Source organism: Trachurus trachurus, assembly GCF_905171665.1.
Source record: "Trachurus trachurus genome assembly, chromosome: 12".
In the NCBI taxonomy this organism is placed as follows: domain Eukaryota; kingdom Metazoa; phylum Chordata; class Actinopteri; order Carangiformes; family Carangidae; genus Trachurus; species Trachurus trachurus.
Window position 1 is genome coordinate 27,455,670 of NC_139908.1, and position 72,089 is coordinate 27,527,758.

Sequence of the window (72,089 nt, forward strand, 5' to 3'; positions counted from 1 at the left end):
CCGGTTCTTGCATGTCATGGGCTGGTTTAAATAACAGGTGGGTTACAACTTGGTTGTGAAACCAAATAGTGGTCTGAATTCAGCCAATCTGAATGGCAGTCCTGATGGCACTGAAAAAGTGGTTTGGGGTTTTATTTACACTTTGAAATACAATAAATATAAATTTAAAAATCCTTCTGCATGCATAGGCTATCTTTTCATTGGATGAGCTTGAAAAATTAAATTAAACAAGAGAGACTTATCACTGTGGCCAATATTTACACTGTATATCTAGACTGTATTTAAAGGCAGCAGAGAATCAAGGATGGTCTTAGCCCATAGGCTATAGATAATTAACAGACAGAGGCACTCGGTGAACTCAGTCTGAGTGAAGCTTAAAGATCACAAACATCGATGACACACGACCATAGACAGAATCACCTGGGATTCATAACAAGGGTTGGCGAGTTTTTCAGGCAGAGCTATAGGCTGCCCACCTAATCACCAATAACAAACAATACTGGAGGGGGGGGGGGTGTGGGGGGAGGGCTGAGCCTACTGCCTGCCCTGGTTAAAAGACGAGGAGAGGAGTCCAGCAGTCAGAGAGGAGACAGCTGATGAAAACAGACGTCTATGTGGACATGGGTCACCTGCTGCTGCTGCTGCTGCTGTGGAGCTCAGGTAACTGTTAGGACTGAAGGGCGTGAGACAGGTTCAGGACTGGGACAAAAAATCAGCCCTGGCATATTGGAACAATTGGTTGGATACCACCTGCCAGTACTGTAAAATATTAATCTAAAACTCAGTAACAAATCACACAAGGCAGCTACATGCTCTCCCTGTGTTATGGTCTGTGAAGTAGACAGTCTGAAGACAGAGAGCTTTGAGCTCCAAGTTTATGTTCGTGAAATGCACCAAGCAACCGGTGGATAACATTATTTTTCATATACGGGTTACAGTGTGTATATTTGTGTAGTCTTATCTGTCATAAACAAGAGATTACGGGTTACGGGGTGGGTTTGTGACGCCGTGCTGCAGATACGAGAGCTGGGACACCGGGTCAGAGGCTCTGATCTTACAAGGTTGGTTTTCAGCCAAGAGACGCTAGGTGGAAGGCAGAGAGCCTCCATTTTCCCTTGAACAAGTTACAAGTCAATTATTTACAGTAACCAGCACTACTAGGGGACAGTGGGGTAAGTTGAGCCACTTTTTGTATTCAGGATCACTACATCAAGACAATTATAGTTGTGTTGCTAACTAACACATATGCATATTTATTATTTCAGGATGTTTTGCATCCCTACAAATTAACAGAATGAGTGTAAATATAATAGCATGTTCAAAAAAAGTGGTCTTGTGACTCAAACAACCATAGGAGTGGGGTAAATTGAATCAACCCCCCCTTCTTTCCTTCCATCCATCTCCTACCTCCCCTTTTACTTAATATTTCATCTGTCCAGGCTACAGGTGAACACAAACTACAGGGACTTCCTGCTGAGCCACCAACTCATTGAGATATGGGGAGTTTTGCAATTACGTGGCATCTTGGGAAGAATCCCAGAGATTTTTCTTTGAAAGTAAAGTTTGGCACACTATAAACAACTTTCCCTGTTTATAGGAACATACTTACTGTAATCACAACCACTTTACTCACGTGGTTCTAATCTTCACAGACTCCATGAAATGATGCCTGCCTCCCAAATATTTGGTCACACGCTAACTTTTTCCTATAGTTTCCTAGAAACAAGGGGTGGGTCAACTTACCCACTGGCTCATCTTACCCCACTCTCCCCTACTCTGAAGCTGTTTAAGGCAAAAAATGTAGCATCAATTAGCATTTGTGAACAGGAGGCTGAATGACATCAAATGGTTAAATGTCTGAGTTGTTGAAGATTATGTTGAAGTCTAAGTTGAAGTCTACTCAAAACCGACAGCTAGAGAATATTGTTTAACTATTACAATGTGGCTGAAGTAAAAATTGTAATCAGGAGGCTGAATGACAATAAATGATTGAAAAAATACCTGAAAGGTTTAAAGAGACCCTGAGGAGTTTGCTTTTGGTTATAAAAGAGTCTCATATTAATGTGGATGAATTTACATTACCCACACTTGATAATGGGTCCATTTTTGATAAATATATCATTTCGTCTTTATAGTTATTTTGTTGTTATTATTTAGTTGGCTCGTCCAGCATTTCCTACTTTTTCCTACTTTCGGTTTCCCGGACGAGGTGGGTCATGGGAATAACGCCACAGAATCGCAGTTTATGGTCCTATTCTTGGCAAACGTTGGGCTCATGGGAAATGTAGTGTGAAAACACTTAGCTTTCCAAAACTCCCTTTTAGATCAGTGTGGAAGATGTGTGACAATATATGCAGAGTAGAAAAGAATGTGTTACTTTAAGATTGAAATTCATTAAATGGTTGTCTCTGCTTCTTAATTACTTGGCTGTCTTCACAGATCTCACTGATATTTCCTCTCTGATTTTCTCCTTAGGACTCTGGGCTGAAGGAAGCCACAGCTCCACAGGTAAACAGAGAGGACGAGGACACATGAAGATGATGGATGAGTGCCATATATGTCTAAACACTTACTATAAATGAGCATGACTACATTATTTCACTGTCCCCACTGATCATCGACTGATGATCCTTCACCTTCCTGGTCACATAGCATCTCGATTACATTTATAATGAGTTCATAGAGTCGAAAATAGAGAAATATAGTAAAAAGTAGAACTATTTCAATAAGAATAGTTTACAAGGGTTACTGAAGGTCCTGAAATAGAGTGAATTTGAGAGTAGTATCATCTCAACCAGCTGTGAGTTCCAGGTTATCTGAGTCTGGTTTGTTTACTGCTCATGGACTAATGAAGCTCCATTTACTTTATTAACATCTCCAGTAGATCAAAGGGTCTGCTCCATCAGCACATCAAGGTTTTATTCTCTCGTTTTTATACCAGCGTCATTCTTCATGCCACTACAAGATGGAGCCAAAGTAATTCATCTTCCACTAGAAGTGGAGCTGCAGTTTTGATTTGCTTCATTTCTGTTTTAATCAGATCTCTCACTTGTTTTTCTCTTCACTCTCTTCTCTGAGTTCAGAGCATGTCAGGTTGGTGGGAGGAGCCAGTCGCTGTACAGGTGAACTGCAGGTGAAGGAAAACTCTGAAGGGTGGATGTCAGTCTACAGCGACAACTGGAACCTTAAGACAGCATCTGTAGCCTGTAGAGAGCTGGACTGTGGCTCTGTTATTTCAACAACAATAAAACGGGACTCAAGGAAACTTGTATGGCAGATCGAGGATAACTGTATTCAGTCTGAATTGAGCCTGACGTATTGTGTATCTGAATCACGCTACAGTTACCTTGCCCTGGAAGTCACCTGTTCAGGTAAATGCATCTATGTACTGACATCTGTGACAGTAGGTCATCACTTAGTCCGTCTTCCTCTGTCACAAACAAACACCCAGAGCTGAAATCACAGGTGAGCGGTACATTGTTCTCTGACAGAGGAATGTGGCCTCAGACTTAGAATTACTGACCCTGATTCCAGTCTCTTCACAATGAGCTGCAAATCATATGATGGTCACAGTCTGACAATGGCAAAATCTTCCAAAAAGAAAGAAAAACTAAATAAAAACAAGTAACACAGTAAAAAAAACAGTTGTTTAAAAACAGTAAACAACAATAACGCAGACGCACCGTGCCGTGTCACAGCCTCTCGCCGCGGAATGTGATGGTCTCTCGGCCACAGCAGGTCGGGAACATCGGTCCCACCGGTGGTCGCGGTCGTTCTGTGGTACGGGTCGGTGGTGCCGGCGGCCTGCTTTGACCGAGGGATCATCACATTTTACCGCGGGAGGACCTTGGGGAGTGCGTTGTTTTGAAAGTCACCGGTAGAACCAAGGCTTGGTCAGTCAGCGTGCTCTCCAGAAACGCCGTGTCGGGCCACAGCCGCTCGTCACGGAGCGGGAGGATTTGCTGCGGCCGAGGCTGCCCTCCGTGGTCCTGTGGCGCTAGAGGTCAGCGAGAGACAAGTCTCCCCGTCCATCCGGGACCGACGGACCTCACACTCCACAGTGAGCCGCTGTGGCACGACACGGTGTTTCTGGAGAGCACGCTGACCGATCCTCAGCCCTCCCATCAGCCAACAATAAACCGTGGTGGCTAGTTAAAGCAGAAGTGAGTGATATATTTGTGTTAATATAAGTCTTAAATAGTTATATCTTCCGACAGCAATCACTTACATAGAGTGTTTGGACTGAAACACGGGTCTCTCAGTCCCTCTGCTCTGCTCTGAGCCGAGGAGAAAACATTTATCGTATCCTACAGTTTTTATCCAATGAGGAGAGAGAACGGCATGCAGGGCTGTGTGTGCAGCCAAGGAACGCCGTGAATGTGGTGACGTAGCGACGAGGACTGTTATGGTGCGTTCAAGGAAACTCGTATTTTTCCGACCGTGAAGTGGTACCAGTTCGATCTGGTACGAGTTCACCGGTCGGAAGTTACGAGTGGCCGTTATAGTGACTTTCACCGGTAAAACAGGTCGGAAAAACACGAGTGGGTTGCCTGGAACGCTACAAAGTCGTAAGTTGTGACTTGAAGCTGTAATTTACGATTTCAAAAGCCTGCCTGGAACGCAGCATTAGCGAAAACGACCGGATCACTCACTTCTGCTTTAATACTCCACCAGTCTCTCCACTCCTTTCTAGGGCTGTCAATGAATGGCAGAAATGAGGTTCAAATATTGCCTCTTAAAAAACACAGATATTCGAATAAAAATCGAGTTTCTATTTTTTCATATTTTCTCCAAAAATCAATACAAAGAGATGGACTTTATAGCGGTAGCCTGTATTTATTATCAGCTCATGTCAAACACGTTTTGAACAGCTTACGTTACACAAAACAAACGGCTACACAATGCAAATCAGCAACGACATTAGGCCTAATACGTGAAAAAAGACCGCCTTTTACTTTATCAATGCCTGTCAAACAAGTTTTGTGATGACGCGAGCTGTTCGGGAAACGGGATAAGAGCCAGCATGTTTTATTCCCACATCCAAGTAATGATCCTTATAATGCGGATCAAGTACAGTCGCGATGAAGTGCAGAGGTTCATCATAGCTCTCAGTGAACGGCACTATTTTTTTAAATGCGCAATTAACGCTGTCACTCGGTAGTTTGGGAAAACAGAGAAGCTGCTTCTCTCCAGACGTGACCACACTGACAGGTGTAATGTGTGTAATTGTATGATGATTTGATATGTCAGTGCTTTTGATTTATTAATTTCATATGGTAAATGTTTGGCCTATGAGTGTCTTTTGCTGCTATTTTTTATTCACAGCAAATGACCACAAATATTTGTGTGATATGACATGAAAAAAATTAATGAAAAGTTGAAGAGCCAGAGCTTTTGTTAGCTCTTATAGTTTATAGTTTATAGATAGGCTAGAGCCTATTATGTTAAATATAAAAATATGAATTTATCGGTTATCGGTATCGGCAATGAGAAGCAGGAAATTATTGGTTATCGGTTGAAATTTTTCATATCGTGCATCATTTTGAATGCCTTCATCAGAATTCAAATGAGCCGTTTTAATCTAGATTAACTCCAAGATTGCAGTGAGATTAATCTGAATTAAAAAATGTTATCTATGCCCAGCACTATCAAATACACAATTTTACAACTCAAAAACGCTCTTGTGGACAAGTTGTGACCTGCGCATTCTCCACGCTATGAGATAATAATGGAACGTTACAAGACAGAGTTGTTTTCAAGGTAAATTCATGCAAAAGCAAGCAGTCTCTGCATTTACCTCTAAAACAACTCCATCTCGTAACGTTCTGTTGTTATCTCAACTTGTCCACGAGAGCGTTTTGGAGTTGTTGGATTGTGTATTTGAAGAGTTTGATGAGGGAAACCAAGAAATTAGCGTAGCTCTGAGCAGCTCGCCGCTCAGCTCCATGGTTCTAAAAATAGCTCACACCGACAAATAAAGGTAACGAACCTACTGCTATGACTATAGGGATTATGGCAATGGGCCAATTTGCCAAAATGTTGAACTATCCCTTTGACTGAAAGCACAAAACACAAGAAGTGAATAAACAGATGCAAACTGAAAATATTTCAATACAGTTGGTAACAGAGAAGGAATTTATTTCTGGACATATGCTGACGACTGTAAGGTTTATATGACAGTTAATAAAGGTCACCATGTTGTCTTTCTCTCTGCAGACTCTGTCAGGCTGGTGAATGGGCGCAGTCTGTGTTCAGGCAGACTGGAGGTCAAGTCCAACCAGTCTAACCATGGGTGGTCCTCAGTGTGTGAAGATGACTTTGACCAGCAGGATGCAGAGGTGATGTGTAGGGAGCTTAACTGTGGGCCTCCTTCAGTCCTCCAGGGGGGGCTCTATGGAGCAGTGGAGGCTCCAATGTGGACCAAAGAGTTCCAGTGTGGAGGCAACGAGTCAGCTCTCCTGGACTGTAGAAGCTCAGGCTCAACTAGAAGCAGCTGCTCACCTGGCAAAGCTGTTGGACTCACCTGCTCAGGTAGAGGTGGAGCTGCAGTTTTGATTTGCTTTATTTCTGTTTTAATCAGATCTCTCACTTGTTTTACTCTGAATTCTCTTCTCTGTGTTCAGAGCCTGTCAGGTTGGTGGGAGGAGCCAGTCGCTGTTCTGGTGAACTGCAGGTGAAAGTAGGAGAGTGGAGACCAGTGCGATACGAGTGGGACCTGAAGACAGCATCTGTAGTCTGTAGAGACCTGGCCTGTGGCTCTGCTGTTTCACTAAGAAAAGAGAGATATCCTGTGAGCTCTAGGTGGGGGATGTTTCCTGACTGTGTTCAGTCTGGATCTTCCCTGAGGGACTGTACAACATTGTCATCATCCGCATTCGGCATCACGGAGCTCACCTGTTCAGGTAAGTCGGTCAGGTAAAGCATGAGGGAGTTAGGACCAGTTAATGGTTCATCCACCAGGGGGCAGTAATGGGATGCATGCAGGTGTGTTCAGGGTCAGTCCCTCATTACACATGTGAAGTTTCGAGGAAATCGGACAATGTTAATGCAATAAATGGCACTTCCTGTTTCCACTAGGGGGCGACATGAGCGACACCCCTATAGACCAGAGCGGCATTTTTATGCAAATGAGAATGACTGATGCATCCTGGGTAATTTAGGGGCAGCGCCCGGCATCCCTCCATTGAAAAGTTCAGCCTAACTGGCTTGACAAACTAACTAACAAAAAGTTGGCTATTAACAGGCTATTTACAGACAACACTTAGTCAAAACCTACCCGGTGATTCGACCAAATACGTGTAGATGTCTGGGTCAGACATTTCTGGCCACTGTGTGGAGTCATTGATCATTGTGGGAGGCTAAATGAGCATACTGGTAGATTAATTAATTGTAATTTTTCAAGATAGCGTGAACGGTGGGTTTCAAAGAGGGTGTCAAAATAATTATGAGACATAGTGCTACAAAAGAAACAAAAAATAAAACATTCAAATTGATTGTTAGTTAGTCTACGCTCCATCAAAACACAAAAAGCCACTGAGTGCAATTTAAAAATGCAGGGTGCTGCCCCTAAATTACCCAGGATGCATCAGTCATTCTCATTTGCATAAAAATGCCGCTCTGGTCTATCAGATGGAAGAGGTCGCCACCATGGACCTGTGTATCAATTTTCATGATGATACGAGTTCAATAAAGCCATCAAAAAGCCAAACGTATTGTCATGGCGAGGAATTGGTGGTCGCCACGCCCCCACAGGAACGCCATTACTCGTAGCTTCACAGCGTTCATAATGTAGCTTCATCAAGTGGTTCTGCATGTTTTAGAAGTGGAATGAAGTTGATGGGGTAAACTATGTATTTTTAATGAATTTTAGTTCACTTCCTGTTACCACCGGGGGGCGCTATGAGTTACGTGGGAAGTAATATATTGGGACGTTCAGGGCGGAGCCATCATCATGTCCAGCAAGTTTGAAGTTGATTGGATCAAGTATGTGGACGTGAGAGCCACTCGTATGTACATGGCGAGCACCGAAACAGTTGCCAATGTTTGTTGATCCCTGGCAGCCACGCCCTTTGACCTACCGACTCGCAGAGCACAACTTAAGCTCAGCTAGATCTGAAGATGTTGTGTAGGTAATTTGAACGTTGTCGGGCGAATTCTGTGGGAGGAGTTAGTTTTGAGCGGGAAAAATCAAAATCAAAATGGCCGACTGCCTGTTGAGATTTCACCATGACGTTAAGAGGCTTTTTTGCATATCTGGGTATAATACATATGTGTACCAAATTTTATCCACATCGGACAAAGTGACCCGACTTCCCTATGGGGATTTTGAGAGTTTGTAGGGGGCGCTATTTCGCCATTTTGCGTCGACCATGTGCGACCACCCAAAAATATCGATCTTACAAAAAATGTTGTAATTTTGCAACATTGTGTTCTGGCAGAGGTTAGGAAAGGCACATGTGGCAAAGTGAAGAGGGTGCGCTAACCATTCGGCCAAAGGAACATCCCCTTGGCCGAGTAGCCAGGGCGCATGATCAATAGGAGGCATAGTGACAGGACCCTCAACTGTCACACACACACACACACACACACACAAGTCAAACAGGATTGCAGATGGTCTGAATATGGAGTCAGGGCTGGAATTTCATTTAACCCTGTACTTCCTCTGGATTTAATTCATTTATTAAATGTATTGATTTTTCACTATAATTTACTAGTTATAGGCAGCACTAGCCTATACTGTCAATCCCCCTATTCCGATTTGATATCACAAATTCACAAATCTGAAGACACCTGCTGCACCTAGTCTAATCTTTGTATGACTGAATTATTCTGCATAAGACCCTGTCTAATACTCATAGTAATGCTGCATTAGCATCAAAACAAAGTAGGATAAATAAAAAATGATAACCGCAGGTTTACGGTGTCCGGCGACTCTGACCCCCACACCGCAGCACCCAGCAACAGACTTTTACAAAATAAAAGCATGTGAGCAACATGCATTAATGCGCGATAAAATAAACGTTGGCGTTAATAGTTTAATGAGTTAACTTGCACAGCCCTAATAAATACATAAATGTTGCCCGTGGTTCTGAGACGTGACGCACTGTGGTCACTAGAAATTTATTTATTTATTTGCGGATCGGGAGTGAGTGAGCAAGCCAGAGATGCACAGCAGATTTCATGGTTGCCGACTGGCAAAAACTGAAAGAGGGGCTTGTAAATAACTGTTTACATTACAGGTTTCACACAAACAAACAAAAAACATCCAGTAGCCTATGTTAAGTCTCAGCTGTGCCATGGCGAGGGCGCGCAACGCACAATCATGGGGTATTAATTTATGAACCTCACAATTATTTCTTTCCTCTTGTTTGAATATAAGGGCGGTCACTTACGACCACACTTTCATTTTACACATACAGTCTCATGCGTGTATATTCACAGACACGTTGGCATGTTGTTTATTTATTGGTTAGGGTTTATTTGCACACTGTATGCTTCAGTGTTAACATTAAAACCACCACAAGGCAAACATTTACTAGAATGCACAATCTGTAGACAGGTAAACTGCGAGTGATATACATTTTTATTTGTGCTCTGTCTGTGTTTATTTATCTTTGAAGCTACTTATAGATCGCCTGTTTTGGAGGCAATTCATCTGAGGGAAAGAAGAAAGGAGGAGGAAAAGTGATTGACAGATTATCTCAGGTCAAAATCACTGCTCCTCCCCGTGGACAAATGAGAGACTGCAGCTGATTTTCACACAGGCTGCAGAGGGGCGTTAACAGTCGTGGCTGCGTTCGCTACGTCATCGCGGGGGATTAAATTATCCCCATAGGCCAAGCAGGAGCCCGTCACGGACCCACCACGGACCCATCACGGTCCCGCAGAGGTCCCACTAGGGACCAGGGGGAACTTCGAGTTGACTACATCTGTATGAGACTTTTTTTATAACCAAAAAAAACCCCAAAAACCCCCTTTAAAAAAAAAAAAGCAAAAAAAAAAAAAAAACATCCCTGTCAGACTATGGAGGACTGTGAAGGTCAGCAGTCAGAGGAAAGTTTGTGTCTTCAACTGATGATGTTAAAGTTGTTTCTGTGAAGATGCTCAAGTCCAGACGAGTGGTGTGCATCTTCACTGGCCTCACGATTCGATTCGATTACGATGAATGATGATACAAGTCAGCAGTGTAAAACTCAAGGATGGTATGAGTGACAGGCAGCCAGTCATTTAACAGCTGTGGGGTTCGGGTGTAGCACCGTATCCAGATGTGTTTATTGACAACAGGAGAGGAGATTTTAAACTAAAAAGGATAGCTTGATTCCACCCGTCAGTCCCTTTGCTATTCCCCTCCCCATCTCTCTCCAGCTGGCCTTTCAAAATAAATGCATAAAAAGCCTGGAAAAAATGAACCTGCGAGCTGGTGGCGGTGAGAAATTTAGCGGTGGTGGCCGCCATCAAATTCTCAATGCAGGAATTAATTGTTTGAATTTAAAAATTGATTATGTGACATCACTGCATCGATTCAGAATCATCCAATTAAGAATCTCGATTATTTTCGGCACCCCTAGTCCAGACCGTTAGTAGACTTGAGACTTTGGGCCCTAGTTTCCTGGACCGAGCGCAGTCTAGGCGCAGCACAGCTTCGCCGTGCCAACGAGGCGTGTCCAGGTGCATTTTGCAAGATTGGTGGACAGCACAGTCTGACTCAGGCCAGCGCAAGCCCTCCCCTTGTCCCTCCCACCGGCGCAAATGGCAAAGAGGGAGGAGAGAAGGCGGGAGGAGGAGAAAAAGGCGTGAAGTGGGATTAACACAGCCGATTCAGATCTTCACCAATCAAATGAGCTCCTCTCCTCACCTTTAACTGCTCACATTTAGTATTTACCCTGTGTAAGAAAGATGAGAGGTGTACACTAATCACAACATAAACAAACACCATGGTAACAGGGATGAAACCAGGAGCATCTCAGCGTAAAGGACTCTCTCTCTCTCTCTGTGTGCATGTGTGTCTGTCCGTCTCTCTTTTTTTCTGTGATGAGAGATGCTGAGTATAGGCTATATACTGACTATCTGTCGGGTCGCCCGCCCGCTCAGTGCGTATCTCAACACGGCAGTGACATGCAGTAATCCACCCTGACAGTCCTGCTCTTGGGACATCCGCAGCTGCTTTTTAGTGCCAGTTCGTCCCTGCTGTGTTAATTCAGGTGGAGTTTCCATTACGCTGCCGACAACCTTTGATCTGATGTCGGATGTGACGGGACAATCTGTATAGATATAAATTCACGTGTTGATTCCATTAGTTGCAGTAAATAGTGGTTATTGTGGTTATTTATTGCATCTAAATGTGCCTGGAACTGTGGAAACCTGCCTGTGAGGTCTTGGTGACGTGTGTGCACTGCGCGCAGGTGAACTAATCTTCCACTGCACCTGCTGCGCTCCGCCCTGCGCTGAGAGTAGACCTGGTTTGAGCTGGCGAGCTTTCAGCGCACCCTCGGTGGGGCATTTTCGCACGAAACTTCCACTGCACCAAGCTGAATCTGTGACGCCTCCCCCTGCTGCGCGGCCACACCTATCTCAGCGCAGCGCGATCTGCCAATCTGCCCTTGTGCCAGGCTGCGCTGGTCAAAACTTGCATTACACCGGCTGCGCTACCTTGCGCCACCTGCGCTGCGCCACCAAACTAGGGCCCTTTGACTCAAGAGCTGGATTGTGAGTTTCTTTGGTGGAGGAACTCATTTCTGGACATATGCTAATGGCTTTAAAGTTTATATGACAGTAAATAAAGGTCACCATGTTGTCTTTCTCTCTGCAGACTCTGTCAGGCTGGTGAATGGGCGCAGTCTGTGTTCAGGCAGACTGGAGGTCAAGTCCAACCAGTCTAACCATGGGTGGTCCTCAGTGTGTGAAGATGACTTTGACCAGCAGGATGCAGAGGTGGTGTGTAGGGAGCTTGGCTGTGGGGCTCCTTCAGTCCTCCAGGGGGGGCTCTATGGAGCAGTGGAGACTCCAATGTGGACCAAAGAGTTCCAGTGTGGAGGCAACGAGTCAGCTCTCCTGGACTGTAGAAGCTCAGGCTCAACTAGAAGCAGCTGCTCACCTGGCAAAGCTGTTGGACTCACCTGCTCAGGTAGAGGTGGAGCTGCAGTTTTGATTTGCTTAATTTCTGTTTTAATCAGATCTCTCACTTGTTTTACTCTGAACTCTCTTCTCTGTGTTTAGAGCCTGTCAGGTTGGTGGGAGGAGCCAGTCGCTGTTCAGGTGAACTGCAGGTGAAACTAGGAATATGGAAACCAGTGCGATACGAGTGGGACCTGAAGACAGCATCTGTAGTCTGTAGAGAGCTGGGCTGTGGCTCTGCTGTTTCACTAAGAACAGAGATATATTTTAACTCTATGTTGGGGATGTTGCCTGACTGTCTTCAGTCTGGATCTTCCCTGAGGGACTGTACATCATTGACACCATCCACATTAAGCATCGCGGGGCTCAACTGTTCAGGTAAGTCCATCTGTGACATTCGGGTTTAGTGTCTTCCTTCCTTTGTTGCAGTGGCAGAAATGTAGGGCCGTATAAAATCTGTTTTATTTTTTTCCCAAATTCAGTTTTATTTTTTTCCAAATTCCGTTTTTCCCTTTTTAATTTTTGGAAATTCTGTTTTTTCCGTCTTAATTTTTCGGGGAATTCAGTTCTTTTATTCTTATTTTACTGCCAAAAAAGTGTGATTTTAATGTTAATGACTAAAATGAACACAAATAAATATAAATTACTTTAAATTCATTGAGGTAACAAATAGGGTTGGTCCGATGGACGATGCCATTGTCCATGGGGTGTCCACGGCGATGGCTGTCACAATTTTCCTCCATACCTTAAGAACAAATATTGCATGATGCAACATAACTATAATATTAATGCTTATCAGTTTTAAAATGTTTCCAGTAAAATGAATTATATTAGTTTAAAGACCGGGTAAACCAAAAATAAATATGTGTTTTGAGTTTATACTACCACAGGAAAACATATTATTAACCACCTTGTCAAATTTGAAGGACTAAAAAAGCTGTATAAGTATATCAAATTATGCTTCAGAGTTGTTGAGAAATTTTATTTCAAATTTGTATTTATTCAGGGGAGCCAATTGAGAACAGGCTCTCATTTTCAATGACATCCTGATTACAAAGATAAAAACAACAACAACCAAACAAGCAAGTAAACAAAACCAAACACAATTGTAACGTAATTGTAAAAGTAAACAGTATGATCATCAAGTTGGTAATGTCAGAATTTGAAGTACATTGAGCAGACACAAGGAGAACAGCATATAATTAAAGGTCTCAGCTTCAGGGAAGGCAAGTACAATCAGTATAAAAGACAAAGTCTAAAAGACTCCACTGAAATGAACTGTGAATGAACATCAGTTTGAGCAAGTCCTGCAGTGTATTCCACTTGTATGGGGCAAAGACACTAAAATATGTCTTTCCTCCCTCTGTTTACACGTGGATGTCTAATCTAATAAATGATGCTGAGCGGGTGGGTCTTGGTGTACTGAAGTGCAACAGGGACATCAAGTAGACCAAGACCAACCCACTCTTTCATACAAGACGCAGTGATGGGTGAAGAACCCATTGCCTGTAATAAAACATAAAGCACTGTGAAACACTGCATCAAGAGGCCTCAGAATGGAGGAGGAGGCATGCATATACAAGGTGTCCCCATATTCAAAGACAGTCAAATTGTTGATTGTACTTTGGTTTTTCTGCTGGTAAGAGAAAAATACGATTTATTCCTGAAGAGAAAACCAAGTTTCTTTTTCAGTTTTTTGATTAGATGTTCAATATGTGTTTGGAATGACAGCCTACTATCCAACCAGATGCCCAAATATTTATAAGATTTAGCAGTCTTAATGTGTGTAGTCTTCTGTAGGGTGTGTATTCTGATGAGTCCTAGAGAAGAACATGCATTTGGTCTTCTCCGGGTTCAGAACAAGCTTTATGTTCAACAAGAGCTTGTTGGAATACATTGAAAGCAGATGGTAAATTCATGACTGTTGTTACTGGTGTGGGACCAGTACTATATAGAACTGTATCATCTGCATAATAATGGAAGTCACAAGACATGGAAGAGGGAACAATATCATTTATATAAAGTGTAAATGAAAGAGGACCTAGAATGGACCCTTGTGGCACACCTTTGTACACATTAAGTAAGCTTGATCTAGACCAGTCTGTGATCTCCCAGACAAATAATTACTGAACCAGTTGATTGAGGAGTTATCAAAACCTAAAGAAACCAGTTTATCTAATAAAATGTTATGATCCACAGTGTCAAAGGCTGCATTGACACATTCTCTGCCTCAGGATGGTGGGGGTGTGTCGCGCCCATCACGGAATAGATCCAGTCCCTCTCAATTTCAAACTACTACTGTACAGCCTAAAAATGGAGGCGTCATCATAAAATAATGAAGGGAAATTGACCTCAAACAATAAAAAACCACCTGATCTCAGTCCACCACACATCCGAGTCCTCAGCAGAGACACAGCTGATCAAACCTCCAGGAAATATTTCTTACCTTAACTCTTAGTGTCCAAAACAGTCAGCAGCATCAGTCATCCAGCTCCAACAGGTTAATAATCCACCAATATTTTTCCCATTTTGCCTACATCTCGTCCTCACGGTCAGCGTGTTTCATCCACTTGCATTGTGTGTGAAAAAATAAAGTTTTAGCTAGCTTTAGCTTCACGTGTCCTGAAAGGAGAGGCCAATATGAGGAGACAGTGAAGCCTCTCTGGACCTGGTACTGAGTCCAGACCACAGGTCCAGGTATAGTCCGTGACACACTGCGTCCGAGCTGTGCAGCGGTCCGTGTACAGGTGGAAGAAGACCGGGAGTAAACAACACAGTAGAGCCGGTCGATCAGAAACACAGCTGCCGCAGCTACATTTTTTTTTTTACACACAATGCAAATGGATGAAACACAATGACCACGAGCAAGGGCATAGGAGCCGGGGGGGTGTCCCTTCCAATATTGGAGACAGACGCATTCGTCCCAACTAGGGATGCACATTTAGATTTTTTTTTCTGACCGATAACTGACGCTCGTTTACCAATTATTAACCGTTAACCGATAAGATTGAAAAATGCTAAAACACTCGTGGGAGCGATCGACAATGTCTTTTTGTTTTTTTCTTGACATTATAAAAGACACACATGCGCTGGAACAGCTGATCAGCGCCACATCCATTGTGCTCTGTCTCAGCTGATCGTGCTCAGATGGAGGTTAGATTGTCCAATGTTGAACTGTTTTTATACAAAGTGCAGCCAAACAACAGGCTGAAGAGAGAGGAACAGCAAAGCTCCTCTGTGGAGCTGCAGGTGAACCGGCTGGAGAGCAGAGCGCTGTCCTCTTTTTTTCCAGCGCCGTTGTTACAGTTGATTTATGTCTGTGTAATGTTTTCATTGATCAAGAATGAAAGTCAAAGGTTCAAAGACGATCAGATATCGTCGTAGTTCTGACCATAAACGGCGATCCGGCAGCGTTGTGCAGCGTCCGCGAAACCGAAAGTAGGAAATAATAACAACAATAATATTAATATTACTGTAACAATAATATTACTGTGCGCACAGTATGCCCGACTCTGTGTGTCTGCCCCAACTCTGAAGTAGCAGCGGCATTAATTAAGTAGCGGCCGCTCACCGTCACTGAAACACTACACTACACACTACACTCTTTGATTAAATACACGGGGCCACGAGCGGCATCTCACTTGGTAGAGCACGTCCACTGCAGCGACCCTGGGTTTGATTCCACCCGTCAGTCCCTTTGCTATTCCCCTCTCTCATGCTCTCTCCCCCTCCCCATCTCTCTCCAGCTGGCCTTTCAAAATAAATGCATAAAAAGCCTGGAAAAAATGAACCTGCGAGCTGGTGGCGGTGAGAAATTTAGCAGTGGCGGCCGCCATCAAATTCTCAATGCAGGAATTAATTGTTTGAATTTAAAAATTGATTATGTGACATCACTGCATCGATTCAGAATCATCCAATTAAGAATCTCGATGCATCTTTGAATCGAATAGTTTTCGGCACCCCTAGTCCAGACCGTTTGTAGACTTGAGACTTTGACTCAAGAGCTGGATTGTGAGTTTCTTTGGTGGAGGAACTCATTTCTGGACATATGCTAATGGCTTTAAAGTTTATATGACAGTAAATAAAGGTCACCATGTTGTCTTTCTCTCTGCAGACTCTGTCAGGCTGGTGAATGGGCGCAGTCTGTGTTCAGGCAGACTGGAGGTCAAGTCCAACCAGTCTAACCATGGGTGGTCCTCAGTGTGTGAAGATGACTTTGACCAGCAGGATGCAGAGGTGGTGTGTAGGGAGCTTGGCTGTGGGGCTCCTTCAGTCCTCCAGGGGGGGCTCTATGGAGCAGTGGAGACTCCAATGTGGACCAAAGAGTTCCAGTGTGGAGGCAACGAGTCAGCTCTCCTGGACTGTAGAAGCTCAGGCTCAACTAGAAGCAGCTGCTCACCTGGCAAAGCTGTTGGACTCACCTGCTCAGGTAGAGGTGGAGCTGCAGTTTTGATTTGCTTCATTTCTGTTTTACAATTGCTAAAACACTAAACCCTGTTGTCTGAACCAAATTCTCAGTTGCCTGAACCCACTGATTGAATCAGTCACTCTTTTGGCAAAACCATCAGCACTTTTCACCTGTTTAGACACATCTTGCCAACACATTTTCATTGTGATGCACCTGTGTTGCATAATGCTGAGCACAGGTGGCAAAAGTCAAACACAAGTAAAGCACAAGTTTCACCGGTTGAACACAACAACTCAAAATTGATCACACTTGTGTCTAATGATGTGAGGGAACATATATACTGTAAGCCAGTTCAAGATGAAGTCATGTGGCCTGACCCAGTACGGAGAAATGATGCTGTGGCTGAGTTACACACTTCTCATTTCTATATTTTTGTACTTTATTTTTACGTAGGCCTACTGCATACAAGTGCTAAATGCACAACATTTCTGTTTGTTTTTGTACTGTACAAGTGCTACGTGTAAAACGCACAGGATTTCTGTTTTTTGTACTTTTTTTTTGTACTATGTACAAGTGCTATGTAAATGAACTGTTTTTTTGTTTTGCAAGAGGAGAAGATGAGAGACGACAGGGTGAAGGAAGAAAGGATGAGGGAGGGAGGGATGGATGAACTGGGAAGAAAAAAGAAGAAGGAAGGAAAAGGGGATGAAATGGATGTGGGGGGGGGGGGAGTGAAAGAAAGGGAAGGAGAGAAGTGCTACAGTGTAAATGCACAGGTTTTTGGTTTTGCAACATGCATTTAGCCTACAGTGAACGATAAACATAATTTCTACAGCTTCATGTCCTGAGCATTGTGTTTTCTATTTGTCTATGTAGTGTTTAGTGACTGCTCAGTAGTGTTTTTAATTTTGATTGACTCGGAGCACGATTTGACCACATAGTTCAGTTTTGGGCACAGATTGAACTGTTTTGAGGTGAAAGTTTGGTTTTGCAAGAAGAGTCTGAGGTTTTGTGAATGTAGCTTGAAAATTGGGGTTTGTGTTCACAGTTTAGAGAAAATGAGAGAAGCTTTCGAGAAATGTGTCTTAGCAATCGAGAAAAACTAATCAGATCTCTCACTTGTTTCACTCTGAACTCTCTTCTCTGTGTTTAGAGCCTGTCAGGTTGGTGGGAGGAGCCAGTCGCTGTTCAGGTGAACTGCAGGTGAAACAAGGAGAGTGGAGACCAGTGGAGGGTAATGACTGGAACCTTAAGACAGCATTTGGAGCCTGTAGAGAGCTGGACTGTGGCTCTGCTGTTTCAGCAACAATAAAGAGGTCCAAGAAGAAGTCTAAATGGCTTGTCAACTCTGACTGTGTTCAGTCTGGACTTACTCTGAAGGAGTGTTCATTATCAAGTTCATCTACCTTCTCTGTGGAGCTCACCTGTATAGGTAAGACCATCAGTGACATCATTAGTGACAGTCAGATTTGGTGTCTTCCTTCCTTTGTTGTGGTGGCAGAAATGTTCAGTAACTTGTTCTTTTTGTATGTACAGTAGGAACTACTTCGTTGTGGCCGAGTTCACGCGTGATTCTCGCGTGAATCACGCAGCTTTTTAGTGGAGGGTCAATTGTGTTTTCATGAGAAGCGGCAATGTGCCGAAACAACCACCAGGTGGCATCTGTGAGCAGGAGGACGATAACAGGCAGCAGCAGGGAGCAGTGACCATGAACCGCCATGAACGGGGAATGGACAGAGTTGCCTGGTTTATGTTTCTGTTTGTTGTTGCTTAAATACAAGAATGTAGCCAATAATACCTCGCCCACTCCACACCTCATTCCAACTGCTTCCTTCAGCCTGTCGCTACAGGGTCTCTCTAGCAAGGACAAACTTAGTGAAAAAAATCATTCTGCAGTCACGGCTAAGCGGAGGCAGAAACAATTACGCACAGCCTACAGAAGTTTCAACGTCCATACAAGCATTTAAGAAATGATTCTTATCAGTTCCATAATTCAGAGAGGATTTTTACTCAACGAAAAAATGTATAAATGTGACCAACCCCACTGTGAGGGTCTCTATATAAACCCACAAACAAATTTATCCCCAGGTACAAGGAGAGCCAGAGACGTGCATTCAAATCCAAATTCTATTTATTGTACAAACTAAAGAAACTGATGATGATTGACCTGATAATGGAAGGAGGGAAGAACAACGAGCTTGAAAAATGATCTTTAATGTTACAAAGTTAATAAATATTTAAAAGCTACAAATAGCTGAGTTATTTTGATTAATTTGTTACAACAAATAAAATCAAGCAGGGGTATACTGCAAATATACACTACCTGCTAATAAAAAGATGTCAGACAGGGTACTCACCACGGGGAGATACTATCGCAAGACCCAGTAGCAACCACCACGTGCACACCGTGATCACAGCAAATCACTGCAACGGACACTGCAACAATTTAAGTAAATCTAAACTACTTCTGGGTGCCAATCACTCTTCAAACCAATCACACTGCATGCAAAGAAGGGTGCATATACCACGGATACTCCCCGCAGATCCTCCCTCTGCCTGACAAACAAAAGAAAATACAAAGTTAATGCTCGGTTGGTTCACAATTATAAATTGATACAATCAGGGACAGTAAAGGACAGTAGACAGGTTAAGATGAGCTGTTTACAGTCATAGCAATGGGAAACTCTCAGCAAACTTCAACCAAGCCGCATGGCACATCGGCCCAGGCAAAGCAGCAGTCTGGCACTAAATCTGAAACAAAGCAAAACAGCCATTAAATTGACTGACAAATATACCTCAGAGGGGATAACCCTCCTACATTACCATGTCAGTTGAGGTTACCTTTTCAGTCTGGGGCCCTGTCAGACACTGGTACTGGTGGAGCTGACTGGCTCTATACTGTGACTCGGGGAAAAGGCTGACTCATGTCCTAAAGAATTAAATGGATACATCACTACTAATTTCTGTATTCTGATGAAGTTAAACACTGGGTAATCAGCAGCCTACCTCCCCAGCATGGGTCCACAGCACATTCAACTGGATCAAGATGACACGGCTGCACCACGATTCTGTGTGGGGATACTAGTCAAAATTCCCCAGAACACAAAATAAAATGTGCAATCAAATAATCTTTTCTATCTGCACAGTTCTCTTTACCTGCACAGACAAGACAGTCCCACCACACATCTACCAGGCCTCAGACAAAGAGGCACTAATGGCTCACACCTGTCCTTATGAGAGGGGAGCTTTCTCTACAGCCCTGCCTACAAGGGGCAGTGCTCCTAATGCCAGCCCTCACCCTCATGAACAGTAGGAGTGTGTGTAGGTGTGGTCTGTCTCTAAGGTGCCTTCCCTCACATAAAGATCAGTTTTTAGGTTGAAGACACGACAGCAGCATGTCCAGACGCTGATGTGTGTCAGCTGGGCCAGCGGGTCGGTGATCATTAAGACATATGAGAGCATTATGACCAGTGTTGTGCTAGTTACTGAAAAATAGTAACTAGTTACAGTTACTAGTTACTTTGTAAAAAAGTAACTCAGTTAGTAACTCAGTTACTTAAACCAAAAAGTAATGCGTTACTGAGAAAGTAACTATTTAGTTACTGTACAACGTTTTTCCAATGTCCCCATTAAATAAAGGTTGATTGATTGAGTTCCCCTCTAGCCGTCATTTCAGTTCTGTACTGATACTGAGTAATACAGACTGTTGATTAAAACAACTGTTTCAATTCATTTGCATCCATATCACTGGATCTAATCATTCAAGCAATATGATCCGTTGTGCACCAACACAAACCTTGACACAAACACCAAAGTATTTTTTCAATGCCTATTTATTTCAGTCAGGCCATAAAGTCTTCCATAGGCTATAAACTGCAAGCCTATCTTTCTTATTTGGTATTCAAAAACAAACTGCAAAAAATTAAAGTGGCTTAAAAGCAAATACAGACATTCTGATCTAAATTATTATTCAGTTGGACAAATTAATGTGTCTTCACTCAGCACCTGAGAACTTCTGTTTAAGACAATGAAATATGATAATGATGCATAACACCACCAGCTGCTCAAAATCAAACCTGAACAATGGTCAACATACAGTATCCATGAAACAGGTGAGAGAGAATGCCAGTTATAAAGTTTCATGACAGCATTTTATGCCAACTAACAGAGTGAGCTGATAGAACATTATTCAAAAAGTGCAAAGAATGAGCTCACTTAATTAAAATAACAAGTGCTTATAACAAGTGCAAGAGTGCTTATTTGCAGAGATCTGAATGATTGTGGAGAGTTAGCGCTGAAACCAGTGGTTATACCTCATGAGAAGCAGCTTCTCAAACCTTTTGTCTTTGAGCTTGTTCCTCTTGGGACACAGTACCAGACTTCCCAAACTGAACAGCCTTTCGACGGGAGCGCTAGACGGAGTAGCAGCATTTTTCTTCAGAGAGACTTCCTTTATTGTGGGAAATTGTTGGAGTACATCCATCTCCGTTTCGGCTGTTCTCAAGTAGGATATTATCTCCGATTCGACAGAACTAAAGGTGTCATCATCCTCCTCAAAGTTAAAAAAGTCTTGTGCTTTGGAGGTGCTTGGTGTTAGTGTTGTTGTTACCTCTGGTTGCTGCACAGGGCCAGGCTGAGCGGTAACCTTGTGACACTCTGCTGCCAAGTATCCCTTCACCATCTCCTTCTTCGTCTGGTCTTTACACCATCGCAGTTTGAACATGGGAAGTGAAGCAGCTGCGACCATGGCATCTTTGCTTTCCAAGACGGTGGCAAATCGGGTTTTGATAGCCTGCAAACACACAGTGACATAGGTATTAGCATTAATAAAATATTCCCCTTTGAGTAAAATCAAAGATACTTAATCATAAGAAACATCACTCATATTTTTATGAATGGAGACTTGTGGGTATTACCAATATGACTACCAGTGCCATGTTTTACATAAAATGTCTTTGGTAAAATATCCATGTGTTGATGGAATGTTTCTTACCCGAACTATGGCATCAGGTAGGCCCATTGCCACAGTCAGACCTTCCTTCTTCTCCAGTGTCTTGGCCATCAACACTTCAAGGGTGGGCAGGAGGGTGCCGTAATAACAGTTGTCCTCTCCTTGTAGGATGTCCAGAGCGACGGTGAGTGGCTTTGTGATGGCACAGTACTCCTTCAGGAATTGGAGTTCCCTATCACTAAAACATTTTAGGCCTAAACGATCACAGATGGTGGTTAAGTCAGTAAGAGGAATTTCAGTTATCCTTGCCACAGCATCATGAAAAGAGTTCCACCTTGTTGTGCATGGTACCAAGAGCTTTTTGGAGAACACTTCCCCCACCGTCTCGGAGGCCATGGTTGACCTACTGGCCTTGTTCCACAGTGCAGTGCACTTTGCTGTAGCACTTCGGTAGGTTCCTTTGATCGCAGGATTTGAAGTGAACCATTTTTCAAGATCAGAGCATGAGACCAAGTTCATAGTATGGGAGGCACACCTGAGATGTGGTGGCAGAACAATCCCGTACTCTGTGGCAGCATCAAGTACATCATTAACATCTGTGAAGGTGACCTCATTATCATCATCATCATCACCACTATCATCACTATCATCATCAGGGGGCTGATACATTTTAAATGCTTTTACAAAATTTGAACCGTTGTCAGTAACAGTGGCTGTGACCTTTGTTGACAATCCATACAGAGAATGAATATGGTCTATCTCACTAGCAACAACATCATAAGTGTGACTACCTTTAATCCGTTTACAAGCCAAAGCTGCTTTCTCATGTTTCAGAGTAGTTGGGTTTATCCAATGAGCTGTAACACCTAAGTAGCTCCTGTTATGGATGGACCAAATGTCTGCTGTAGTTGAGATGTAGTGTAGCTCCTCATATGCTTTCTTGAGCTCGTGTTCCATTTTTGAATACTCTCTCTCCAGGTAGTTGGAGAAGGTTTTCCTTCCCATCTGCCGTATGCCACCTGTTAAACCAATAATTTAAACATATTAGGTGGATCACAGTCAAAGTAGTATTGCTATACAGAATAGACTCTTTTATTTTGGCTGAAAATGATGCCTTGTAAAAAAATAAATTCTCATTCTGAGCTGTTACGTTTTTACATTTAGATCAAACCTAACTGACATCTTCAAGAAATAATAACTTAAGGATATTTAATGGAAAGAAAGTCACAGAACAAAACAAAAACTATGTTGGGCGCATTAGTGGGACATGTGCCTGCTTTAGAGAATAAAGTCTATTTAAGTGTCTGTTTATGCAGGAGAGTAGCATAAAGGAGGAGGTTGGGAAGGTAAGAGCAGCCAAAACGTGTCCAAACACAGTTGACCATACTTCAGTTTCATTGTTTATAAAAATCGATCCTTTCTTGCGTGTGTAATTGCAGTGGAGACACGAGCAGCGCCCAAGAGGCTTGGTAAACAATGACGGTTGCCCTAGCAACACATATGCATGCAAATTCCATTTATTATAATCAACATTATTATTATTATTATTACCTGCACACGACACCATGCTGATGATCTGCCTGAAAGCTGGGCCCTCCACTGTGGAGATGGGTAGCATGTTCTCCACTACATATCTGAGGGGAAAAAACACGTGTTTTTATCTGTAAAATTTTACCATTGGAATAATAGCCTGATATTGCTAAAAGAGACCCAAATAAACAATTAAACATACCGTGCTATTGCTTTATCAACTTGTGCCTGGCTATGGGTCCGTCTTTCGAACTCCAACCGCTGCTGCTTGGGTGGAGTGGGTGTGTGCTCGCTGCTGTGTGACTCCGTCTCGGATGCTGCGTTAGCTACCTTAGCTGCTAACTTTGTTGAAGCATGCCGCTTCTCCAGGTGCTTCAGCAGGTTGCTGTTGCTGTTGTTCGCCGTTGAAAGTACTTTTGAACCGGGACACAGTCTACAAGTTACCGAGATGTTGGTTTCCCCTCTGCTCTCCAGTTTAAAATAATGTGAAAACCTCCACGAGGAGAAACTTATTTTCCCCTTCTCGCTCGCCATCATGCCGTACCCTGACCTGTCCAGTCCTCTTCATGGCGCGTGTTTGATTACGTGTGGGACGCTAGAGGGCGACAAATGCTTTGTTTTTCAATTCAATTAAACTTTATTGATCACTATGTTATTGGAACTGTGTGCCGTTGTACAACCAAACCCTCTTTTTTATCCAAAAGGAACGGAGTAACGCAGCGTTTGGTAACGTTAACGGAGTTACTGAATTTAAAAAAACAACGCGTTACGTTATTAGTTACTGAAAAAGGTAACGGCGTTACGTAACGGCGTTACTAATAACGCGTTACTACCCAACACTGATTATGACTGATAGCTCCCCTGGTAGAACAGCTCCCTCAGTAAGCAGATTCACCCGCTAGTTTGGGTTCGAATTTCAGTAGGTTGTAGGAATGTGAACGTGTACTTAATATAGCCTACGTGTACACTGTGCATTTTTTTTCGTGTACACGCTTCAGGACCGCTATAGGTTGCTATAGCCTTATTTTTGTTTAGTCTGATATGCGCAGCCGGTGGAAGCACCGTGCGGATGTTACACCGGAGCGGAGGAGACCCGACGGCGGATTCGTCCCGCCCCCCATGAGACACATAAACGCATTATGGTTCATGTATAGCTCCCCTGGTAGGACAGCTCCCTCAGTAAGCAGAATCATCCGTTAGTACGGGATCAAATCTCCGTTTAGGTTGTACCTTTTAGTTAATGTGTTTTCTTTTCTCATCATCATTATGATCACATATGGCTCCACGTTTGCACAAATAAATAAGCATTAATTCTCCGCCGGGCCGAGGCACCAACTTCCCTGTACATGTTTGTCTCCAACGGCTTATGACACGCGCCGTCCCTGCTGAGTGGCAGCTGATTTGAGAACCTAATGTGGGTTTACTATTGCGCATTTCCTTTTGCTGCTATAAATATTTGCTTATAGGAATGACAATGGAAACAGGTAAAAACAAACGAAATCTAGCGAGTATAGGGCGTATACTGGCATATCACGCAGACTAAACCACTGGATCTACCCCCCACCCCCACCCCTGCGCGCTGTGCATATGTATGTAGATACTTCACTTAAAGCAGAAGTGAGTGATATATTTGTGTTAATATAAGTCTTAAATAGTTATATCTTCCGACAGCAATCACTTACATAGAGTGTTTGGACTGAAACACGGGTCTCTCAGTCATTCTGCTCTGCTCTGAGCCGAAGAGAAAACATTTATCGTATCCTACAGTTTTTATCCAATGAGGAGAGAGAACGGCATGCAGGGCTGTGTGTGCAGCCAAGGAACGCCGTGAATGTGGTGACGTAGCGACGAGGACTGTTATGGTGCGTTCAAGGAAACTCGTATTTTTCCGACCGTGAAGTGGTACCAGTTCGATCTGGTACGAGTTCACCGGTCGGAAGTTACGAGTGGCCGTTATAGTGACTTTCACCGGTAAAACAGGTCGGAAAAACACGAGTGCTTTGCCTGGAACGCTACAAAGTCGTAAGTTGTGACTTGAAGCTGTAATTTACGATTTCAAAAGCCTGCCTGGAACGCAGCATTAGCGAAAACGACCGGATCACTCACTTCTGCTTTAAGTAGGCTACGGTAGCCTTCTCATTGTCAGGCAAAAGCACTGCCCCCTACAGTACTTTACAGCTGTTCAACTTCAATTCTTTAAATAACCCACATTAGGGGGGGGGGGGGGGGGGGGGGGTGCCCTGGTCGGGGGGTGCCCTGGTCGGGAACTGCCCATTGGTCCTACCTCCCATTGGTTCGATCTCCCATTACTCCGACAAAATCAACCACAAGTCGGATCAATAGGAGGTTGAACCAATGGGTGGTCCCGTTAGTTCGAACTGTCATCGCTACTCTGTGACAAGCTCACTTCACGGGCGCGAGCCTGCTGCAGCCGCCGCTGCTGCTGACAGACTGAGAGAGGAACCTTTGGTTAGGTTCAGGCAATGAAGAAAGGAGTTGGTTAAGTTTAGTAAAAACACCAGATAGAGGCTAGACAGGCTGGAAGCATAATGAGCGTTATCTGTTATTAATATGAAGTGCTTGTTTTGCACATGATCCGTTTGATCCCAGAAAGGAAAAAAGGATCAATGCGCAGCCTCCGTTTCCTTTCTGATTGCGTCCGTCTGTCGGTTCGGAGTGGGAGAGAGAGAGAGAGAACCCAATCCAACTGTCTGTATATCTGTCTGTAATGTAAGTTTGATTTGATATGAGTGTCAAGGTTTAAGGGGACGAATCCGCCGTCGGGTCTCCTCCGCTCCGGTGTAACACCAGCACGGTGCTTCCACCGGCTGCAAATAAGGCTATAGCAACCTATAGCGGTCCTGAAGCGTGTACACGAAAAGAAATGCACAGTGTACACGTAGGCTATATATATATTAAGTACACGTTCACATTCCTACAACCTACTGAAATTCGAACCCAAACTAGCGGGTGAATCTGCTTACTGAGGGAGCTGTTCTACCAGGGGAGCTATCAGTCATAATGCTCTCATGTGTCTTAATGATCACCGACCCGCTGGCCCAGCTGACACACATCAGCGTCTGGACATTGTGCTGCTGTCGTGTCTTCAACCTAAAAACTGATCTTTATACATTTTTTCGTGGAGTAAAAATCCTCTCTGAATTATGGAACTGATAAGAATAATTTCTTAAATGCTTGTATGGACGTTGAAACTTCTGTAGGCTGTGCGTAATTGTTTCTGCCTCCGCTTAGCCGTGGCTGCAGCGAGCGAGGAAAATCACAACCTCAGATGTCTTTAGGGTATCAGATATTATTATAGGCTATTCTTATATTTAAGCAACATCCAGTCAGGCCGTGATATAGGCTCACAGGGGCGGACTGGGACAATAATTCAGGTCGGCAATTTTACCAGTAAACAAATGTTCCTTAAAAAACAACTAATGTCCATATTTTAGCTCTACTCTAAAACAAAGAAAGCACAAGTGATTATCCAAGGTCACCCAGATAATTGAGGTGTCCCACCGCTATGAAACAATCTAGGGATGTCCCGATCCGATCACGTGATCGGAAATCGGGGTCGATCACGTGGTTTCAGACTCGATCGGAATCGGGCGTTACATCCCGATCAGGAATCGGATATATTACATATCTACATGTCAGGGTTTTCCTATCTGTCTAAAGCGAAGACGGGCCGCAAGGGGGGGGCGTATTATTGTGAGATTGTGATATTGTTACATCCCTAGTAGAGCACAAAGAACAGAAAAATAGTGGGATGATACAGTTGATCTACATTAAAAACTTTACTGCATTGCCAAAGTATCGGATCGGGACTCGGTATCGGCAGATACTCAAAATCAAATGACTCGGACTCGGGGGCAAAAAAATGTGATCGGGACATCCCTAAAACAATCAGTCTGAATCAATCTGATAGGGTTTAGCAGTCCCCCTCTCCATTCACTCTACCTGTAGCCTAAAACAGCGCCACTCTCCATTGCAGCTACATTGTGGTCAAATGTGGAATTGTCCCAAAATCGTTTGACCTGCAATTCAGTACTATGCTTCCACCTAGTGGCTACATTTGTCACTTACATTTCACGCGTTGCGTGAATCTCGCTCCCCGCGAGTGAAATGGCCACTTTGAAGTAGTACCTACTGTAAGGGAGGGAAGGTCTGGAATCAAGTCTTTAATATCTCAACATGTTTCATCATCATCTTTAGTCAACAGAGTTGGGGTTAGGGCTTTACTTTTTTGTAGGTATTGTAATATAAACTAGAACATTTCCTCTGGGGAAATATTGAAAGGGCCACGAAGCTACTGCCATGTTTTAAGAAGCGGCGGCAGGACCACATTAACACGCCACACACACACGTGGTGTTAAACTTTGGGTTGTAATAACCTTGTCGTTGGTTCTTAATAAACCGAACACTGCCCAGCTTCCATTTCACAGATATTTCAAAATAAAAGTGAAAATACTCATTCGATCTGTTTCCTGTACAACAGCTGCTGCGCCTGGCATCGTTGTTGTTCTTTTGTGCATGCGGGTCAGTTCGGAACCACAAACCGATCACACTGGAATCTGATAAGCCACATTTTAGATGGTGATGTGAACAGAAATCGGATCTGAGCAAAAAATCCGAATTGAGCATTAAGGCTTACAGTGTGAACGTAGCCTTAGACACTCAGACATTTGGCTCTCGTGGGCTGGATGTGGCCTGCAGGCCGCCTAATGGGGATATCTGCTTCACCATGTCATTATCATTAAAAATGCTTAAAAAAAACACACACACACACACACACATCCATATAAAGTTTGCCGTGCTTAAATACAATGTGCAACTTCCTAGTATCGACACAATCGATTGTTTACCATTTAAAACAATGTTTGATCGATATATGTCGCCCGGAAGGCCAACTTGCTGAGCACAGATCAATATAGTTGGATCGTAGGAATATAATCGTTGTATTGATGTAGTAGATTAATCATTACACCCCTACTTTAAAGTTTATATATCAGTAAATAAAGGTCACCATGTTGTCTTTCTCTCTGCAGACTCTGTCAGGCTGGTGAATGGAACCAGTGTGTGTTCAGGCAGACTGGAGGTCAAGTCCAACCAGTCTAACCATGGGTGGTCCTCAGTGTGTGAAGATGACTTTGACCAGCAGGATGCAGAGGTGGTGTGTAGGGAGCTTAACTGTGGGGCTCCTTCAGTCCTCCAGGGGGGGCTCTATGGAGCAGTGGAGACTCCAATGTGGACCAAAGAGTTCCAGTGTGGAGGCAACGAGTCAGCTCTCCTGGACTGTAGAAGCTCAGGCTCAACTAGAAGCAGCTGCTCACCTGGCAAAGCTGTTGGACTCACCTGCTCAGGTAGAGGTGGAGCTGCAGTTTTGATTTGCTTCGTTTCTTTTATAATCAGATCTCTCACTTGTTTTACTCTGAATTCTCTTCTCTGTGTTCAGAGCCTTACAGGTTGGTGGGAGGAGCCAGTCGCTGTTCAGGTGACCTGCAGCTGAAACTAGGAGAGTGGAGACCAGTGTACTGGGCTAAGAGGTACACTAGCTCAACATCTGAAGTCTGTAGACAGCTGGGCTGTGGCCCTGCTGATTCAACAACATTAAGAAAGGTCTCAGAAAGGCTTGTGTGGATGATCAACACTGACTGTCTTTTGTCTGGATTTACACTGAAAGAGTGTACATATTCAGAGGCCTGGTTCAGCATCATGGAGCTCACTTGTTTAGACCATCAGTGACATCATCTGTGGTGGCAAAAATGTTCAGTAACTTCTTATGTATTTACGTGAGTGAAGGTCTGAAAACAAGACATTCAGTGTCTCAACATGTTATATCATTGTCTTTTGTCAACAAATCAACTCCCATACTTTGATGCTGTACACAATACTGTACACCCCACAAGGGCTTGGCGATCATGATTTAAATAAAATCACCATTTTTGTCCAGCTTAAATGTTCCTTGTTAACCATAAGTCAAATTTGAAGATATCAGCCGTCTCTCACTGATGAATTTAAGAAAGCTTTGAATGCAACTCCTAAGTACATAGTACCTTTTGAGACACATTTGATATGCAAATCTTTCTGATATAATTTTACATGTATTTTTCTTATATGTTTATTATTTTCTATAATTAATGTGATTGGAGGCTGGTGCGTAATGCAGCCACTACCTAGTTAAAGATGCTTCTTCTCACTGCCCAGTGTTTGTCTGAAGAAGGTCCTATGACCAAAACGTTGCTATAATTAAATATTTTTGTGCAGTGTGCGGGATTCCTCTCTTTACCAATAAGTTTGGAATGGATCAATGTTGTTTTCGTCAACGATGACAATGACGGAATGATTTTGTTGACTCCCCTTTTTTTCATGACGATAACGAGACAGTGACAAGATAAACATGGTTCTTTGGTGACTAAAACATGACGAGACGTGTGTGAGTTTTCGTTGATGAGACGAGAATGGACGTAAATGTTAGTGGTAGGGCTGTGTGATTGCATCAAAATTTCATATTGTGGGTTGTCATTGCTCTAGAGCTTCACACAATTTAGCAACGGCTCTGTCACAAATAGAACGAAGCTGCTGGGACGTGCCGTGTTGCGCACGGTGGAAATGCTTGTGATTAGAGTGGCAGGCAGCGATCAGCTCCGGTGACCGCGGTGCAGCCATTCCGTGGCGCTGACGGGTGGGTGGTCAGACGTTCAAAATGCATGACCTTTCTCCTTATTGTGCGTGTAATCTGTCAATTAAACCTAAAAAGTATCTGCAACGCTGTCGCATCCCATCCTTGTTTGGTCACGCCCACCACCTGGCATGCAGCGCACATTCTGCCCAACACACCTGCGGTCACTGTAGTCTGAAATGACATGACATTGCCATGGCAACATATTGTCACACGTGTATCTTTTTTTTTTTTTAAACATATCTTTATTGGTTTTTATATTCATACAACAACATAGAACACTTTAAACATATGGCAGTAATAAAAATACTAATAGGAATACAGAAAAGGTAAATAAATAAAAGTCAGCTAAATTACTGAGCAATAAATAATAAATAAATGTATAAATAAAAATAATCATGTTAAATAATAATAATAATCAATTATTATTAATAATAATATTCTTAATATAGGTTACATCGTACACTCCTATCAACACATTAAATAATTTTATTATCTCATTCTCCCATTGCCTCTTCCATATCTCCACCTTTCAACAGTTCCAGAAATATCTTCCAAATGTCATAAAATTCAGAAGTCCTCTTTCTAACAATATAGGTCAGCTTCTCAAGAGCCAAACTTGATAAGTTATTCAACCATTGGGTAAAAGAGGGGCCATTAGAAAAAGAGAGGGTTGCCCGCACACTCTTAAAGGAGGTCACAGTGATTTATTTAGCACTTGCACAAACGTTTTCGACCATGTGTGGTCTTCATCAGGTGCCAACAGAACAAAGGAACGCTCACACCCATATATAGGGTCACAGGTGTATGAGTGTGAGGTCCAATTAGGTGGGGAGGGGCAAGCCTGAAGGTAAGGGGCACATCCTTCAGCTTACAGTATTTAATTATACACTTTTAAATATATAGTTTTAAATATACAGTTTTTAAATATAGGAAATCTTTTAAATATATAAAACATCATACACTTATCATTAAACAATTGGGCCCAGAAAAACACAAATATAATCAGTGGGAACCCATTTGTAGTCAAAAAGTTTTTTTCATCATAGCAGTGAAACAATAATCAAATATTTCATAATCATGAGAGAAAAAAAGTAAACAACGTGTATATGATCCAGAGTGGATACAAAGAGGGGCCATTAACATTCTTCCAACATAATGCAATACAGCGTTTGGCTTGCAGTAAACAAAGATCAACCATTTTTCTTTCTTTGCCAGATAAAGAACAGTCCTCTGGATAAATGCCTAAATACATAACTTAGGGCATAGGGGTACAGGGAAAGTAGTGATTTGAGAGATATACTTTAACACTGAGCTTGCGTGTATCATTTTGCCTCATGCCGATGAACCACCTGTTTACATAGGCTATCGTCCTTCTGCCCGATTCCACGTGTATGCAGCAAAAAGAATACGACTGAGTTGGTTGCGATATAAAACCACACCGCTAGATGGGAGTAATTCCTACTCAATGTCCCTTTGAATTAAAGTTAACGTAGAGTAATTCAGGGATGAGTTGAAGTACTTTTTTCACTTTTATCCTTATTCTAAACCTTTAAACGGTGTTAGCGTTTAATAGCACAAAACCAGCCTTGTGCAATCTTTTACCAAGTAAGGGATGGAATTGAGCATACTGTATATTTACTCTTAACATCCGCCTTATTCCATGTTGTAAATCTGGGCGGCAGTGGCTCAACCGTAGTGGTTAGCGCCTTGCATGGCAGCTACCGCCATCAGTGTGTGAATGTGTGTGTGAATGGGTGAATGCGATACATGATGTAAAAGCGCTTTGGGTATCGTTGCAGGTATAGTAAAGCGCTACATAAATACAGACCATTTACCATAACTGTTTTCTTGTCTGTATACAACATCTATTGCACGTCTGCCCATCCTGGGTGAGGGAACCCTCCTGTTTTGCTCACCCTGAGGTTTCTCCAATTTTTCCCTGTTAACGTTTTTCTCCAATTGTGCTCACAAAAACTATCAACATCACTGCACAATGTACAGATCATTTATGGTGCCGCCCTCTCCCTGTTGAATGTGGTAATCTTGATAAAGTCCCTCTTCTTGGCCATCTTCCGTGTCTCCATGTTGTCGCAGGATGAAGCCTCTAAAGCAGGAATATATTGGGGCGTGACATTTAAATTACGATTGTTTTCAGCCGTCAGATTTATCAACACCGCACATAAGTTTTACACTGAAATCAGCAACTTAGCTACACACATTTTGTAAATCACATGTGACACTTGGCGCACGCTGATATTTACACCAGGATCTACACCAAATCCAGTGCCAGGGCAAGCATTGTGAGTGATTTTAGGTTAACCTTTGTCCAATTTTACGTCTTAATTTCTCCTATGTTTGAATTCATGTTGGGTGTTGCTGTGCAGGGCACATTAGTCAGTATGAAATAGATAAATGTCATACCGAAAAACTTTTAATATGCCAAACTTTCATGTAACATAGGACTCATGCTACTGTATTGGCTTTGTTTGATTGTTTTTTGCCACATCTGGGCCCATGGTCCTGGCCCATGTCTGCCACTGCTAATCTGTCACCTCTGTGCTGACACACTGAGGCTAGGTATGATGGTATGACTGGATCTAGGACATGACTGTACAGGATAGTGACCAGCTGCTCTTGTCATCAGATTTACTTGCCTGGGGAAAAGAACTTAAAAAAGTGACCTATTGCCTACTTACACTTCTTTTGTTGAATGCTGGAGCAGCTTTCAGCTTTACAGAATATGCAAGTTGTCGCTGTTGACTGCTGTCGGTTCATACAAAAAGTATTCTGAGAAAGGGGTTGTATCTTATTGCATACAATTATATCTAATTATATAGTATGAAAGGTCAGTGTGGTAATGACCATCTTGTTCATTTAGTAGGCAGTGTGCAATATTCAATGGATACTTTGTAGGCTTTATGCAGGCAGTTCATTAGCAGTTGGTTCTAAACAAAGTCATTGCTTCAAATTTGATGTAGTTGTTTATTTCATCATTGTGACAAACAGAGTGAGCATGTGAGTTTTTCATGTGCATAGCATTTACTGCAGCATCAGGTGAACACAGTCTCAGTGACATGACAACTGAACCTCCACATACATTACATCTTAACTGTTTCACGGAAATTCCGTGAAATGCTGCCCCATGTAAAGGCTCCAGTCCTCACCGCAGGCGGCCCCGGTTCGAATCCCGCGTCGGGCAGCCCTTTCCTGCATGTCATTCCCCCTCTCTCTGCCTCCCCCTTTCCTGTCTATCTCTACTGTGTGCTCTCAATAAAAAGGCAAAAAGACAAAAAAGACAAAAAAAAAGTAGTTAAAACAGCCTAACTATTAACTCATATGCATTATACTTAACATCTCAAGTATCAATGTAAAGATTTCATTTTCATGATTTCATCATTTATAGGGCAAAAACAGAAAGAATCCAACTTGTGTCTCAATTACTTTTCTCCATGTAGAATGTAAATAATCTATTTACTGAGTCAACAACTCACAAAACACATTTCAATGCCTTCAGCTGCACTTGTACTTCTTCATCAACGTCTCTCACAGTCCTTAATACAACCTGACTACTTTTTTACATACTCTGCCGGAGTGAATATCAGTCCCTTGCGTGAGACAGACTGGTGTGTCATTAGTTGGATCACTTTAGTGTTAACACCCTCAGCATGACAGGCCCGGTCGATAACCTTACTGATGGAACCGGTGTCTTGGTTGTGACCATAGATGTCCACGGGTCCTCCTGTATTGTTCACCTTGGGAGTGGAGCTGTGATAGTGAACAACAGTTGGCATTGTCCATTGTTTTTTGTCTGTCGAACTTTGTGAGTACAGTATCCCCTGGACTCAGTGGGGTTAAAATCCCTACTCTGTTCTTGAGGTTGTAGTAGTAGGGAGTGGAACAGGGGTTTCATGGTGTGTTGCCTGTGGTCAAATGTATGGTCCATTTTTGTGTAACATTTCATTGACAAACTCTTTGAAATACATATATGGTGTATGGTGTTCACACGGTGTGAGGCAACTTACATTGTTTTTTTCCTCAAATTGCATTCCTTTCTTTTCTCTTTGTTCATTGCCTACTCTCTTGTTGTGTTCTGTGTGGTTGTTGGGCCCCCTACATCTACGCTAGTCTAGTCTTCATCACTGCTCTCTGAGCGTCACTCAGTATACTTTACTTTACTTACTTAGGCCTTTGTGTTCCTTTCGGAACATAGGCCATTGATGAATGGTTTCCACCCTCGTCTGTCCTGGGCCTTTCTCTCCAGCTGTTTCCACGTCAGTCCCTGCATCTTAAGCTCTTGTTCTGTGCTCCTTCTCCAGGTGTTTTTTGGTCTTCCTCTGCCTCGCTTGCCTTGTGGGTTCCATGTCATTGCCTGTTTGCTTATTGTTGTGTTCAGTATACATTACATTAAAAGTCCATTCCTCCTGCACATTCTCCTCCTCTTCATAATCAAGTGTAACATAACCATAGAAGTTTTAATTTAAATTAAGATTTTAAAAAAAAAGTGAATATCCACAAGTAAAGATAGCTCATATATAAAAAAAAAATATGTAGTATTTTTTAAATTTGGTAAAGACTCTGAACCCTTGAATTTATAATTAATTTATTAATGCATTATGTTAATAAAGAGCTCATCCGATGTTGAATAACACCAGTACCAGTTATTATCAGATACGATGAAATGTTAAACCTGATCTGCCGGGGATGCTTTTTATTTGGCCTTTGAGACATTCATTGGTTGGTATGGTGGAAGGAGAAACTTCCATGATTCGGCCCAACCTGCAAGTGACTTCATGGGTGTCTTTTTCAGACTACCAGGCTGAATCAACAACTTCCAAGATTCTGCCCACTCTTCAAAAAACTTGGCTTTGGTTTCATCCTCCACCAGCATAAGCTTCTTTCCCGAAGGAGACCCTTTCTTGGGACGAGGTTGGGTTTTACCTAAAAGGTGGCATCCTGCCCACTTCCTCCCTGACTGTTTATCCGTGTTAATGTTGCCATACAAATTTCTCTTCATTTTGGTCTTTGTTGTAATCACCATAGGGTCAACAGGTGCCTTAGTACTACCCATGCCCTTGCTCTTTACACCGCCATCCTGCAGGAACTGATGGGAGTTTCCCCAAAGTCTGAGGATTGCAGGGTTGTTGCTGAAGCTGGTGTTGATTCTGTTGTGTATGTTGCTTTCTCTTGACCACATAACTGTATAGTGGCATGGGTTAGGAGAGGACTCCACCCAAGGTTGTTCCACATGGGGCATGGGGTTGGCAAGTCTGAATGACCTTCCCCACTTAGATCCATGCTCACTGGCAATAGGATGCAGCTGTTGATTAGTGCTGTTGATTTTCTTCCCATGAGATTCATAATGATTTGTTTGATGGTTCAGAAGTGACCCAGCTTTCCATGAATCCCTCCAATTTTCCTCAGGGTGTCTTTCCGTGACCATCTGATTGACAAATGACTGGATCATTTTAGCTTTGGCTGTCTGCAAATAGATCTTCTCTTTTAGGGTTTGGATCTCCATACCATGTTCCATCCTGTTGTCTTGAATCATCTTCTCAAACCATTTCTCTGTGTGGAAGACTGACCACTTCCATGCCTCCCTCCACTGCATCAGTGAGGGTTTATCATGGTGGAACTGACTTTCTGAGACCATCCAGGCTGCCTGCCAGTCAGCAACTGATCTAACACACTTCTTCTGAACTAATGAATCATCAGAATGGTGGCAAACGGTACTTGACCCTCCTTGGCTGGTTTCTGATCGGTGCTGGCCCCTAGAGAACCTCCATGATTTTTCCCAACTGTCCTCCACATTCTTTGAAAATTCCCCAAAGTAGTTTTGGTCCCTTGCCCGATCTACTCGGGTTTGGGGTGTGGTGACCCAATCCTGCTGCCAAAGTTCAGGTTCCTGAAGTCGAGACAGACAGGTGAATTTCCATGAGTCTTTCCACTCTGTGTTTGTGGGCTTCATGTCTCCTCTGTTATCTGACATTCTGAAAGGCCTCACTCTTCTTCTCTCCACCCTCAGTCTGTTTTTCAGTGTCTTCCAGGAGTTGCTCCATTCTGAGGAGAACAAGTTATTTTCCACTTGTTTAAGAAGAGGCAGCTTATATTGATTGGATTCTTTCTTTGGCCAATATATTACATCATGTTTCAGTTTCTCATATAAGAGGTCTGCTTCCTTTGATGGTGAAAATTGCTCCTTTGGTTTCACTTCCAGCTTCTCAGCCTCCATCTCCATCTTTGGTGGCAAGGCCTTTAGGACCTTCTCTATTTCTTCACAAGGTTTTGACATGTTCTTGGTCACCTGCCATGACTTATCCCACTCTGAGAAATCATTATAGGCATTATCTTGATGTGGCTTCAAGGAGGGATCAGAATTCCCATGCTTGTTAAAGATCATCATAGCTGCTGTCCAGTTAGCACACTCAGATCCTTGGGATTGAGGAACCTGGGAGCACCCATGATGGTTGACAAGCCTCCAACATTCTTCCCACCTGGAGCTCATCTCCTTAAGCGTATCTTGCTTATCAACAGACTCATCCATCAAACCACCATGCTCCTGCTCACTTGCATGTTTGGTGCATCTCCATGACTCACTCCACTCAGATGAACACAAGGCTTCATTGAGTCGCTGTGTCTCCATCAATAAGGTGAAGCATCCAGTATTCTCTCCATTCATGGATGATGTATCCTCCTTCTTATTGTTATTGTTGCTAGGCTTTCTCCAGGACATATGCCACTCCTCAGTGGATAGACCTAGGTTTAGCTCTAGTGAGTCTTCCACATTGCGGTCAGGTCTCTTCCAGAGATGAAGACTGCATGGGTTGATCATATTGGGCCCATTTGCCCAAGGTTTACCTGCTTCACAGTAAGGTTGCTGTGTAGCAAACATCCAGCACTGGCCCCAGTCTGATATGGCTGTGCCTTCTGCTGGTGATGGCAACGATTTGCTGTACTTCCATGACTTCCCCCACACCATAGCTGAAGGTTGAGTTTGGGTGAGGTACATGAGTAACTGTAACCTGTTATTATAATTATTGTGCTGCCCCTCTTTTTTGTTTGAAGCTTGAGGGGAGAATCCTCCACTCTGGGCTCCTGGTCGGCCAAGTGGACCTGAACCTGCACCACGAGGAAGCGTAGGAGGAGCCTGGGGGCGTTTACTCTTCCAGACATTGTCATTGTCTGTGTGAGTCTCGGCTGGTTTAGCCTTTCTTTCCACCCTTTTGTAGTTTCCCATTTTTGCAGTAGAACGATTTGCCCAGTCCTTGTTAATGCTATGGAAATAAATATAAGAAAAAAAGACAAAATATATAAGATACAGGAACAAAATCTCCAAAGACAATGCAGCTAATCTCCACAATCTAACATTAACTTCCAAGGCATGTGTGGATTTTTCATGGTGACTTATGACCAGGCCCGCACGGAATCTGCGGCCGCGGAGCTCCGACGAAAACTCCGCGGTATTTCCGCGGAATTTTGAACACAGTAGTGTAGCAGTTTACTTGAACGCGTTTCGCCCCCGCCCCCTTCCGCTGTCAATATTGTGTCAGCAACAAAAGAAAACAACCGAAAACAACTAATCTACCGGTAAAAAAAGAAAAAAAAATGTCGAAAAACCGATTCACAGCAGAAGAACTGAGGCGGCGTCACTTGTCGACACGGGTCACCGCGGCTGACAGGGCCTATGAATTTATCAATGATTTTTATGCGGACGGGGGCGTACTCTTCTGTAAAGTTTGTCAACACTCCGCTGATTATCTGAGGAGACAACCCATCCTGGAGCAGCTGAAGTCCCAAAGGCACAACAACAGGAAGAGGAGTGGATTGGGTAAGTAGCTGGTTAACATATTCAATTAATTTAAATTTGTTGTCACCGTGTTTAGACGACTCCGGTTGTCACTATGAGGGCGAGTAGCCTATAGCCTACTGGGTTAGCGAGTTGAACGTAAAAAGCCGGCTTAACTGTAACAGGAGGGTGGTTGTCTTTTAACCCGGCGGCTAGATCACCATCATCCTGTCCAGGTTATGATCAGAGTTTCATCCTAAACCGTCTGTAAAAGCGCCGCAGTTTCATTATTTAACTCATGTAGAGCTGCGTCACCTTTATTTTGAAAGTCCAGCGGAGCGGATCAGAGCCAGCGTTTGTACGGAGGGAGAGAGGAGAGATCAGCTGATCCGCTGCTGTTACTTTCTCTCTGAGCGTCTCCTACAGATGTTCAGCTGAGGGAAGACGCTGCTGCTCAGCTGTTGAGCCGAGCGTCAGGAGCTCATATTTATATTTTACTTTGTGTAGTGTATAGAGACACTGAAAGAAGTTGTCCGCTCGCAGCAGTCACATACACAGATGGATAATCGGTCAAGTTAATAATTTCACTTTGATGTGGCCAAGAATGAACTATTTTCAGTGTTTTTCGGATGTTGTATGACAGTGCTGCTCAAATGCAAACATTTAATGTCCACTTTGTTTACACAGTTTAAAAGGTCTCTGTTGTCTTTGTACAGAGAGAATAGCCCATGAGATTTGTACTTATAAATATTTTTATACGCACACCCAGCCTTGTTTTCTAGGAAAACACACTAGCATAATTGCGTTCAAACATGATTTTAAAATGTCAGTTGCTGTTGCTCTTATTTTATTTTGTTTAAATGGATAAAGCTTCATATTTAAAAGTAGCGCAATGTTGAGCTGTCATAAATTAAAAGCAGCCTCCTCTCTTATTTGCAGCAACAGTGTTGCTTCAGGCTGTGATCTTTTTTTTTTTTGTATGGCTCATACTCTCTCCATTACAACAAGCTGCTTTTATTTTAGGCTATTTGTTGTTGTTTTTTTACTATGGACTAAAATTGGCATCTCTGCTAAATGCAGTACATATACATTCCATCAAATATGTATTGCTCCTTAATATGCATGGCCCCATCTAAATACAAAGTAAAAGTACAAGCTTATGTTTACTTTATCTTACATTCTGTGTAATAATAATACTGTACTATGTTTCAATTATTCTTTTTCTTTTCTTTGTCTTATAGTACGATCTAGGACTCAAACCCTGGCTGCCTGCCTCTCCAAGACCCCATCAACAGCTGAGAGGAAGGAGTTTGTGCTGGATTTCACCAAGGCTCTGGTTGAAGCAGACATTGAATTAATTGACCAGTTTTGGTAATGGTGGTCGTGATCTCAGTGCTGTGCTCAACAGTGAAGAGTGAGCCCACACATCACTGAAGTTGATGTTGTAGCTGTTGAGGCAAGAAATGACTGCCTGACTGTGTTGAAGTTAACTCTGTCGAGGAACACTATATCTGCTGCCAGAGGTGGCCTGCCAACAGGTTGCAGAAGAACTGCCAGGACACAGCGGCCACAGGCGTCTGTCGCTTCATTTAACAAAACATAGATGGGCTTTCCTTCCACCGCACACTTGACGTCCTCCACCATCTGAGGGAACAGCTCTGGCAGGTAGTCGGAGCAGATGTGGGACGGAGCTGGAAGGGACCCGCCCTGCTTGCAGTATTTCTGCAGAAAAGCAGCCACTGACCTCTAAGGCTGTTCGGGACCTGAGAGCGCTGCTAGAAGAGAAAGAAGCTACTCTAAAGGCCCATGCCATCTTCATTGTTGAGCACAGCACTGAGATCAAGACCACCATTACCAAACTGCAGGAGACTTCCAACCCCTCTGCTGCCACTATTCATGGTCAACTGGAGAACCTCCTCATGCTGTTTGAATATGGCCGCACTGTAGGGGCTGAGGATTGACTAGCTTTCTTGCTCGTTAACTCTGTTACTTTCTCTTTTATTGATTGTTAATGTAAGTTTTTTTCAAACTAGTTGCAGGGGGGTTCATAGATTATTTAAAAATAATTTGCACAATATTTATTTATGCAGTTGTTCCTGATTTATTTATTGGATAAATTAAAGCAGAAGTAAGTGATATATTTGTGTTAATATAAGTCTTAAATAGTTGTATCTTCCGACAGCAATCACTTACATAGAGTGTTTGGACCGAAACACGGGTCTGTCAGTCCCTCTGCTCTGCTCTGAGCCCAGGAGAAATCATTTATCATATCCTACAGTTTTTATCCAATGAGGAGAGAGAACGGCATGAAGGGCTGTGTGTGCAGCCAAGGGACGCCGTGAATGTGGCGACGTAGGGACGAGGATTGTTATGGTGCGTTCAGGGCAACCCGTAACTCGTGTTATTCTGACCTGTGAAGTCGTACCAGTTTGATCTGGTACGACTTCACAGGTCAGAAGTTACGAGTGGCCGTTATAGTGACTTTCACAGGTAAAACAGGTCGGAGAAACACGAGTGGGTTGCCTGGAACGCTACAAAGTCGTAAGCCGTGACTTGAAGCTGTAATTTACGATTTCAAAAGCCTGCCTGGAACGCAGCATTAGCCAAAACGACCGGATCGCTTACTTCTGCTTTAAAGGGACAACGAGGAGTTTTGGAAAAGCGAAGCGTTTTCACACTACATTTATGAGCCTCCGCGCACACCGTACATTTCTTTGACCGGTGCAAGACAGACTCATGTTTTCATTCATCAAAAATTAAAGTCAGAGGTTCACATACCATCGTAGTTCCGACCATAAACGGCGATTCTGCGGCGTTATTCTCATAACTCGCCACCACTAATAATAAGAAAATAACGATAGAGACAGAATGATATATTTAGCGAAAATGGAGCCAGTAACAAGCGTGGGTAGCGTAGATTCATCCACATTAATGTGAGACTTTTTTATAACCGAATAGAAACTCCTCGTTGTCCCTTTAAGTAATGCAGGGTCTTGTTCTAATCTTAAATAAGCTGTTCTTTTCCATTGTACATAAAACAAACCTGTTGTTTTGTGGTTCAATTTAATTATGTATTTAGGTTATTTAAAACCTTTTAAAATTGTTTTTGTTTCAGATATCTATTGAATATGAATAAGAATTTGCACTATATTTACCTATTTATTTATGTCTTTATGACATTATTTATTGAAATATCCTAATTTGTACATACTGTATGCTCAGAGTTGATTTTTTTTTTTTTACACATTTGCGTAGCCTAGTGGGTTCCATTACGTCAGCGTGGCAGCTCCTTATATGGATTTTATTTAAAGTAGCACTATGCACATCCGTTTAAGTGCTGGTGCAGGACATAAAACTTTTCCAATGATTAAAAAGAGGGAAGTCTGCACAAACAGTTTTTATGCTCCACCGATTTATTTGTACAAAAAAGCTCTTGGCGAGGGTGTTAAGGAAAAACTCCCCTTTAACGGGGCAGAAACCTCAGGTAGACTAGGCTTCAAGGTGAGCGGCCATCTGCATTGACTGGTTGGGTTGAGAGAGGAAGAAAGAGAGAGAGATACACAGACAGAGAGAGATAGATAGAAAGGGAAGTAAAGAGGAGAGACGGGTGCAACAGCAATAACATAAGTTTTTCTCCGGGAGCTTCTGGGTTCTGACTTGATGCTGCAGGCGAGAAAGTACAGGAGTGTCCAGCCTTCCACCCACCACCCACCCATTAGGCAATTTTAATACAGGATTTTACTTGTTAAAAGATGCTATTTTTGCTCTAAACACATGGATTATTGTACTAGATAATTGTTTAAAACCATAAAAGAAAAAGAAACTACTCCGCAGAATCCCGCAGATTTTCCTCCTGAATCACCGCAGAAAACCAGAAAAAAGTCAGCAGATTCCGTTTGATTCACTTATGACATCTGTTTCTCCTTGATTGTCATATCTTTTTAAAGTATCACATCAATATTGCAGTAAGATTATGTTAGGAATCGGGGTCCAAAATGATGGACTTGCGTCTAATACCACTGTTTCCAACAGGGAAAGGTATCAGACAATGCTTTCAAGAGCTAAAGTTGGTCACACTCTCATACTTTGCACTGTACAGTACAGTAATATATATGCAGGTTGCTGCTGCCATTCAGCATGTTTGATGTATTTATATCAATGGATCAAGTTCAGAGATGTACACCAGTATGTATAAGGGTATATACAGTATCCCTGTGCTGTTTATATTTAGAATTTAAAATTACAGGGTACAGGGTAGTTGCACTCATGAATCCAGGGTTTTCACAAGATAATTTTAATGTATGTGAACAAAATCAAACGTCCCATTTAGACAGACCCTCCTCCCTTTCTCACTACAGAGCTTGGAGAGGAATGAATGTGAGATTCTTTTCTTGTCACAGCTGTGAATTACTTTTTCACATGCCAACATGGGCTTCAGTGAATTGTAAAAGAAGCAGACCTCTTAGGCTGCATGCCTTTGAGCACAAAGATGCCAGGTGTTTTAAAGAAAATGGTCATTGCGTTTTTACCAGCCAAAACATTTCACAACCACAATGAGCTTCTGCTTTTCAAAGAGGCCGTGTACACATAGGTAACCTGGGAATTGACAGGTCTTTAGGGATATTTTGAGAACCTATTAATTCCTGTTGAATTAGATGGTCTATCAGTTGTGGTGACAGTGTGTGTTTTACACATGAAATGACTATGTGCTGCTGATGCTGTTGAACTGATTGGTATATGAACAGAATGTCATGAGACTTTGTATTTGCTGTCTCATGTACAGTAATTCTATCCTCATCCTGCCCTCCCTCAGTGTTCAGCTGCAAAATATTCGTGTCAGTTTGTTCAGGTATTTATTACTCCTCTCACTAAATGTGTTCAGCTGCCAAGGCTGCCCAAAAGGTCTTCACATATAATTCATTTTTAGTACATGTTGCCACGGTTTGGGCTTTGGTTTCTGGATTAACCTCCTAACCTTTAGTCTTTGGATAGATCCAATTTCTTTCCTTTCCTTCGACACCTTAATTTTCACCTCTTTGAGCATCGAAATCTTAGGCAAAAGAAACCCCAAAACAGTTACAACCTGTTTCCGTAAACTCACCATCATACCATATACTACATGTCTGCCCTTAACATTCCAGCTTTCTTCTGTTATTCTGCTTCCATTTGGCTTCCTTCGTACTTTTGAGATTTCTGTCTTCTTCCTTGTGACTTGTTGGACTTGTGCCTGCTTTAGTCTGCTGTGCAATGCTTGCTGGTCTTTTTTGATCAGTAAACTTTAACTTTTTCTTTACATAACATGCCTGTTAGTTTTGCTGTGAGTCCATTCTTTAAATACAACAGCTAGGCATCCCTCAATGATGGTTTTGGTTTCTAATGAAACTGAGAGGCCAATTAACTGACCACCTGTCACTATAATGCAGGGCACATCATAAAAACTTTCAGCAAAGGCTTAACAGCTTAATCTCCTTGACGCTGCCCTTGTTACAGGTATAAAAACTTCCCTCTTTTTTTGTTAGCTGTTGCCCAAGAAGCAGGTGGTTAGGAGTGACTCTGTGATTTGTTTATACATTTATTGGTAACATTTTATTTGACGCCTATCTCTACTTATAATGAGTTATAATGCAGTTATAGCTCTGTATAACTATAGTTATAAACAGGTCATGTCAGGTATTATAATACGTTATAATTGTTAGTAACTCACTGACAATGCCCACATCGATAATGCATTATAAATATAGTTATAGTTATGTTATAATATGTTATAGTATATGTTATAATGTGTTTTAATTGACTTATTGGCTTATAAACCACTATTATCATAAGAGTTATAATGCTCAATAATGTGTTAAGCTTATTCTTATGAAGTCTTATGATAATTTATGAGTCTTTATAATGATAGTTATACATGTTTATAAGCCAATTATAACACATTATAACTATATTTATAATGCATTATCGATGTGGGCGTTGTCGGCAAGTTACTAACAATTATAATACCTAACCTTATAAGTCATGATAAAATGCTTTATAGTGTGTTATGATTATTGTTATAAAGCATTATGATAATTTCTGAGTGTTTATAACTATAGTTATAGTGCTATAACTGCATTATAACTCTATAAGAATGGTTATAATGCATTATAGAGATAGGCGTCAAATAAAGTGTTACCCATTTATTTTTTAGGGTACACAGGGAGGCTATAAACTGCCAAAGATCTTTTCAAAATATATGGAATAAATTCAAATATGTAGATTCAGGTACAAATGCATTAGCTGGGATGTCTTGGTGACACCCAGTATCCAATAAAGCAAAATCAGTCACATTTCAGAGGAACTCTATATTTTACAATGATCTCATGAAGTATTTCTTTTTAAGACTTCAGACAACCTCCCCACAGAAAGACAAACAGTTTCAGTTCTTACGTGGGCAAAGCACTCCTCTCCAGTCGTTCGTGCTCCAGCTGCAATTTCTGATGGTGCTCTCGCAGCCGGATCTCCCAGACGTTCATCATGATGGAGGCATCGCAGCCAACCACCTCAGGGTTCTTCTCACTAGACATTGTTTCTTCACATACAAAGACAAAGAAAAACTCTTATTAGAATTATTTTTCCATTCACAATTGCCTCAGATTTTTTAGATGCCAATAATCACACCGCAGGGGCAGAGGTGATGTACCTTACACCGCAGATCCTCTGTGTGTAAACCCTGTGGACAGCTTCACTCCCACAAACTGCAGCTCTGGGAGTCATTAACATGCTGATAGATATTCAGAGGGCTGGAAGGTGGGGTTGAGGGGTGGGCGGGTGTCTCAGCTAAAAATATAACACCATCCCTCTCTCTCTCTCTCTCTCTCTCTCTCTCTCTCTCTCTCTCTCACTCTCACTCTCTCTCTCTCTCTATCTGTCTGTCTGTCTGTCTCTGTGTGTGTGTGTGTGTGTGTGTGTGTGTGTGTGTGTTTCTCTCTCTCTCTGAAATATGTCACACGCAGGGCACTGGAGCTGATTTACAGCTTGGGAAAATTGGATAAATAAAGTGAGTTCAGTTTTTATGAAGTGACTAACAGTGTCAACAGAGACTCACAAACCAATCCAATCACATGGGAGCAAGGCCGTGGAGTCAACATTGGGGGGGGACCAAATCTATCTCTTTATATATAAATCTATCTCTTTATATATGTATATATATATATATTTATATATATATATATATATATATATATATATATATATATATATATATATACACACACACAGTATATCCGTACTTTCCGGACTATAAGCCGCTACTTTTTCCCCCTCCCTGGTGTCCCAGCTCTCGTCTCTGCACACCGCAACACAAACGCGCTCCGTAACCTGTAATCTTTTGTATATGATGGTTAAGACTACACAAACACACACGCCATAACATAGTATATGCTATGTAACGTTATCCACCGCTCCATTTATTGATTTTTTGCCGGCTTCTGGGAAAACAAATGCACATGGGCAAGAGGAGCGTAACCAAAACAGCAGAAAAGCGAACATACTTGCACAGTTCCCTACTGTCTTTCTGTGTAAATATCTCATGTTACAACATGAAAACCTGCAGCTTATATTCAAGTAAGGCCAATATATGTATTCTTTTAAAATTTAGCTGGTGCGGCTTATATACAGGTGCGCTCTATAGACCGGAAAGTACGGTAAATTCGCTAACACATGGGATACTTTTTTATTTTTTTATTTTTATATATTGGGGGCAACATTTTGAGCATATCTGAATATTGGGGGGGATGTGTAGTATATGGTAATTATTACGGCCTTGCATGGGAGGCATCACTGAGTGCAGGTTATACTGTGACAGAATGAGATCTGATCATGCTCAGTTCCACCTCTGGTTCCATATCAATAATGTCCCTTTGTATTTTAATATGGGATGCACTGAGTTTATGTATGTGGAATTTGCTATACAAATAAAACTGATTTAATCACATAAATATTAATGAGACTGCATCAATATTATTTTTGATTTACCAGTCAGGCCTGTCTTCATTTGAATCTACAAGGTAATAAACTAATGTAATGCAATCAATTTTGTTTATTTTTGTTTATTTCGGGCATGTCAATTTAAATAATCATCATCACACTTCATCTTAGTTCAAATAATACAATACACATGGCCGAAAGGGAAAGCGGGAGAAGCAAAAGCTTATCTAGTCCCGCCCAATGCCTAACGCTTGTATCTCTCCTAACATCATAAGCTGCAGAACATTTGGATAGAATCCATTTTCCACATGTGCTCTGTATGTACAGTATGTGTTACTTCTTCTCTGTCCTCTCAGCAGTTCTGGCCTCCTCATGGCTCATTTCTGGGTCAGCAGGGGATTGAGTAGCTACTGGGCATAGAAAATCATTTAATGAAGAGGTTTTGCTGCACACAGATGATTAATATATACGACTATCACTAAACACATTATATTTGACTCAACATTTTTACCTTCTCAGGTGACCATTTGACATTCGACCACAGTCACGCCCTCATCCGTTGCCTCTCTTTACTGTAGCCTACCAGTTGTGTATGATCCGTGAGAACATGTCTGGGACATGTATTAAATGAGGTCACGTCGTCCTCCACTGCCCTCTTTTTTTAACCTGACCTTCTCAGCTGCTTCCTGACATCCTCTCCTCTGCAAATGCATGTCACATTTTGGCTTGTAGCCCTGGGTTGTATAGACTGACACACTTAAGACTTACTATTTTTATCAAGTTTTCTGCTGCATCTCCTGATTGGCCACTTTGCCATGACATGTTTTGGTTCATTGTTAATATGAGACTGTTCACTGTTCACCAATTCTATATGGAGCAGCATGGTGGTGAGGTGGTTAGTCCTCCTACCTCCCAGCAAGAAGGTTCTGGGTTTAAATCCCGGGGCTTGGGGTGTGTGGGGGGGAGGGGAGGATGAGAACCAGAAACGTAATAAGGAGATGGAACGGTATCCTAAGCTGTGACTGATTTACAGTGGAGATATTTGTGTGATAAAATGACAACATGTGGTAATGGTGCTGGTGATAAAAATAGAGCTGTACAGTATGTCCCCTTGTCTCATCTGTGACAAGTTCAGTGCACCACCATGTTACATTTCAGACTGCATGTTGTACATCCAGTCCCTAATAAACAAAGGTTTGACATGTTATAACCAATTCACAAAGGGTTTATGCAAACCAAATCCAGTGGCAAAGTCGGATCAAGGTATTTACTGAGCACTTTCCAACAATAGAGAAACGTTTTTTCCATTCCATTCTTTCTTGCTTTTTAAGTGAGGAAACCTAGAGCAGAACCAGGACCAGAGTTGACCAGCCATCTGCTTCCACCTGGCAATAATAGTGATAACCTAAAAATAACTCTAGAATAATCATGGAGAGTCAGTGGCTTGTAGATTACGATGCGATAAACTTTAATGTCACGCTCAGGGAAATTTGTCTTGGACTCTGTAGCTGCGCCATAAATGCCTTGATGGCCACAATGACAACAAACAATACAACCTCACCCATACCAACAGCAGCAAATACATAACAGTATTGCACATACTGTATCCCCTAACACAGTTGTTTTCAAACATTTTTACATCAAGGACCCCTACATTGACACAAATTAGAACACAGACCCCCATTGGACAAAATTTTGAAGTAAACACCAGAAATACACAAATATTTGTCCTGAGACTGAAGAACATTACTTTTTTAGTCAATGTAAGTTAAAATTAGGGCCAATGGCGTGAATTTGTGGAAAAGTTGTAGAGAAATTTCTGGGGAAAAAATGGTAAGATTTCTCCAAAAATGTTAAACATTTCTAGAAAGATTTATTTATACATTAATAGTCATAATAATAATAATAATAATAATAATAATAATAATAATAATAATAATAATAATAATAATAATAATAATAATAATAATAATACAATAAAATTAAATTAAAAAATTCTAGAAAAAAGTGGTGAACATTTCTCTAAAAAAGTTTTTTTTTTAATCTAGAAAGAAATAGTTTAAAAATTCTAGAAAAAGGTGGTAAAATTTCAATAAAAAGTTGGGGACCCCCTTGAACCCTCTCAAGGAGCCCTCCAGTCATCTGCACTAAGAAACCACTCATAACTCTGTGGAACTTTGACCGTATAGCTATTACTTTAATTATTTGCATAATGTTACTTCAATAGAAAAGTACATGAAATTATTTGTACTTTTAAAAGTATGCATTGTCATAACTGCATTTCTGACGTTCATAACAAACCAAACATGCACCATAGGCTTATTATTGCCAGTCTAACAGACTGAATATAAGTGTTATCATCTACCAACTTTTGTCCAATTAAAGATTATTCTCTAATGGGAATAATCAACCGATTAATAAAATTGATTCATCAATCAGGGCCTACTTTCAAGCTGACAGTGAATATTAGACAATATCTGAATTTTGAATATATTCCCTTTGTGTTGTCTAGTGTATTAATGTTGTGATTTCAGCGTTAAAGGAAAAAAGCAAGTAGTTGTGAACTTGTTACAGCTAATGTTCTGGTCAAGACCACCTAACCCAAGACTTAGTCGAGACTAAACCAATGCAAGACCATTTTCAAGGCCATTACTGTATTTAGCACCAGCAGCTTGAAATTTACTCAGCTAAAGGTGTCACAGATTCAGCTTGGTGCAGTGACAATTTCATGCCAAAAGGCTGTGCTGAAGGTGCGCTGAAAGCTCACCAGCTCCAACCTGGTCTACTCTTGGTGCAAGGCGGAGTGCAGCCGGTGCAGTGGTAGTTTGGCCGACCAAGACCTCACAGGCAGGTTTCCAGAATGTCAGGCACATTTAAATGCAATAAATAATCACAACAACCACTATTCAATGTAACTATCTAAATCAGCACATTAATGTATCTCTATATCGTTGTCCCATCGCATTACTCCAGTCATTTTATGAAAAAAGGTTGAACAAATTGCAACAGAAGCAAACTCAACTGATTTTGTATCCTCAACATGTCCTGAGTGAGGGAAAAAAGCCCAGAAGAATCCCATTAGGAGAAAGTTTCGAAAAAAGACCCAAATATATCCCATTCATACACCTATTCATTATTTTTCTCACGTGAATAGGGTAACATTTTTAACCTTTAGATATCTCCATGAAAATTACTGAGTTGATTACTTACATTAAGACAAACAAGTTTTTTTTTTACAAGTTTTTTGAAATTCTTTGTTAACATGAGCAGATTTGCATAAATTTGCATAATTCCACCATTTTGACGGCACATGTATATATATTAAGGTGGTACCAACATGAAAATTGGAATGAGTTGACTCCAGAGGTTCATAAAGGGACCTGTGTATTGTCTTGAAATTTCGGACCAAGTCACAGAGTTTACTTTACATTCGTCAACTTAACCAACTGTAGCTTTAGCGCTTAGGCTACCATGTAAAACGAGTGCTTCCGGCAGCGACGGATTCAAATCCAGTCTACGTCCTTTGCTGCAAGTCCTTCCATCTCTCCACCCCCCTTTCACAAATATCTCTCTATCTATCATTAGGTGATCACATTTTTTTTTTTTTTTTTTTAAAGAACTGTTCAATCAAAACAACCATCAAAAGATAAGTGTCCTTCTCCTTAAGATAAGAGGCGGGGGTCGGGGGAGCATGTCATACCTGCTCTTATCTACTAAGGATGTGGTTATGTTGAAAAATTGCAGTCAGTGGTTTCTTGTCGGTTGACCAATGGAGTCAACTCATTCCAATTTTCATGCTGGTACCACCACAGCACCTTATACATGTGCCATCAAAACGGTGGAATTTATGCAAATGTATGCAAATTTGCTCATGTAACAAAAAAAATAAAAAAACGTAAATACATAATAAAAATACATTTTTTGTTTGTCTTAATGTAAATAATCAACTCAGTAATTTTTATGGAGATATCTAAAGGTTAAAAATTTTACCCTATTCACCTGAGAAAAATAATTAATAGGCGTATGAATGGGCTTTTTTTCCCTCACTCAGGACATATTGAGGATACAAAATCAGTTGAGTTTGCTTCTGTTCCAATTTGTTCAACGTTGACCCATTTTTTGGCTTAGAATTACTGGACTACATCTGATGTCAGCTCAAAGGCGGGTGGCACGCTAATGGAAACTCAACCTGACTAAATTAACACAGCTAATAGTAAGTAATAGTAAGTATAAATTATATAAATTATACACTTGGCAACGGTTCTCAGTGTATCAGGGCAAAACCTGATTAAAGATATTAGTAATCTCCTCCCAGGCTACTTTTGCTTCATCAGCCCATGGAGGTCTGTTTGCACTATCATTCTGCCACTGTGAGCTTGGACTTCCCAGACCAAAACAACAATTTTCTCATGGAAAATATTTGGCCGTCTGGCGTCGCTGTCTCCTTTGTCTATGTCAAAATATAAAATGACAAAATTGCAGTGTGCCTCGCCTGCAGCGCAGTTACAGGTGAGGAGAGGAGCTCATTTGGTTGGTGAAGATCTGTGTTAAATGTATTCTTAGCAATTCTTGCCTGGTAAAATAAAGGTTTACTACTCACGCCATCCCTCCTCCCTCTTTGCCACTTTCATTAGTAGGAGGGACGGAGGCGGGACAGAGGAGGAGTTGCTCCACGCCTGCGCCTGGTCTATGAAATTAGAGCCCAAAGTCTGGATTGAACAAAATAAAACAGCACAGAACCTGCTAAAGTTTGTCAGATGGTTACACAAGCATACTTTTGTAGAACAATTTTAATTGTCTTAAAGTTGTTGAAAGTGAGCAATTGACAGAGAGACATTTGCAGTTAAAAGAAAAAAAAAAAAGATGTCAATGCGGCTGTGGTCTTGACTGGTCTTGAGAAAAAATCCAGAGTCCAGCTCGACCGAGACAGAAATGTAGTAGATTCCGAGACAAGACCAAAACCTTGACCAAGACCGGTCTCCACACAAATCACAGCAGAGTCTGCAATCTTGAATTTTTTTTTTATTTTTATCCACAACCCTGTTTTTCAAACAGTTCACTTTATGTTGTGTTCCTTTTATCAGTGGCATATAAAAGAGGCCAAATATAGTTTCCTCTGTGGCTATTAAGTCTTAATGTGCTCTGACAGCATGTCAGCATGTAGGTGTTTGTAATTTGTAAATGCAAAACTTGTATTCCTCATTCACTGCAATCAAAAAATTCCCCCTGATGAGGGTGCTGAGATGATTTCACCTCATCTTCCCTGAGCGACTGCCTTGTTTGTCTTTCCTTGGCTCAACTGTATTATACCCCTTTCCCACTGGCCAAAAATCTGTTCAAACCCACTAACAATCGGCTTTTGGTGGCAGTGGGAAAGGCACATCGACCCGCGTCAAACGACTCGGCAAGCAACGCGGTTTAAAATCGCCTTTAATCGGCTCGGCTCCGATCGGCTTGCAGTGGGAACGCCAGACCCGGGTCAACCCGCTAATTTAGGTGATGACGCTGAGCGTTACGTGACGCCATGTCATCGCGCCGGTCGCGTCTCATATCACGTACCAAAACAAAGCTCTGCTCTCATTCGAGACTGGGATCAAAAGATCAAAGAACACTGACCAAAAACGATTGAAAAAAAAAGAAGCGACAGTTTGTTTAAAGGGACAACGAGGAGTTTTGGAAAAGCGAAGTGTTTTCACACTACATTTATGAGCCTCCGCGCACCGTGAAACTCTTTGACCGGCGCAAGACAGACTCATGTTTTCATTCATCAAGAATTAAAGTCAGAGGTTCAAAGACGATCAGATACCGTCGTAGTTCTGACCATAAACGGCGATTTGGCAGCGTTATTCTCATGACTCACCACAAGACCGAAAGTAAGGAAACGCTGGTCGGCTCGACCAGCGTTTCCGCCACCACTAATAATAACAAAATAACGATAGAGATAAAACAATATATTTATCAAAAATGGGCCCATTAACAAGTGTGGGAAACGTAGATTCATCCACATTAATATGAGACTTTTTTATTGTCGCGGAATTTTTCGTTCTGCCGATGGAGAAACTCCTCGTTGTCCCTTTAACTGACGTGTTGTGCTGCGGACGTCCGTCATACGGCCGCGGCAGACTCGCTGTCCTCCGCGGTCCTGGTGCTCCAGGTCAGCCAGACGCCTCGTCTACCTCAGCGGACAGACCTCACACTCCGCGGCGGGCGGCTGTGGCATGACTGTGTGTGTCTCTTGCACCGCGGATGAGAGCGGGGCGACTGGTTTATGCTCTGTCTGATCCCCCAGCGGGAGGGCAGACTCGGCTCATTTTGGTCAATGGGAAAGGGGCCAAATGCCGATTGTTAGCGGGTCGACCCGCGTTTAAAAAACCTGTGTCGACCCGCTAATTTTAGTGGGAAAACGGCTTAAGGAAGCGTTCTGTTGTGGTTCAGTCAGACACTGTCTCCAACACTGAACTAGGACGATGTGATGCATATTCCCAGCATCTGCTTTCAAGTAGTTATACAGTACAGTAGCTGAAACTTTGACTGACAGAAAATAGAGAGAGAATGGGCAAGACCAAAAGAAAGGAAAAATGAAAGACATTTCAATTATTCCTTCAGTGAACTTCTTCCTCAAGACATACTTCACTGTTTCAGTAAGCTCTGGTCTGACAAGTTCATCAGCTACTTATCATAGATGTTATTGTTGAGCATGTGATTACTTTCACCTTTAGGTGCACCTCTGCTACTGAAGCATACTGCAGTTTGGAAACACCATTGTTTTTCTTGAGCAGTTTTTTATTTAATTTAATTTATTTATTATTAGTATTATTATTTTTTTAAATTATTATCATTATTAGTTTTCTTCTTCTTTCTTTTTTTACACGCCGGAAGTCCAATGGGAGACAAAGGTGGACATCTTTTGCTCCACTGACATTGTAAACACAAACAGGCACCTGTGCTAGGTATGAATGTGGATGAGTTTGGTATTGTTGAGTTTGTATTGTTGTATTGTTGTGGATGAGTTTTTTTATTGTTCTTGGTGGACTGCCGAACAGAATTGCCCTCTGGGATTTATAAAGTTGATCAAATCAAATCAATTGAGACACTTGTCTCCAGCACTGGACTGAGCAGATGAAACGCACATGTTTCTCCTCATTACGCACAAATTGTATATATTTCTCATGCTTTAACTATGTTTTCACCTCTGTCCCTGAAGACAATGTAGAAGCCCTGTGGACTGAGCACCCATGTGACACTGGGAAAAAAAACATTTATTCATCCGTTCATATTCAACAATTCCAATACTTATCAAATGTATTCGTATAACACCAAGTATTTGCATTATCTCAGGAGAGACCATACAGTCCACAGAGAGTACATTACAGGTGCAGGAAAGAATGGCATTTAACAGGAAGAGACCTCCAGCACTGACTGGAAGTGGTGATAATTAATCTGCCCTCCTTCCCCTAAACATTCTCTTTCAGTAAACGCTGGTCTGACCGGTTCATCAAACACATATCATCAATAACTTTCTGGATGAAGCATGCCATGACTGATTTGCCTCGAGGCTGAACAAAGCAAACACGTGTACAGTTATAGCTTTTAGTGTAGACTTTGCACTTTTTAACCCCTGGCATCCATACGGGAAAATAGTAGTCACAGATAAGATGGTGCTGTGTGTTATTTTGTGTCGTGCAGTAACTGTATAACTACAGCAGTTGATTTATTCAAATAAATTAAGTTATTAATTGCCTAATGTTTCTGTGATTGATTGTTTAGTTGCTTTTTTTTCTCAGAGAATTGATGCAGCACTGTAACAAATGCAGTATTTTGAAATCCAAATGCTATTGTTATTTTATTTAGATTTGAACACAGACTCTCTCCTGTGAAATTTCCACAGAAACCATCATGACCTCTACAACTCAGTGTCAATTCTTATGTGCCCTATAAAATAAACCTTTGGCTGCTATGTTTGTTTGTGTGTTCCATATTTACAGAATAATTTATGTCTCTTATTTTGTTGTGTCTGATTTTCATTAATAATTTGCTAAGCTGCTGCATTCACAATGTTAGTGAGACAGAGGCACCAGTATTTTTATCAGAAGTCGACATAAAGCAGGATGCCTCTGTCACAGCTTCTGCAACCCAGTGGCACGGCAATCAGCCAGGATCATATTCATGAACAGTAAACTGCATTTTTGTGCCAACTGAGATGCAGGGTGTTGGCAGAACCACAAAACCTCATACACACCCATCAAATCCAGAATGAGATTTAATGATTACAACTTGTCCCCTGTACATTACAAACATCTGAAAATGTCAACATTTTTCAAATTTATTTCAAATGTATACACAGAGAATAAAGAGACATTGCATACAAACAGTGCATAAAGAGGAATATTTTTGTTTTTATCTGGTTATTTAAATACAGCATATCCCCATTCATTTTGAGAAATCCCCAAAATGCATAACATTAAAAAATGAGGTCAGAAGTTGTGTACATACACACTCTCTTGTGTCTTACTCACCACTAAAGTGTTTCACACATCAATCTATAACCAACCATTCTCACACCAGTTTTACCTCGACAATGTGGGATTCAATATGTCACACAACGACAGGACAGGAGCTAGGAATCAATCACAGACCATGTAACTAACACATGACCCACAAATGCAACTAGCACTGTCACATTCATAAACTGTACCAAAAGGGGTCACCAGTTTATTTTTTATCTCTTGTGACTTCTCAAATTAATGAAACTGTTCTGTGTTAGATGAGGAGAAACCTGGCAAGGAACTTAAAGGGATAGTTCACCCAAAATTCAAATTTCACTCATTATCTACTCACCCTCATGTCGACTAAGAGCTGTGAGAATTTTCAGAGTCCTCCGTGCCTTCTCTGAGTGGGAGCGTGCCTATGTTCCCTCTGGACTCTCTCTACCTATCTGGACTCTGTCTATCTGGCCTGTCTAGCCTCTACCTGGTCTTTTTACTAAACTTAACCAACTCCTTTCTTCATTGCCTAAACCCAACCAATGGTGGGACCAAAGGGCTGTGGAAATAGGGCCTAATTTTCAGTGACAACAAAAGTTAGAAATGAGGGAACATAGGGCTGAGGGAACATAGGGCCTAATTTTCAGTGACGACAAAAGTTAGAAATGAGGGAACATAGGGCTGAGGGAACATAGGGCTGTGGGAACATAGGGATGATCCCCTCTGGGGTTACGGGGGGTCCGCGCAGCAGTATTTGTCCATATAATGGTTGTGAATGGATACCATTTTTCTTCGTCCAAAAAGACACACCAAAAAACATTCAAATACCTCCATACTGCTCGTCTGTAATGTCCCTCTTGTATTGAAGCCCCGACATGAGAAATTGTTCCGAAAATAATTAAATAAGTCTATATTTTAAGCTTGTTTGTAGCGGAAGCTCCCAGTGTCTCAGTTCACTGCTCTAATTTCTCATGTTGGGGCTTCAATACAAGAGGGACATTACAGACGAGCAGTATGGAGGTATTTGAATGTAACTCAGAGAAGGCACGGAGGACTCTGAAAATTCTCACAGCTCTTAGTCGACATGAGGGTGAGTAGATGATGAGTGAAATTTGAATTTTGGGTGAACTATCCCTTTAAGGCTGTTTCCATCAGACAGGAGGTCTTATGTTAGAGTAGGAGGAGAAAGGGGTGCTGGAGGGGTTCAGGTCGTTGGCGGCGGCGGCGCTCTGATCAGAAGAAGCCAAGATAGCCTGAAACAGGAGGACTCTCTGCAGCAGATCAGCCATGAAAGAGAAGTTGTAATCTTGCTGCTCTGCTATGTGTGTTTGCTGCTGCTGCTGCTGCTGCTGCATCAGCGGCTGCTGTTGCTGCATCAGCGGTTGCTGTTGCTGCAGCGGCTGTTGCTGTTGTTGTTGCTGCTGCAGCCGCTGCTGCTGCAGAGCTCGCTCCGTTTCCTCATACATCTCATCGCTGAAGTATCTTCCTCCGTTTGCCGCCACCATGTCGTCAATTTTCTTGATGAGGCCGATTACTTGTCTCTTATTCCGCTTCTTCTTGTTGTTGAAGACGTGGTACCTGTTGCCGCAGTTGTTTATCACCTCTCGAAGTTTCGGGTGGCCGGTTTGCACATATTCCTGTATGGTTCTGCCCTGCAGCTCATCACCTCGCGTAAACAGAACGATCATGTACTTGGACGCCTGAGGCCCGAAGATTGTCTCCAAGGCCTGTACGCAGTTTTCCTCTTCTTTGGTGAATCTACCGATCTGGAGGACCAGCAGGAAGACGTGGGGGCCAGGGGAAGACACCTGAATGCACTTTGCGATCTCTTTCTTGATGCTGTCTGCACTTTTAGATGTGTCCAGAATCCCTGGTGTATCAACCACATGAACCTTTCTGCGGCGACTCTTGGCCCTTTCTTTCTCGCAGGTCTCTGTTACAGACTGTGCACTCGCTGAAGACGTAAAAACCCTTTTACCCACGATGGTGTTACCGACGGCACTCTTCCCAACTCCGGTTTTCCCTATCATCACAATCCTTAGAGGAGCACCTGCAAACAAAAATACATAAAACAGAAATGTCAATGATAAAATCTATTTTAAAATGAATTTAAAAGACACATTAATAGTCTAAGTGTTGACTACAATATATGTTGAGTTCCATTCACCTTCTGGCAATGAGAGGTGGAGACCCATCTCTCTCTCAGCCTGATTGTTTCTCTGATAAAAAACAAGCTCAGCATCTGTTTTATGTGTGTGTGTGTTTTCAGCCTCCTCCTACTGGGAGGATCGGTCATATTTAAGTCTGACATACTTACAAAGCTCATCCAGAAACTGCTGAACTCTTGTCAGCTCTCTGCTCTCTACTGAGCTGCTAAAATGGACAGACCTCCCCCACCAGGTGAGTGAAACTTTCTTCTCTTTTGTTTTTAGTGCTTCAAACAATTTATGACGAAAGTAAATATTTCCAACCCTCTGTCCGAAAGGATAATATTTAGTTTAGTTTAGTTCATTTATTCATTTGGTCGATTAAAAAAAAGAAGAACCTGACAAAATGCATAGATTGGACAGTAATACATGCAACCAAAAGGTGTAGGCTGAAGCAATAGCTTATTATGCCTACATAAGATTTAGATAAGAAATAAAGAGCATTAAAATAAAAACAAACAAACAAATAAAAGACAAGCAAACAACTAACAACAAAACAAATTTCCCTCCTTGGGGGATTAATAAAGTCAATTCCATTCAATTCAAAACATAGTGAGAATAAAGAGCTTTGAAATAAAAATAAAAAAATCTAATAAAGTCAAGCTTTGATATATTTTTGGGGCCATTCTAATTCAGTGTGGATGGAACAATCATTGATTTTATTACAGTGGATTGGTGATTTTGAAAGGGATAAAACTTTACACTAATAATCGTATGTCAGTGATAACATAACCAGTGTCTGGCATTTTATCTGATGGATATTTACTGCTGATTAATGCTGCTGAAGTTTAATCTGAACTGTGGTTGGACACATTTCAGCAAGACAGGTGTATAACACTGAGATATTTAAAGGAAGTTAGAATGGAGAATGTGTTTATAGCCTATAGGGAACATTGCACGAGAGAATGCACTTAATGGAAGAGTAGAGTATACGCATAAAGACAAACAAACGCACATATGCATTCTGTATGACAAAGTTGGCTGGTCCTCTCTAGCACAGAGGTGTGATATCTCTTTATCCATAAAACATTTATTAAACATTTTAAAAGGATAGTTCAACATTTTGGCAAATTGGCCCGTTGCCATAATCCCTATAGTCATAGCAGTAGGTTTGTTACCTTTAATTGTCAGTGCAAGATATTTTTAGAACGGCGGAGCCAAGCCGCGAGCTGCTCAGAGCTACGCTACGGAGGCTAATGGGATTTCTTGGTTTAACGCATCAAACTCATCAAATACACAATCTAACAACTCCAAAACGCTCTGGTGGACAAGTTGTGACCTGCACATTCACCACGCTATGAGATAATAACACAACGTTACCAGACAGAGTTGTTTTAGAGGTAAATTCATGCAAAACTGCTGATGCGTGTTGCCTTCAGCTGCAGTTTTTCATCAAGCAGTCTCTGCATTTGCCTTGAAAACAACTCTGTCTGGTAACGTTGTGTTATTATCTCATAGTGTGGTGAATGTGCAGGTCACAACTTGTCCACCAGAGCGTTTTGGAGTTGTTGGATTGTGTATTTGATGAGTTTGATGAGGGAAACCAAGAAATCCCATTAGCCTCCGTAGCGTAGCTCTGAGCAGCTTGCGGCTCTGTTCCGACGTTCTAGAAATAGCTTGCACCGACAATTAAAGGTAACGAACCTACTGCTATGACTATAGGGATTATGGCAATGGGCCAATTTGCCAAAATGTTAAACTATCCCTTTAACATCCATGCTAGACTGGACTAAAGGACTCTACCAAACCCACTCTAACTATCCCATGTTTCAAATCCCACAGGAATATCTGCTTTTAGTTTTTGAGCACAAACACATAGAATTATCTTCAAAACATACTCAAGATTGACACTCTCTCCTGGATATTTTAAAACTTTGCTCTCAAACCACCTCACCTCAGGATGCAAGTGTTTCACTGAGCACTGAGTCTTGTCTTCTGCTGTTTTAATTCTTTTTTTAAACTTTTGATTTCCATACTGTATTCCTCTCTGTGTCCCGACATCACTGCAAACCTTGAGGTTTAAATAAAGGTTTGACTGACTGAATGCATGGAAAGGACTTGTGCTTTATGATTGCCACATGTTCTATTCTAATCATATGCAAAAACAAACATTACAAACAGGCTGTTTATTGACACATTTCTTTTTTTCTGCAGCGTATACTGAAATGTCTTCCATCGCTCTGTTTGGGAGGAATGTTCAGTTTAAGAACTTCATTGGAAATAAGATCCTCAATAGAGATGCTTTTGTCACAACGACAAACCACCTTGTCGTGTGTGAGAACCCAACATTCAGAATCATCAATACTCCAGATTTCTTTGATGAAAACATTCAGTACCCAGACCAGCTGGCTATTGATATTATGGCCACTACTCATCCTGGCCCGCATCTGTTCATACTGGCAATAGATTCGGAAAATACCCAAGAGGACAAAGTCATCGCTCAAATCAATAAACTTCAGGAAGCCTTTGGTGGAAAGTTGAGTTCAAACTTGGTCGTCATGTTCCCAGACTCCAAAACCTCCAGTCAACTCAGACGTCTGAAGGAAATGTTCAACGTCACTTTAACAGACGCCAATGAGAATGTGGCTGAGGAATGCAAAGAATGGTGTAGCCGTCAGTCATTCTTATATGAATACAAAAACTACAGTCAAGATGTTGTGATACGAAGAAAGAAAACCATAGAGCAAAGAAGGTACAAAAACTTCACAACTACATTACACTTGTGACTATGTAAATAGCAGGGGTCCCACCCTACTACTGAGTTAACTAATATAATTTCAGCATTTCTTTCATTAGACTTTGTGAAAAAGCTGAAATACGTTCCACTGGTTTCAGAGGATGATTTTATATTTATTTCAATTTTTGCATACATAATATAGTAGGTAAATATGAGGTACTGGGTAAGAACTCTTTCAGTTAAAAGTTGTTTTGCTGACAGGTTTGATGGGAAGAACCTGTTTAGTGAGTTGTCTGGTTTGTTCTGGCTTGGCCCAAGAGGACAGTTTAAAATGACGGCGTGGTTATTTGATGTGTCACATTATGAGGCACTAGTCCATAGTCGGTGCATTCTTGAAATAGATCCAAGTTGGCACCGGTACAGTGTGAAGATGCCTCTGTAGCACCACCCACAGGCAGAGGTGTGGCGTGTCAGGAGCTGAGACTTTGGTGCATGCCAACACACCCACCCACCTGTCACTCAAAGAAAGTACACCCGGTAATTCAACATAATTGTAGGTCTTGTAGGAATGTAAACAGGTGAGTTATTAGAAATTAGAAGGAAAAAGAAGAAGTTGGCCATGAGGACCAAAATAGTTTATTGCATCAGGCTGTACGTATGTTTGTTTCTACAGTATGGTTGGACATTTGATTGTAATTTTCTGCCCTAACCCTCTAAGTAGGTAAAATTAATTTAGTATAGTAGTGCCTCGGTTCCATAAAGGAAGAAAAGACTAATATTGTAAAATAACCTAACCCAAAACCCTGATGAACATCTTATGATATCTATACAGTAATTATGTAACTGTTTCAGGTGCAACCCTCCACATGACCCTGGGAGAGCAGGTAAGTCTCTGTGGTTTCAATAACTGTGTACATATCATAATACGGGGCAATCTGGCCTCTGAAATAGCCTACAATAATCTGAAAACACTAGTCATGCCCAAGTCTACAGTGGAGGAGAATATGAACATCCAAACAAGTTTTGCTTGCTAAGTTTCATGCATTTGTGGATTTATTTGGCTAAATGGAGCATTATGAATGGGTCCTTTATGATTTTAACCTTGCATGATGAGAGAAACTGCAATTCAGTGTCAAAGCTTATTACCTGGATGAATCTCTTTTTTTTTCATTAGCAGAAATGATAGCGTGATTATTTGCACACCCCTCCTGGGTATCTTTTATTTCATTGAATGAATGCATGAGGTGGGTCAGCATCATTTTGAAAATGCTCAAAATGACCCATCAGCTACTTTACATGGATTTATTTTATTAAAGATTATAGAGCCTCAGTTAGGCTGGATTTTCCAAACATATATGATCATTGGTACATTTGTGGAGACCCAACTCTGACCATTCTATTCAGAGCTGTCAAACTGTTTGAATTGATGAAAATTAATGAATTGAAGTATCTTAACCAATTTAATTATGTACACTACATCTTCAAAGGTGCTGGCCCCTCCATTCCACCCAACTCACAACATGAATCTGAATGAATAAGACAGGGACTAACACACACAAAAAACACAGTTTTGAGTAATGATTAAAGGGATAGTTCACCCAAAATTCAAATTTCACTCATTATCTACTCACCCTCATGTCGACTAAGAGCTGTGAGAATTTTCAGAGTCCTCCGTCCCTTCTCTGAGTTACGGGGGGGTCCGCGCAGCAGTATTTGTCCATATAATGGTTGTGAATGGATACCAACTTTCTTCGTAACAAAAAGACACACCAAAAAACATCCAAATACCTCCATACTGCTCGTCTGTAATGTCCCTCTTGTATTGAAGCCCCGACATGAGAAATTGTTGCGAAAAAAATTAAATAAGTCTATGTTAACAAAAACTATGTTATTGTTTGTAGCGGAAGCTCCCAGTTTCTCAGTTCACTGCTCTTCCTGTGTCACCGGTGGAACAATTTCTCATGTCGGGGCTTCAATACAAGAGGGACATTACAGACGAGCACTATGGAGGTATTTGGATGTTTTTTGGTGTGTCTTTTTGGACGAAGAAAAGTGGTATCCATTGATACCACTTTGGTAATGGAGGACTCTGAAACTTCTCACAGCTCTTAGTCGACATGAGGGTGAGTAGATAATGAGTGAAATTTGAATTTTGGGTGAACTATCCCTTTAATAGAAAACAATTCAGATATATCGTGGAAGTGTTTTTGCATTCTATCTTGAAATTATTCTGTCAAAAAATATTGACAAATTTCCTGAAATTACGTCTTGAAGGTAACAGAGCAGACGGCCCATTCAGCATCATTCTACTGGGACTGACTGGGACTGGAAAGAGTGCATCTGGAAACACCATCCTGGCCGCTGGGCAGTCCAAACAGGCTTCAAGTCAGTCTTTTACATCACTGCCAAGCTCCCTGCCAGTCACCAAACAATGTGAGGTCATAATGACAAAGAAGCCGTTTGGGAAGCCTGTGAGAGTGGTCGACACTCCCGACTTCTTTCATGAACAGGCCAGTAACTTCCAGACACAGGTAGACGTCTGTAGGAAGCTCTGTCAGCCGGGGCAGTGTGCGGTGCTACTCGTGTTGCAGCTGGGCCGCTTCACAGATGCTGAGAGAGGAATATTAGAAAACCTGGAGAGGTTAATGGGCTGGGGGATCAGGGAGAGCACAATCGTGGTGCTGACGCACGGAGAAGACCTGAAAGGAGATCTGAATCAGTTCATTAACGCAAATGGTGCGCTCAGGCACGTCCTAGAAATGTGTGGTTTTCGTTGTCAGCTCTTCTCTAACAACTCCAAGGACACGAAGCAAGTCACAGAACTCATCAAGAAAATTCCAAATTATGAATTCCATTTCCCTGAGTTCCCCAAAAAGTCCAAAGGCCTATTTTGTTAGAGGGGCTTCATGTACTAATCACTGCACTATTGCAAAACACAAAATCTTTTTAACTACAGAAAAAAAAGAAATTTGTAAAAACCAATCTTCATTTGAATAGTCTGATTTCGATTCATAAAACCGAATGATCCTTTATATTGTCTTTTTTTTGCCATAAATTAAAGGACAAAACATTTGATTTGTTACTCCTTGCAATGTACATATCAACAGTGGATCATGTAAGATACACAATTAATTAATGTAATTTCTTTGGGTCCATTCGCAATGTAAGGATTCATTTTAATTATTTAATTTTTTTTAATTTCTGGGTTAGATGAAGCATTCACAGCATTTATTCTTCTCTGTCATCCATACCCAGGCAAAATTCAATTAATCAAATTAGTAACTTGTGAATGCAAAGTATTGATATGCAGATGTCACTGTCATGGCACCTCTAATGAAGATTTGAATATGTTTAAAAAAAAAAAAGACTCACTCAAGATCAAACCTGTGAGTTGCATCTTAAAGTTTTCTGTTGTTCTTCTCACTTTTGTGGTAATTAATGTTAGTGGCCCAACTCTGAGCAGAAGATAACCACTATTATTTGATAGCAATCAGAGCTCGAATTGTAGTGTACTGGCAAGTGTTTCTTTGATGATGATTAGGACTGTACAAAGTCAGTATTGTCAGGATGCTTTGTGTGGTGTCAGGGATTATAAAGTTGAGGCTTCTCATAAAACACAAAAGTGTTTTTTTATTTGTATTTTTGCTGAAATAGTGTCTGAGCAAATTGATGATGTCATGTGACGTCACACAGTGGTCGCAGCGCCATCTTGGGTACCGACTTCCAAAGGTCGTCTATGGGTTGTGACATCAAGTCTCACAAAAAGAGTGGATAACCCTTTTTTTTTATTACACAGCTCTATTGAATGTTGCATTCAGATGATTCGTTGATATTTCTGATATTTATTTACATTCTGATTTTGCATTTTACGGTCTGTTATTGCTGTATAACAGATCAGAGGAGCACAGAAAAGAAAGAAACTATGCAGGATATTTACCTTATGTTTCACTTTTACCTCCACTAAACAGTTTTGGGGTTAATTGTGATGTTGATAAATGACTTAGCTTGTTAGAAGGAGAGTGAATTCTCCTTCCACACTGTGGCTGAAAACACAGCTCTCCTATCGTCTCTGTGGCACCGCAACACAAACCCTAACACTAACGGTAATCTCTTGTTTACGACTACACAAATACACACATTGTAACATGATAATCCATCGATCCACTGATTAATTATTAAAGGCTTTATTGAAAACAAATGCACACGACCAACGAGGGTGAGCAAAACAGCGGAGAAGTGACTGGACTTGCAGATTCACTAAATGATGCTATTTATAAAAAGATAAAAAGTCGTATTTTGATCAACATTACATCTGGAATTAATAATTTCACCCATAAGCCGTGTAAAAAGCGGGATAATGTAGAGTTAGTCTTTTGTTATGGAGAAATAAAGACTAAGACATCCTTCATCAAAGCCCATACAGTCTAATGATCATAGCTGTGCCTCGTGTCCCCGGTTGGTCCCCAAGATGGCGCTCACAACAAGATCGTCACATGACTGAAATCCATCTATAGTTTGATTATATTTTCTCTGTTTGTGCTGTAGTTAAATTCACCATGAACTGTTTGTTCTGCGCATTTATTAATGACCAATAAATTGTTTGTTACTGTAAGTAAGCATGGATATTGATTGTCCCTTGGTATGCTAGTGTAACAAGGTCCAACTCCACCAGTTTCTGTGTGCATACTGTGAATGTGCAGTCGGGCACAATGGATCACCAGGACCCAGTGACCCAGTTCCATCGAATTATAATTTGTTGCAATCTTACTGGTCATGTATGTACAAAGAGACAGATAGAAGGATAACAGTTGATGATGGGTTTATGTTTAAATAGAAAATATTAATTATATTATTAAAGTTACAAGTTTTGTACTTCTACATTTATGGACAATGGGCAAATTGGGCCAGTTAAACTGAATCATGTTTATCTTTATATGTGTATGCTTCTATTACTAAACATCATCATTGAGCTCATCATAGGTAAGTATGAGATTAAAAAAGATTGGTTCTGTGTTGATGACATCACTTCCAGGGTGTGGCTCACCATATTCAACTACCTCTGCGGTGAAACAAGATGGCAGGTAAAATGACAGCGTTTTTAGGTTAAAGATGAACAAGGTATTGGGCCAGCACTCTGCCCAAGCACAGTATTTCAAAGCTGCAACCCAGGAAAATGCACTTTGGGAGAGACAAACAATCCAAAAACATAATGCTGCCGTCCTGCTTTCACCTGTGCAGAGTCATAATTAGGTCTATGTAAGATTAGCTCATTAGCTTATCGGTTTTATTGGTTACATGCTGCTATTCCGACATGCCACTATTTCGACATTGACTTCTAATTGTCGGAAAAGCGGCATTAACATTATTTTTCAAGCGTCCTACTATTCCGACATTGATGTCAGACGTGTCCTTCTGATTTTATTTTATTTTTTCATCTGAGACACTGTTTCTCATACACAAATACATAGGCCTATTAGAGAAGAAAAAACAAACCCTCCAAGTTTAAAAACACCGGCAGCTGAGATTTGGGAGGTTTTTGTTTTTATTGTAGCTTATTAAAATGCAAGATCATTTTTCTGACTGATTTATTGCCTGATGCCATGTATCTCGCTTTCTTTCCCCCACCCTCCGCCCGTTGTCTTCGTTGTCACTTTGTTGTCACTTTGTTGCCGCTCCACAGAGCGCACATGGCTAATTAATATGCACGTGCTGACCATATATGGTTGTGTCTAGGCATTCCGGGGGCGGAGGTGTGTTCACGTGCGCAACTGCGCACCATTCTTGGATCCAGTTTGATTTATCAAAGAGAAATTGCGGAGAGTTGTGCACGCACAGTTTGATAGATCTGAAAAAGGTGTAAATATTTTGGGTGTCTTTTCGCCGTAGGCCTAAGCAAAAAATTTAGTAGCAGCAGTTTTACACTGCTTACTTACAATTTTGATAAATGAGGCCCCAGGCCCTAAGCCCAGAGACGCTCACAGATGCAGCTTCTCGCGGCGCTGTCCGTGGTGCTGAAGGTGACAGGTTAACTTGACAAACAAACTGCAGCATAGTTCTGTTTGTTTATCATGTGTGTCAGTTTTGTTTGTGACTTGATAGTTTAGTTGTTGAGATTAAGAACATCACTCCCTCATCAAACCAGTGATAGGCATGCTGAAAAGAAAAGAGAGAGAGAGAGACGCGCCTGGGTATTGCAGCTGTAAAAAAAAAATAAAAAAAAAAAAGACGATGTGTCGGAATAGCGGTATCAAAAAGTGTCGGACTACCGGCATGTCTAGATAGAGGGATGTCGTAATAGCGGGATGTCTAAATAGAGACATGTCGGAATAGCGGGATGTCTGAATAGCGGGCGGACCCCGGTTTTATTAGACATAGCACAAAACTCTTACCATGAAATTCTCACAATCCCGTATCGAGATCGTTTTATTGCCCAGCCCTAAGTGAGGTTCAAATGGAAATGGCTACAGTCAAGTGGTCAAGCAGGACTTTGGAACCCTATCTAAGCTTGACCGTCCACTTTATTGACGATGACTCTGAGCTAAAAAGCCGGTCCTGCAAACATCGTATTTTCCTCAGGACCACACGGGAGAGAACATCGCATCAGGTCTGAAGGAGGCTTTGGCAGCGTGGGGGCTGTGAGGAACGTCAGGTTACCATAACTAGCCTACAGACAACGCTAGTGACGTCGTAAAGGCTGTGGAGCTTAATGACTGGCAAAGGTAGACTCCATCTTGCCACTGGTAAGTTAATTATTATTTTCTACATCATTTTTACATTTTCTATCTTTGTTTATTTATTCATTTTAATTATCTGTATCTTGTTAACTTGCCTTATATGATCAAATTGAGACTGCATTATCAGCCCTACATAGCGCAGCACTTTATGTAGTTCTTCTGTAGTGTAAATGTAAAATGATCCATGCACTCAAAATCAAATTATTACCTTGTCATGGGTGATCATGTCAAAACTCTAATAACTTAACACCTCAACCACCTTGCTGAGCAGCTACGGAAATATTTCCCACCCAAGGATGCATCTCATACGTGGATTCGCAACCCCTTTGATGTTTCCCTCCCTGTCCCACAGGGGGAGCATACATCAGTCCGACTGCCCAAAAGTCCGACGGCTCATTTCTCCGACTTCCCATTCTACAGTGTTAAGGTTAGGTTTAGGGTAAGGTTAAGGGTTAGGGCTACTTAAGTCGGAGAAATGGGAGGTCGGACTAATGGACGCAAAAATAAAGAAATGTATGGTCGGAAAAATGGGTAGTCGAACAGACGTCATGCGCCCGTCCCACAGCTGTCACTTCAGCAGCAGAAACAGCTGATTGACCTGTCATCATGGAGCGCGGCGTAGGAATATTTTGGTGAAGTTTTTTTTTTTTGTTGTTGTTTTTTTATTAAACATGCCAAGCTTGTTTTTGTGTACCGCACTCCAGAAAACTATTGGATTGCTGCAGTGGGAAAAAAGTATTAGCTCGTTATGCTACGGACCCGGGTCACAGTGTCTGTGCGTACTCTCTCCCACACACCAACCTTACCGTGAACGACGGATACAGGTGGGAAAGACGCACCGACCTGCGTCAAACGACTCGGCAAGCAATGCGGGTTAAAATTGGCTCTGATCAGCTTGCAGTGGGAACGCCAGGCCCGGGTCAACCCGATAATTTACATGACGTTGAGCGTTACGTGACGCCACGTCATCACGCCGGTCGCATCTCATATCACGTACCAAAACAAAGCTCTGCTCGCATTCGAGACTGGGATTTGATCGAAAGATCAAACAACACTGACCAAAATAGATTGAAAAAAAAATGAAGCAACAGTCTGTTTAACTGACGCGTTGTGCTGCGGATGTCCGTCTCGCGGTCCTAGTATTCCAGAGGTCAGCCGACGGACCTCACACTTAGCAGCGGAATGTGGCATGACACAGTGTTTCTGGTACCACTAATGAAAGCGGGGCAACTGATTATGCGGGGGTGTCAGCCACCCCCAGACCCGGCTCATTTTGGTCAATGGGAAAGGAGCCAAAATGCCGATCGTTAGCAGGTCGACCTGCGTTTAAAATACCCGCGTTGACCCGCTAATTTTAGTGGGAAAGCGGCTTTACGACTTTGACCCCCCCAAAAGAGGTACAAATAACAGATAGGGGGGGTTGAAACATTTATTATTAGTAGTAATCATAAATACTACAATATACAATTATTTCCCACAGTCATGCCAGGAAGATGCTTGTAGTAAAATTTCAGACACCCCTAGTGGACTATACCATTTAATTGCCTGAGCTTGCCTGTCATTGACTGGCTAGCATTCAAGTAGGCGCATGCATTTAAAAAAAAAAAAAGTTTCAGAATTATATTGTGTCAAGTGTCTACATCTCATCTTGTACGTATGCCTCCTACTTTTTGTTTGGGGACAGCCCTCCATTCCGAAACACCTCCATTCCCACACACCATTCTTCCGAAACCCCCGTTACTGTACGACTGCCGTCGTTATCTTGTATCTTGTGGATGTGTGCAGGTGTGTATGTGTGTGTCTGTCATTGCTGCAGCAGCCGGACGGCCAGACTCCTCCCCCTCAGGTGCCGATTGGTGCGGCGTCTTCAAGCCAGCAGCTGGTTGGTGCGGCGTCCTCCAGCGGGCCGAGGATTGGTGCGCGGGTCTGGGGCCTTGGTATAAAAGCTCGAGATGGGCAGTCGGCGGCTGGCAGAGCGCGGCAGAAGACGCACTCCTCTCCTCAACCCAACCAGTCACATTTAGTTTGTGTTGTTCATTTGTAGCGGTGGACCGCCATTTCATTTGCAAGTTTCCCCTGTTTTGTGGTTAGCCAGGGAGGGCAGTTTATGTTGTTAATTTCGTTTCTTTCCTTTACAGGTCAGCTTTGCCCTTTTGAGTTAGATTCACCTTTGGTTTGTTATTTTGGCCTGGGTCCACCCTGAAGTCATCTTATTTACTTATATCCACTTTATTTATCTTGTACAAAAATAAACCTTGAGTTATTTCACATTCTATCGTTGGTGGCTGTTTTGAGTTTTGGGGAGAGTGCGTCACTTATTCATGTTGCACCTCAGACACCCCTAGCTGGGATGTAACACTGGCTAGCATCCAAGTAGGCGCACGCATTAAAAAAAAAAAAAAAAATTATATATAAATATAAATTAATTTAAGTAGCTACCAAACTACTCTCCATCGGTCTAAGTCTTCAAGGCGCAGTTAAAAACCGACCTGTTTAGACAGGCCTTTGAACTCCATGGCAATTAATTATGGGCATTGTTTATTTTTCACTGATCCTCTATACTGTGTTGTTTTATTATGTGAAGCACTTTGTGCTGAGAAAAGTGCTATATAAATATATTTTGTGTAATGCCATTGAGTTACAAAAACATTCACTGAATTTCATTTATCATAGGTATGAATTAAGAATAAGTTACTGAAAAAACTGCCATCTCTCCCACAAACTCAATGTTTGGCAAAATATGTCCTTGTGGCCTCTGTGATGGGGCTTTTTGATTACTTAATTATTTTGTGAGGAGGTCGACTGACTGAAGAATGTTTCACACCTGTGGTAATCAGTCTGATAGTACTTATCTCTCACTTCAGTCACCTGTGATCTCACATTGAAAAAGACTTAGGTCGAAACGTCTGTGCTTGCCTGTCCTACAATAAAGAGCATCAAAAGGATTTTGAGAGTCGTGCTGGCTTTTTCTCCCCTCTCTGTCTGCTGCTGTGGCCGTGCACCTCTACAAGTTTCTCCCTCCTGTGTTCAAAGGTTACATGCTGCTATTCCGACATGCCGCTATTTCGACATTGACTTCTAATTGTCAGAATAGCGGCATTAACATTATTTTTCAAGCGTCCCACTATTCCGACACTTTTTTTCTTTTCATTGTCGGAGTAATGGCACTTTACTATTTTTCAAACATTCCGCTTTTCCGACATTGATTACGTTATAGTCAGACGTGTCCTTCTGATTTTATTTTATTTTTTCATCTGAGACACTGTTTCTCATACACAAATACATAGGCCTATTAGAGAAGAAAAAACAAACCCTCCAAGTTTAAAAACACACCGGCAGCTGAGATTTGGGAGGTTTTTGTTTTTATTGTAGCTTATTAAAATACAAGATCATTTTTCTGACTGATTTATTGCCCGATGCCATGTATCTCGCTTTCTTTCCCCCACCCTCCGCCCGTTGTCTTCGTTGTCACTTTGTTGTCACTTTGTTGCCGCTCCACAGAGCGCACATGGCTAATTAATATGCACGTGCTGACCATATATGGTTGTGTCTAGGCATTCCGGGGCGGAGGTGTGTTCACGTGCGCAACTGCGCACCATTCTTGGATCCAGTTTGATTTATCAAAGAGAAATTGCGGAGAGTTGTGCACGCACAGTTTGATAGATCTGAAAAAGGTGTAAATATTTTGGGTGTCTTTTCGCCGTAGGCCTAAGCAAAAAATGTAGTAGCAGCAGTTTTACACTGCTTAGCCTACTTACAGTTTTGATAAATGAGGCCCCTGGCCATAAGCCCAGAGCCCAGAGACGCTCACAGCTGCACTTCTCCGCGGCGCTGTCCGTGGTGCTGAAGGTGACAGGTTAACTTGACAAACAAACTGCAGCATAGTTCTGTTTGTTTATCATGTGTCAGTTTTGTTTGTGACTTGATAGTTTAGTTGTTGAGATTAAGAACATCACTCCCTCATCAAACCGGTGATAGGCATGCTGAAAAGAAAAGAGAGAGAGAGACGCGCCTGGGTATCGCAGCTGTAAAAAAAAAAAAAAAGACGACGTGTCGGAATAGCGGTATCAAAAAGTGTCGGACTACCGGCATGTCTAGATAGAGGGATGTCGTAATAGTGTGATGTCTAAATAGAGACATGTCGGAATAGCGGGCGGACCCCGTGTTCAAAATATGTCCTTGACAGCGGCATGCAGGCACTCTGTACCATGTGCCTGCGTCTGGCTACAACGGACATGGTGGAGTTGGTGTCCAGATTTTCCGTTCTGAAGTCCCCAAGAATGTCTGGAAGAGGCAAGTGGATCTGTAATGAAATAGAACAGCTGATGAGCACATGAAGGAAGCTGCATTAGTAATAAAGAGGACGTAAAGCAGTACATCTGAATCACCGCTGTGATGTGAGGGTTACCTCCTCCACATCCGAGTCCCCGTCAGAATTCATAAAGAAGTCATCTCTAAAACATATTACACGATGAACAACAATTTTCCAGAGTTCATTTCTCAATCTCATTGGAACCACACCAATACTCTTCGCACAATTAATATAATTGTGAGCGATGACAGATGGATTATTGTTTGTTGGTCCACAAACAAGCCACATTATTTTTCTCGAAAAGCCATCGATACATCCAGAGAGTGCCAGGCCAAATGGTTTCAGTTTATCATATCCGTCTACGTGCCATATGTAGTTTGGACCCATGGAGTGATACGCGCGTCTCGTAAACCTCCTGCCGTCCCTCGTGGATTCAGCTGTTTCAGTAGCCTCATTACGACATCACGTTTACGTATCGCGAAGCCTGTGCTTTTGCTGGAGAACTTGCCACATAGTCCGATAACCGAGGAGTCTCCCTGGTCCTTCCAGCTCTGTCAGAATGGCACGCCTCACCTCAGGGAGTGGGGGATAGGGGGACGGCTCTCCATTCCGACACACCTGTTCTGGAAACCCCCCTACTCCGAAACACTGCTATTCCGAACGTCCGCCCCGAAACACCGCTGTTCCGACATCCCCCCCCCGCAGCTGTCTAAACCAAGGCCAGAAGCATAATGAACATTATATGTCATTAATATGAAGTATTTGCTTGTTTTGCAGGTAATTATGCACATGATCCGTTTGATCCCAAAAAGGAAAAAAGGATCAATGCCCAGCCTCCGTTTCCTTTCTGATTACGTCCGTCTGTCTGTTCGGAGTGGGGGGGTTTCCCCAATAGCCTTTTCGGAATAGCGGGGTCTTAAGAAAAATAGAAAAACCGCTCTTACGATGAATGAAAGTCTATTTTCGGAAAGGCGGGGTGTAACCGGAGAATAGTTGTGTCTTCTGTACAGCCCTGATTCTTTTAGAAGCATCTTCAGCGTACGCAGACTCATGTTTGTTGTGAAATGTCGACAGCATATCCAGTATCACGTCATATTCATGTCCGGCATCAAAGTATTGCTTACGTAAGAGCAGCGCATACCTCATTTTCTCTGGTGCTCATGATTTCGAAACATGGAAACAAACCCCGTCTTTTCCGGTTCAAAGGATGTACCAGTTCTTTTATATCGCTCCTTTTTTTTTTTTTAGACGTTAGTTTAGGCGGCAGCTCTTAACAGGAAAGCGCTGCGGGAAACCCTGCCTATGTTCCCACAGCCTTATGTTCCCACAGCCCTATGTTCCCACTTTTCTAAGATTTTTCTCAAAATTAGGCCCTATGTTCCCACTGGACTCTCTCTATCTGGCCTGTCTAGCCTCTACCGGGTCTTTTTACTAAACTTAAACAACTCTTTTCTTCATTGCCTAAACCCAACCAATGGTGGATAGGGCCTAATTTTCAGTGACAACAAAAGTTAGAAATGTGGGAACATAAGGCTGTGGGAACATAGGAATGACCCCGACTCGACTCGCCATGCATAAATTGCGTCAGAGCCACTGCCACACACTGCTGTGTTTTCAATTTAACTGCAGCAACGGTTTGGGCCACATTCTTACATACAGCTCCTTTAAACATTTAACTCAAAACTTCAGAGAAAATGATATTCCAATTTTCCTCTAAGAACAACTATACCAGAGAGAGATTTTTTTTTTTTTTTTTTACAGAATTTGCTACACTTTGATAAAAACAATGAAAATGTTTATTGTGTTGGAATGAGCTGTTATATACCGAAGCCCTAAAGGGGCATACGTACATTTTATTCCATCAGATTTCCCGTGATAACGAGATAATTTTCCTCCGTTTTCTCCTGCTCCTCTGACATTGCTACACTGAATGACGTTACCTGCAATGATTTAATAGGCTTCCCAAACTTTTTACGTCGCGCACCCCCTTCAAATTTCTGACAGAGCTGACACAACCCCAATGCCCAACGCACAAAAAGCTGTGTGTGTGTGTTATTAGGCAGCCTAATAACTCCTTGTGACCACAGCAACCATGAAATTGAAATACTGTATCTACAGTATGCGTCTGTAGGCCTATTTCTTCCGCACTAGTTTTTATTTTTCATATGCGGATCGAGAGTGAGCATGCGAGAGAGAAACAGGTCCGCACCACATTTCACATTGCCGACCGACACCGG

The 72,089-nt window shown here is 41.9% G+C and overlaps 3 protein-coding genes across 4 annotated transcripts; 1 reads left to right on the top strand and 2 right to left on the bottom strand.

The window, feature by feature from the left end:
* The first annotated feature begins 560 nt into the window (after nucleotides 1–560).
* LOC310994870 (scavenger receptor cysteine-rich type 1 protein M130-like) lies at nucleotides 561–28,957 on the top strand. The gene is made up of 11 exons (XM_083983750.1): nucleotides 561–660; nucleotides 2,476–2,508; nucleotides 3,084–3,371; nucleotides 6,217–6,531; nucleotides 6,624–6,902; nucleotides 11,810–12,124; nucleotides 12,217–12,492; nucleotides 16,229–16,543; nucleotides 17,676–17,954; nucleotides 28,055–28,369; nucleotides 28,462–28,957. The coding sequence occupies exons 1-11, from the start codon at nucleotides 597–599 to the stop codon at nucleotides 28,749–28,751; spliced, it is 2,769 nt and encodes a 922-aa protein (XP_083839876.1). The 5' UTR covers nucleotides 561–596; the 3' UTR covers nucleotides 28,752–28,957.
* A 5,129-nt stretch (nucleotides 28,958–34,086) lies between these two features.
* LOC310994873 (uncharacterized protein) lies at nucleotides 34,087–44,243 on the bottom strand. 2 transcript variants are annotated; one of them, XM_083983753.1, is made up of 3 exons: nucleotides 44,154–44,243; nucleotides 43,901–44,042; nucleotides 34,087–36,962 (listed from the first exon to the last, which is right to left on the bottom strand). In XM_083983753.1, the coding sequence occupies exons 2-3, from the start codon at nucleotides 44,035–44,037 to the stop codon at nucleotides 34,400–34,402; spliced, it is 2,700 nt and encodes an 899-aa protein (XP_083839879.1). In that variant the 5' UTR covers nucleotides 44,038–44,042; nucleotides 44,154–44,243; the 3' UTR covers nucleotides 34,087–34,399. The 2 variants fall into 2 exon arrangements, with proteins under 2 accessions (XP_083839879.1, XP_083839880.1); XM_083983754.1 differs by having other exon boundaries at nucleotides 43,901–44,039; nucleotides 44,154–44,209.
* Nucleotides 44,244–55,126: 10,883 nt separating this feature from the next.
* LOC310994309 (GTPase IMAP family member 7-like) lies at nucleotides 55,127–56,117 on the bottom strand (the record flags this gene model as incomplete). The annotated part of the gene is made up of 3 exons (XM_083982951.1): nucleotides 55,127–55,151; nucleotides 55,276–55,972; nucleotides 56,090–56,117. The coding sequence occupies 3 exons, from the start codon at nucleotides 56,115–56,117 to the stop codon at nucleotides 55,127–55,129; spliced, it is 750 nt and encodes a 249-aa protein (XP_083839077.1).
* Nucleotides 56,118–72,089: the final 15,972 nt, after the last annotated feature.

Excerpts from the sequence above, each read along its gene's own strand:
- LOC310994870 (XM_083983750.1), top strand. The coding sequence starts at position 597 with ATGAAAACAGACGTCTATGTGGACATGGGTCACCTGCTGCTGCTGCTG. Across the intron at positions 3,372-6,216 it reads CCTGGAAGTCACCTGTTCAG|ACTCTGTCAGGCTGGTGAAT; the intron begins GTAAATGCATCT and ends TTCTCTCTGCAG. Across the intron at positions 6,903-11,809 it reads CACGGAGCTCACCTGTTCAG|ACTCTGTCAGGCTGGTGAAT; the intron begins GTAAGTCGGTCA and ends TTCTCTCTGCAG.
- LOC310994873 (XM_083983753.1), bottom strand. The coding sequence starts at position 44,037 with ATGTCTAGTGAGAAGAACCCTGAGGTGGTTGGCTGCGATGCCTCCATC. Across the intron at positions 36,963-43,900 it reads GAGAGGAGTGCTTTGCCCAC|CATTAACAAGGACTGGGCAA; the intron begins GTAAGAACTGAA and ends TTATTTCCATAG.